At 38.8% G+C, this 72,089-nt stretch overlaps 1 protein-coding gene across 1 annotated transcript; it reads right to left on the bottom strand.

Annotated features, from left to right (window-relative positions):
* Positions 1–305: 305 nt before the first annotated feature.
* NUDT14 (nudix hydrolase 14) lies at positions 306–59,134 on the bottom strand. Its single transcript, XM_079309201.1, has 5 exons — positions 58,843–59,134; positions 31,297–31,340; positions 17,420–17,484; positions 12,510–12,747; positions 306–1,859 (listed from the first exon to the last, which is right to left on the bottom strand). The coding sequence occupies exons 1-5, from the start codon at positions 58,921–58,923 to the stop codon at positions 1,619–1,621; spliced, it is 669 nt and encodes a 222-aa protein (XP_079165327.1). The 5' UTR covers positions 58,924–59,134; the 3' UTR covers positions 306–1,618.
* Between the last annotated feature and the right edge of the window lie 12,955 nt (positions 59,135–72,089).

Consider the following 72,089-nt stretch of genomic DNA (forward strand, 5'->3'; position numbering starts at 1 on the left):
GCCTCAGCAGCAATTAGGACACACTGTACTAGACAGACCAGTGGAGACCCCACCTTAAAACACCTTCCAATGTAAATACGTCAGACAGACAGAATTTATTTGCTTCTCACAATAACTCAGCCCTTGACTCACCATGGACCAGGCCCAGCTCAACACAGCTGTGTCTGAACTTTCACAAAAAGTCTGACTCCACAGACAGAGGCTGCTCCTTCTTCAGTTGCTTTCCAAGGACCTTTCCTCCCTTTCAGGAGAACCAGCAAGCAGCAATTCTAAAAGCCTTTTTTTTTTTTTTTTAAAAACAAAACAAAACAAAACAAACAACCTTTTTTATTTATACACGTATTGAGATATGCAGTAATTTAAAATCTGCCACTGGACACCATCAGACATTAGTTCAGCTGTTCAGTTCAAGTTTGCATATTTGCAGTCCTCTTCTAAACACACTTATCACCTCAGTACTCCTGGAGACACATATAATGTGGGCATGTTGATTAAGTCAGTGAATGACATAACCCAGTGCATAATTAAATTGCCAGACTTGATTCTCTTTCATTCATGCTCTAAACAGTTTCACATGACAAACACCACATCCAAACTACACTAATAGAACAACTACTATATGTTCTAATTAGACCATTTCATTAAATAAAATTGTGTTCCTCAGCACCTCTGTGCAGGTTGCACAGGCTTCCATGTAAACTGCACAAATCACGATAAAATCACAACAAAGCATTTCCAATCATTAGATTCCAAGAAATGTTATCTGAGGGGTAAGTCCCATTCCTCCCATTTGGGTGATAAGGAAATTGTGACCACAGAAAACCTCAGAGAAATTCCTTGTGTTAGTCAGCTCGTAGTCAAATTAAAAGAATTCGGCCTCTCTGGTCCCGCTCTAGAGGACAAAGTTTGATCTAATTTATCAAGTATTGCCCATAAAGCAAACAAAGCAGCATGTGTTCCAGCAGAAGCCCCCAGCCTTCACCCCTCCATCACCATCACTGCTGCCCAGCATTGTGATGGGAACAATCAGGAGCACATAATCTTACAGCTGCTCCATTGTCAAAGTGACACGATAGCAGAAGGATTTACAGACCTGTTTGCTTATGAAATAAAGGTTTGCATGTTCAGAAATGCAAACTCCTCCTCTGCACAGGAGCCACAACCACAGAGAAAGCTGCTCCCTGAAAGCTGTGCTGCACTCAGGAACATGGTTAAGGTATCTGTGACTATTAAGGTTTGCTGCTTTCTTCAAAAAAATATCAAAACTGACAATGAATACACAGTTGCCAGCATGTACAGACATGGTGAGAGGCAGCTGAGCTGAGGACTTGGGCAGCTCTTCAAAACAGTGCTGCCAAAAAGGAGAACTGGACACATTCACTTAACCTTTGCACAAAAATCAGCATTTGCCTCTCCAAGTCAAATCCTGGCCCAGTGATGCCACTAAGTGTTTTGCTAATAATGGAAATTGTGTGATGATTTAAATTCTGATTTCACTTCCACATTTATTTAAATAAGTATTTGTCTTGTGAGAAGTTGAGTTGATTGAGGCAGGCAGATTTGCAGCTTTCTGCATATACAACACCAGCAGAAAAGCTTTGATTAAAATGATGGTGCTTTACTTTTTGGGTAGTTTAGGTGCTATGTTGCTGTGGAACCACATGAAGCTGAAGATGACACCCATTGTCTTCGGGAAAGTCTCATCATAAGCAAACTTCATGGACTCTTCTAAAGGTATTTCCACAACTTCAATCAGCTCTCCTTCTTCAGGCTGGCCACCTCCTCCACTGGTTCTCATCTGGTCATTTACTTCTGCATAAAACAGTGTCTGCCTAGAGCCTGTCACACCAACTCCAGACCTGGAAAAAAACAGAGAGGAAACTCTGGTTTAGATAGAAAGAAGGCAGCAAGGAGCTGGGTCTTTAACACCTGAGACAGAAATTGATTGCAACTTCCATGCAGAAATACCAACACTTTTGAATATAGTTCCATATAAAATTGATCCATCTTCAAATATATTCCTTGGAAATACGTGAATTTGGGAGAAAATTAAAAAACAAAAAATAATTTTATATTGGTGACCTGTGGTTCTACACACACTGAAGTCACCAGAAGTTCTTCCAGCAGACCTCAGGGAGAGCAGAACTGCAGGATGACTCAGAGAGGCACAAACAACAGGAAGAAGCTCCCCAGTGTATCTGTGTGCTGTCGTGCTACATTTGTTTGCTTGTTTTTACACAAATATTTAGATTTGTTACTCTTAAGAGGATTATGTCCATTCACAGCTGGAGTCCTCCACTCAGGGACTGGATAGGTAAAGAAGGGAAAGGCAGTCTGAGACTCGCTCTCTATCCTTCCTGAACTTTAGCCTTGACCCAAATGGACCACTGTAAGCACGCACATGTCCAAAGTAATTCAGTCTCCCTGCTGAATTTGCTGCAGTGGATTTAGTTGAGGATATTTTAGATTATGCAGTCTTTCTTCAGCTAGACCGCTTGCTGTGTATTATACTTCTTATTTGTTAATCCTCTATTTCCTTAGGACTATTTAATTTAGGTATTATTAAATAAGGGATAAGTACATAATCCACTCATTTAGTCCTTCCAAGAAAATATTCACATTGTAATCGCAATTTCTTCATTTCACATGATTACAAGTGACTTTTCACATTAAATCTAGATCCAAAGTTCATTGAAACTATGAATGAGGCATTAGGGAAGGATGAAAAATTAGCTTCCATATTATTACACATACAGAGGATTCTCAGATTTGTAGCAGTGTTATGATCTTAGAGTGTATATCCAGATTTACCCAACCATTAGTCAACTAAATCTTCCAGTTAATCCAGCACACATCACACCCCATAGCAGGAATTAATCATTTGTCTCTCAGTGTTCTAAGAACACTGGCAATTATTTTGTTTGGGGAATTAATAGTGACTCCTGAGGTTGGTTTCTAATAGTGACTATTGAAATTGGTTTCTTGCATCAATATACACTTTTAAAAAACACTGAATAGGGAGTGAATCAGTGAATTCTTCTCCTAAAATTACTTCTGGTGAATTCTGTGACTTTGGACAAGACCCCTCCAGGATCATTTCTGTGTATCTATGAAAAGAAACTTAACCATCTTTGGCATTTTCAGGAACTCTGAAGGTTGATATTGGACCTCTTTTATCCTGTGCTCACAACTTTATTCCAGTGTTAGCACTGGAGTTTTTGATCCATGTTTTAACCAACTCTAAAATTTGCAAGACAAAGAATGCAGTTTGCTGGTCACCACAGATTCCATGAAAAACACAGGACTGTGTATAATATGTTTAATGTCCTGTAATTATGATGAGTGTCAAGTCTGACACCTTCCTCTGGGTTGTCCCACCTGGAAAACTAAAATTGAGTACTTCTATGTCCACTTGATATTATATAAAGATGATATACAAAACCAGCAAATTTATATAAGAATTACTTCTATAAGAACATTCTGGCTTGATTATTTACAGCAAAATCTCCTTCTATAGCACCTGTGACCATTTCCTTATGAAATAGCTACAGCTGTGGAAATCAGTTTACTTTCTACACATCTTTTCCCTAAAGTAAAGGCAAACCAATTTCCAAGGTTTGTATAGACTCTGTAAGACTCAGGTTCTTGCCACCACAGCTCAAATAGCAGGAGCTGATTTCCATATGGTGTAATTTCTTTGTACTTATCACATGAGACTCTCTTTTTATGAACTAAATATATCAAGAGCAGCTACTACACTTAATAAAAGAGATTAAAGTCCTGGACATCAAGGTCTTTCCTTTGTTATGATGCCCAAAGTTATGGTATTTCTTCATATCTATTGGCATATAATTAACCACAGAAACAAATAAAAATGTGTAACAACATATGTTCAAAGGAGGACATACCCATCATTCTCTTTTACTTGATTAACAAACTTATTCTTCTCTGGTTCAACTTTGCCACAAGGTATTAATTACAAAGTAAGCAAAACTTCCAAATAAGCTATAAATAAAATTAAAGAATGCTGGTATTAGTAAGTAATACTCATTGCATTCTATTCTACTAATTCCTCCCCAAACCAGCAAATCTAACATTTCTAAGCCTACCTAGAATCCCCCCACTATTTAGATGGTGGCTTTGCAGACTGTTGCAGGACATTGTTTATAAACATATTCCCTGCTTTAAATTGTTGTCTAATCTCCCCAAAGGGAGTTGACAGTTCCCCCCAGTCTGATGACACTAAACTGGGAGGAGCTGTTGGCTCCCTCAAGGGCAGAGAGACCTCAACAAATTAAGAGATGGGCAATCACCAACCATGTGAAGTTTAACAAAGCCAAGAGCTGGATTCTGCATGGGGATGGAGCAACCCTGGATGGATGGACAGACTGGGGAAGGAGAGGCTGGAGAGCAGCACTGTGGAAAGGCAGCTCCTGGCTGACAGCAAGCTGAACATGAGTCAGCAGTGCCCTGGCAGCCAGGAGGGACATCCCTGTCCTGGGGGCATCAGGGACAGAATCACCAGCCAGGCAAGGGAGGGATTGTTCCTCACCTTGAGTCCTGGGGGCCGTTTTGGGTGCCACAGTATTAAGAAGATGTTCAGCTATTAGAGAGCATTCAAAGAATGCCACCAAGATAGTGATAGATCTGGTGGGGCATCTTTTTAGGGAGCAGCTGAGGTCACTTGGTCTGTTCAGCCTGGAGGAGACTGAGGGGAGATTCCCTGGGGTCAATATCCTCACAAGGTGCAGTAGAGGGACAGAGAGTCATCCCTTCCATCCTGTGGCCAGTGACAGGGCCTGAGGAAACAGCATGACACTGAGTCAGGAGAGGTTTAGGTTGGATATTAGAAAAAGTTTCTTCACCCAGAGGGTGTTTGGGCTCTAGAACAGGCTCCCCAGGGCAGTGGCCACAGCCCCAGCCCTGACAGAACTCAAGAAGCTTTGGACAATGCTCTCAGGCACAGGGTGTCACCCTTGGAGTGCCCTGTGCAGGGTCAGGAGTTGTACTCGATGACCCTTGTGGGTCCCTTCCAACTCAGCATATTCCATTTGTTTCTGATTCTAAAAGACCATTTCAATGATTTCAGATAGAAATTGGAAGATGTAGAAACAAATTTTAATTCTTAAAAGAGGCAAATATCTTACATTTTTCCACTTGATATTTAATTCTAGAAATGCTCTGGCTTACACTGCCAGTTATCATTTTTGCATAGATCCACATGGACTGCCCTTTAATAAATTAAATATTCTCCAGTACAGCTTACTGCTGTGTTCCATGACATTTCCAGACTGCTAATGTATCCTGCTTGTCCTTAGAAAATTGCACAAAAATCAATGCTATTCACATTTTGTCTGTCTTAGTACCTTTGGCTTTTATAGAAATCAGAATTTAGGTTTGTTACTTTTAAGCTTTTCTGGTTGAAGTAATTAAGTGTTTTTCCATATAACCTTGCAAAACATTGTACATTTCAGGGATTTTGGGCACTGGGGCAGAGGAGGAAGAGAACAAAGAGGGGAGAAGGTGGGTCTGACTGGTGAATAGGCTACAGGAAATATTATGTTTGCAGTCTGCTTTCAGGTTTATCTGCCACTAGAAATTTCCTCTGTTTTTGTACAATTACCTGCACTTTCTGACTATGCTGTTTAAGGAATTTTGATATCCCTTTAATCCTATTTACACTCCTCTTTCTGCTACCGTCTTCTTCTATCCCACACCTGTGACATATTCTTTTCCTTACCCCAGTATTTCCCACTACAAATAAAACACTTTTGCCATGGTCTGAAATGAGTCACCTATTAACAGATTACAGCCATATTCATTAGCTTTGCATCTGTGGAAATCACAGGGGTCAGCACAGCTGAACTGCAAGTGATGAGTTTCAGCCTGGGAAAGCCACAAAGCCACCTTGCTGATAAAGGACCTTCCTGGGACAGGACAGGGGGAGGGTGAGCAGGTCTGAGCTCAGCACCAGCCCACGGCCAGAATTCAGGCTCTGGTGTCAGTCCAGGGCTTAGAACTGTGCTGCCCAAACCCAGCATGTCATGGCTCACACTGACCCAGACCTACTAAGCCTGGCTTGACCTTAGCTGACTGTTCCAGCTGTATTCTGATGTGTCTGCACAGGGCTTGACTTATTTGCCACTGTGGGACAAAGGCAAACGATCCACACAAAGCACAGCTCGGTTTTCCTCATCTCTTTATCGTGAGGATCTGTTTCCTCCTATGGTCGTTCCAATTAACAGCTACAGGGCTGACAAACACTCCTTGGCAAGTCATTAGGGCTTAAGCTCACAAGCCCTGTAATTTCAACAGAGAGGTTTTAAACCCCAAAACTCTATTAGCACTAAACTTTCTGCATTGCTTCAGACAGTTACAAACCTCCATTACCTTTGACAACAGCAAGTCTAGGAATGTAAGCATGTCAAAGTAAGGATACCAAAGTCGTATGGTTTTCATCACAACAGTAACTTACATGTAAGTTTAACACATCAAAACAAGATTGTATGCTGCCTTCCCATATTTCATTTTGAATAAAACACTCAAACAGTGAGATTAAATCATGCTATGGCTTTTAAAGCCCTGGGCAGCACACTTTCAGGCAACACCACACCAGAGAAGGAGCTTCTGCAGAATGACTGAAGCGCTGCTCAGCTCCTGCCCAGGCGTGGGACTGGCTGGCAGCAGGAGCTGCAATTACAGCATTTCCATCCACTTCCTCCTCAGACCAGGGGAAACACAGGAGGCAGATTGTCCCTCCAATCTGTTTTTGAACCAGGGCAATAGCAGCTACCACAAAGCCTTTGTTTAACTCTTCCCTGTTATCAAGTGCATGAGGAAATACACAGCACGTGAAATCCAGCTCACAAAGTGGGACTTCTCACTTGTCCTAAGTTCATGAGCGTAAAGATACAGTACATGCATTTTTTATCAGAACTGGGAAACAGTATCTTATGGCTTATAAAAAATGTTTGGTAGTGTCTAAAGCCACAAGTGAGACTGAGTTTGCCAACAGTCAGAGTTTTTTCTTCACAAAGGAGTGTGCACACACGTGTGCATGTCCATACACAAACACATTTGCAATCAGGACCAAAATTCAAAGCTTCTGTTCCAGAATAGCTTTGCCTTTTTCTCATGTCTGGGTGCTTGCCTATGCCAACCAATTATCTCATTCATAAGTATCATGTTTGTAAATATTATATTTTTAATTTGAAGAAACAAGCATGTATGAGAATATAAACAGTATTTTGTACTCTACTCCTCTGCTGCAACATGGGGAACATATAAATTGACTTATCCTTATGAAGACTTATTACTTTAGTTCAGATTTCTGACAGACAGTAATTAAAAGCTAATTTTCTTGTAATGTGTTAATATTAAAAAATACAGTATCTACAAACAATCAACATTCTTATCAACACAGAAATACAGTTTGTTTTTTTTGTTTGTTTTAATCTTACACAGTTAATGTGCAAATTCCTGTAAGTAATATATCCATTTATAAGACATAAGCCATCTGGATACAGAATTTGGGTATAGAGTAGATACATAATTCATGTTTACAAATAAATGTGACACAAATCTCTATTATTTATGCTTAAATCAAGATCCAGTTAGACATACAACATGTAAACTGATGATCAGGGACCTGCAGCTCCCATTGTCACTTCTTAGGACCTTTGTACAGTTCTGACATTATAAGCAGCAGGTGCAGGGAAAAAAGCACAGAAGTAATTAACATAAAATTATATTACATTATGCTATCACCCAACAGGTGTACTAGCAGGTGATCTTTCTAATTACAATGCACTCTAACATTTTCAGGGCTATTATTCCTTCTACATAAAAACCTGTGAATACAAACCATTTTTACCTCATTGCACAGAGGCTAAAAGCCATGGCAGAGTAATTGGAACATCCCATATTAATTCTCTGAATGCTCTTCTTGTACACTTTGGGAAAAAAAATCAAATGTAGGAAGATTAAAGTAAGTACCTATTTTAATATAGTCAGTCCTTTAAACTAATCCATCTGATTTCTTTGCAGTGGGGCTGAGAACCTACAGCTCCTATTGTATCCAGGTCAGAGCCAATTCTTTTTTACAGCCTCTGGGAGAAAATAAAGATGTAATGAAGGGAAAGGAAGTTGAACCAGAAGCTCTGGTTCAACTCTACTTGATGTTCTGATGTGTTATTGAAGCCAAATAAATTTTATAAATATTCTTGCAGACAACCAATATTTTCAAGAATTAAAAGAAAACACTTTGCAATAGCAACAATAACATGAATGCCAACAACAAAGATGACAACTTATTTCCCTGCCCCTGTCTTGTAAGGAAGCAAGTCTCAAAGGAGATAGCTGGAAGTAATTCAACCTAAGAAACTAACTCACAGCTGAATTTCAGCACATGGGATTCAATCAGAAAACTGCTGGGATACCATGACAGATAGAGTTAGTCTATGAGTTATGTATATAGTATATAGTATATGAGTTAGTCCAAGGTAAGACATTCACTTAAAAATTTTTGCATTTTTGAAAAAAACCCTAAACATTAACCTTCAACCTTCATGAACCCTCATTTTCTAATTATACTACCACGGGATTAACCACCTACACTATTTTTGACTGATGCCTTACATACAACTGACAAGAACTCAGGACACCAGCAGCCACCAAAGATATCTGGAAGTCTCCAAAAGTGAATTAGCTGCTGCCATAATTTAAACCAACTTTTTTGCAGTACCAAAATTAAGTTACTGAATGCCAAGCACAAAAGTAGAAATTTGTTCAGTGATGATACTAAACTCACCACACAGGCTGCAAACAATACAAATTCTTCTCAGAATGATCCCTCCTCTGTCTACACAGCAACAAGAACCATCTGCATTTCAATTCACCTCCTGTCTGGTATTTTTCTATAATAGGAACAGATATTTCTGATTTTCAAAGTGTGATTCCTCTTCCTCCTCCAGTCAAGTTCCTCTAAATATGTTTGTGTTTCTTGTTATCTGTCCCCAACCCAGCCTCCTTCACTCACCCACACCTCACTGTCCTGCTGCTGGAATGATTTGTTCCAAAGACCCTTATTCAAATGGTGCAGATTCCCCAATCCTGGCTTCTTTCCTGACTCCTCATTGACTCCACAGCTCCTCTGTGGATCATTCAAGGTAATTAAGTCTGAGATCTGCTTAATTCAGTGTCTGACTTCTATGTGATGAATATTAAGTCACTGGAGCTTTGACAGATCTTGATAAGGGGGTCCAGTGAGTTACCTGCATGTGTATGAATTACCTGTGGCAGTACTGGGGTCACACTTTCCAGGTTAGCTGAGAAGCACTAAAAAAAAAAACAATCCCCCAAACCACTGCTATAGGCTCTGATAAGAAATGAGGAAAATCCCTGCAATCTTCAGATCACCTCTAAACTGTACAGTTCCCACTGCTGGAAAACAGAGTGAAGTTGAATACAGTCTAAGTACTTCCCTTATTTCCTTACAGAGAATTCTGCTCTACCACAATGAATGTACTTTCCCTGGGTCCATTTAGTTCTCAGCCTATGATTTTCTCTGCATTGTTCCTTCATCTCTTTTTTCTCTTTTTCCATTCAAGGTTTTCATATTCAATTTTTCCCCATAGTCTAAGCTCTCCCTATGGATTGTCCATGCTCCATCTTTCTTAATCCATTAGGCACAGAACTGTATTGACCTCCCTAGCCAGAACCATTTCTCCCTTTACATTTGATATGCCTTTGGCTTTTCATGCCCTTCTGTCAGGTCTAGCTCAACTCCTGTTTTTATTCCAGGCAGGCAATTTCCTTCTCATTACCATGATTCCAGAAAGGGATGTCATTAGAAATACAACTCCCTGCTTTCAGATCAAAGGCTGTGATGACACAGAACACGGACAGGAGGTGAATGACACTGCATAATCATGGAATATTCTGAGTTGGAAGGGACCCACAAGGATCATCAGGTTCAACTCCTAGCTTTGAGACAGAGGAGGCATTATGGAATATAAATTGTATCAATAATGTAATGCCTCTGCAGAAAAACACCCAACAAACTCCAGTGTATAATATGTGAGATAAAGGAAGTAATGCTTCTACTCCATCCAGGAAAGGCTCCACTAAAGTACTGTGCTTCACTTTGGGCACTAAGTTTTCAAGAAATATGCAGACTAGATGGAGAGAAAGCAGAAGACAGCAGAAGGAATGATGAGATATCTAGAAAATATAACCTGAAGAGAAAGACTAAATTAACTAAAATAGTTTTGCACAGTCAAAAATAAAATAAATGTTTTAGCAAATAGGGGGAAGGTGCAGAAGTACTTTATGTCCACTGGGGACAGAATAGTAAGTGTTAGTCTTGAAGTAAAGAAAGGGAAATTTAGGCAAGACATGGGAAAAACTGCTTGTGGTACAGACAGATAAGACACTTCAGAGGGAAAGCCAAAACCCTCCAAGAGAGGCCACGGAATGATCAGATTTGAGAGAAAGAACAGACACACATTTATCACAACTGGTGCCAGTCCAGCTGAGGCTGATTGGGGAAGAGGAGCATCTAGAGAGAGTCCTCCAAAACTCTGACCTGAGGCACTGGATCAATAATTAATGCAGAGCAACTATGGCACAGATTGCTGGGATGGGAGGGAAGAGAAGTGCAGGGTGTATTGCAATTGTAATGGCATGCATATGCATTAATGCAATGCTTTGTACTGACAGTCACAGCATGAAACACCAGCACAAACCACTTGGAAAAACCTGCTACACTTGGAAAAAGCCCAGGAATTCTTATATGTAGTATAGCCATTGCAGAAAAAATGTCCTTAGGAGACCATAAATGAACTGATTACTTCCTATCTTTGCATCAAATCCTCAAGGATCAGAAAGATATGCCAGTCCTTGGCTGGAGGAAAACAGGACACTCCTAATAGGAATATCAAAACATTTAGAATAAAATCCTGGTCATAGAGCATGGGAAATCAATCAAACAAACAAACAAAAAAACCAACCCTGTAAAATATTGTCTTTGAGGCTTCAACCTTTACATTAATTTAAAAATGTAAAAATTTTACAGGCCCTTCTGACTTCAGCATGGATCTCCATGGGCAGAAAGCTGTGTCCACATGGACAATGGGGGATTATGAGCTCTTTGCAAGTGTCTCAACAAAGAAAACCCCAATTGTATACACTTGTCACAAGCCAGTGCAATTAAAAAAACCCAAAAAACTCCAACTGAATGAACAACCAACTGTAACATAAAAAAACATTTACCAACACCAAAACACAGAGAGTTTTAGGCAGATACAAATATTAACAATGAGCCAAACTTCTACACAACATCTACAGCCTTCTACAGGAATTGTATTCCACTTTCCCCCTTTTGCATTTGTATGCACATACATATGTACATATACATATGTATACATCTGCATGCAGCAGCCTGTCAGTGTCACCCAACCTATGAAATTCTATAGACAGCTTTTGCTCATAAATCTGGAAGACACTTTTTCTTTCAGTAGAACAAACCCTTAATCTGGTTTCAATGAGTTGTAAAAGACAGCTCCTGTGATTCACCCCCTCCCCTCAACAGAAGCACTGCTTGTTAATCCAGCAGGAAATAACATTTGCCAGGATTGACAGCTGTGGATTTGTATTCAATTCCCAAATTAAAAACCAATGACAGTGCCCAGTTCAATGGAGATGTCAAGTAAAATAAAGAAACTAAAAAACCTGCTGCTTTCTCTGTAAAATACAAACATACATACATTTTGGATAACAATACTAAAAGCTGGGAATGAGATATAATAGGATTAAAGCTGTGTGCAAAGTTTCTATTGAGGTTTTTTTTTACCAACAACTCACATTTTGTGTTTTTCCACTTACATATTAATTTTTCCTTTTACTCCTAATAAATGTTTTAAAACATGTTAAAAACTATTTTGATAACTATTTAAAACCTTTCAAAAATACAATGTAATAATTTTCACAGTCAAATCAGCAAAATCTTCATATAAAACAATAATTACTGTCCAATTCAAAGAATCTTTAATTACAGACCAAATATTAAGAAGAGCTCTAATGCCAGAGGTTCTCATGCTTCTGCAAAATCATGTTAAAAGTTAATCAGAGAGCATCTTGGGCAGTTTCTACTGTTAATCTGAATAAGAATCAGAGATTGAAAATAGCCAGTATAATAGAGATAGGATGTTTTCCTAGTGCTGTAACAAACTGCTCTGAAGAGCCCAATGCAAGTTTTCTCTGTTCTAACAGTCTCTGGAATAAGTCACAATAGCAGGATTCTTCCTGGGAATTCAATCCAATATGATAATTATACATTTATAATTCCTTACATTTCTGTAAATACTCCTTTCACTTGCTACACCTTTCTTGTACCTTCAGATGTCCATTTTCCTCCAACACACTGATTAAACAAGGCAAGAGGGAACATCCAGAGCACTTCAGCAATCTGAGAAACAACAAAATCAGTGTTGTAACTTGCTGCTATTTACCTGTAAGAAGTGATCCTCCTGAGGTCTGCAGTGGAAACACGATAGCCACACTCTTCCAACACTTCCTCACAAGCAATTTCTTCTAAAGAAAGGCCTGGCTTGTCCACAATGCCAGCACAGAGCTCGTAGGTCACTCCAACCACAGCAGGTAAGGGGTTCTCCAGGGAAGGAAGGCTCTCCTTGCCCTGATTCTGAAAGACTTGAGGATGATGCCTTTCCACTTCACACATGTAAACAGCTTAAGAAAACCCCAAAAGACAAAAGAAAAAAAACCACAATGGGCAGTATGTTAGTCTCTTCATATTAAATACAAAAAAAGGTGGTAGACAAATTTTGCCTGGAAATTAACAACCATGAGAGTACTTGAGAGTAACAAGGAATTCAGCTGTGTTATCTGTTAAAATAGTGACACACAAAACTGGAATTTTAAAGAACAAAGGTTCTCTTGCCATGTCGGTAAAATTATTCTTTAAACTCTTATTTGTACTTACATCACCTGAAATGAATTAATACACACCTTAAAATAAATAAAAATTGAAAAAGCAAGCTTGTTCATCCAAGAAATCTAAGTGCCAGAAGCACCATACAGCTTCCATTTGTTGAGCAATGTGGATATTGGGATTTAATTTAAACTATGCAGTTATCTTGCAGGAAAGTTGGGTGGCACATAAAGTACCATGTGTACAATGATGAGTCTTTCAGCCTGTCAACTCAGCTGTTATTTAGAAAGGGTATGAAAAGCATGTATGTTTGTTTGAAAAAAAATCCTCTTTTGAACATACAGTTCCTTGCACAAATTCCTGTGTGGAGTCTGAAAAAGACTTCTTGAACTAATCTACAAACAGCTGCCACTGTAATGCACTCCTAAAGAAAGTGCAAATGTCAGATTTTAGTCCTCATTTAAGCAAAACCTCTCAGTGATGTCAACAGAAATTTTTGCCTGAGTGAGAACTGCAGGACTGGATGTCAACACACAAAGAATCCCTACTGACAGACAACTCCAGATCATTCTAACGTTAATATAATTCTGCTTGTTTTTTTACTTGAAGTTTCCTTATGTCTATTCCCTTGCTTTTCAAGAAAGGTTTTCAAGAGTGCTATAAATCACCATGAATAAAACTATTTTTTGAATCTTTTTTATTCCATTAAAATGTGTATTTCACATACACATAACATGGTTTTCAAATTAATTTCTCTTTTCTTTCCCATTCTAAATCCTTCAGAATTGATATATAAGAACTCAGGTTTAATAGGCAACTTTTTTCCTTCCAGGTACTGTAGCTTGGCGTTAAAAAAAAGTCTCTAGAGAAATGTTGTTGCATAACAGTGAAGTGCCACAGTGACTTCTTAAGCACTTGGTCTCTTGAGACAGAGTCAAAATCCCCGAATTTGTGCCTGGGCTCTTTCTGCAGTGCTGGTTTTGACACCCCAGAAGTGTAGAATAGCAAGATCTGCACTTGAAAGGGAGGTGTCCAGATCAGTCCAATATCCAAAATCTAATCTTTGAGAGCTCAAACTCTTAAAGCTGCTAGTCTTAGGTGTATCCAGGTCTTTGAGATTCAAACAGGAATGGATTGGAGTTTCTATTTCTTACTTGAGAGACATGACTTAGAGCTCAGTTTTCTTTTTAAAGTGCAGCATGAAGCCAGAAAAAAAAACACTCCCTGCCAGCTCTAAGGGACAGCTCCTTGAAGGGTGTCTATTGTCATTATTCCAAAAACTTCTAAAAGCTGGGAAAATTATCATAAATGACAACCACATCCAAGATTTCTCCGAGACGAGCCAAATCCTCTGAAAGTTTTATTTCTTTTTTAGTACTGACATACTCAGATAATTTAAAAAGGAACAATACATGCATCACATTAAAGGTTTTGGACGCTAACACAGGATGCAGGTAAGAGTGTGGGGTACAGAAATATGAAACTGTGACTTAAGAGTTTTGAAAGTCTTCTGTATCCCTGAAACCCATCCTGTCATTCTATCAGGCACCTGCCACTCTCCTTCTCCCTCAGCACAACTGATCAAATCCTACATTCCCACAAGGACCAAATCCAGCAGTCCTCTTCAGAGCACAGTCCTGTGATATGCCACATTTCAAGCCCAGGAACAGTTTTTCTCTGTAGATAGGGAAGAAGAGAAGCAGTACCAGCCACTTCTGTAATATTAGAGCATTCACCAAGGAGTCTGATTATGAATTTAACATCACTTTGCTTGTAAAGGTTCAAACTCAATTTATCTCTCACAGATAAGCAAAGCCTAGAAAGCCAAGCTGCCTGCTGTCAGGGAACAGAGAATCTCCCATAACTCACTTGAAGGTGCAAAACTGACTAGACAAGTGATGGACTGGGTGACAAAGAACTGGATGGAGAAGCAGTGTGTGACCTACTGGCTAAGGCACACTCTTCAGGAGGGAAACCTGTGACCCTCCTCTTCCTCACCACAGGTTGTCATCTTATTGCAAATCCACAAAGGGTTTGGAAAGCAGAATCCAGAAGCCCTAACAGTCACCCACCCACCTGTCCCATGTCCATTGTCCCCTTGTGCTCTGATGATTCCTTGGCCAGGAACAGCCACTGCACCACTGCTGGGCAGTCTCCTCCATGGCCAGATGGAGCACGGTGAGGAATCAGCCTGTTCCAGGGCAGCTTCTGCTTGCACTTCAGGAAGAATGACAACAGAAAGGGTTGTCTGGCTTTGGAAAAGGCTTCCCAAGGAAGTGATGGAATCCACATCTGGACTAATTACTCTGGAGCCACTCAGCTGTTAAGAAAGTGTCCACTCAGAGTGGAAACTGCAGTAGAACTGATGTTCTCACCTTCCTTTCTCTAACATGGGACAAAGGATAGATGGTTCAACTAAATGAAGCAAACAAGATTGCTGCTGTTATTAAAAGCATCCTTTGTAGGTGACACATACAGGAACTTATCTGCCATCTTTATACAGAAGAAAACAACAGTAGGGACTAAGGAGCCAGTGGGGTTTGGCTGCCTGGGAAGGTGCTGGCTCCTCTCTAAACTTCTGACTGCACTGGTGGTTTGTGCCTCTTGAAATGGAACATGGCTTATGATTCAAATCTTTGATACTGTTTAAGTCAGTGGAAAAACAAACATCACAATCCATTGGAAGGTCATTATAACTACAGTGAATAAACCAGAGTACATGCTCATAGGTCCCAACCCTAGCAACATGTCATTTTATTATATTTGAAAATGTGTGGTCAATTGCCTACCAAAATAAGCACTGACCAAAACGTTTGTGAATTAGTCATGGGTGAGGAACATATACAGAGATACATGTTTATCTTTCTTCTCTCTGCTCCTCCCAAATGTGGCCTCATGATCATTCAAGATGATCTAAGCCCAGAGCACACTGCTTGCCTCACTGCTTGTGTGCTTCTGCCACCCTCAAGTCAGCACAAACTCCTTCAGCTCCCTGATCCTCAAAACCTCCAGTCTGCAGTCATTCTGCAAAGGGCTGCTGCTGCCAAACAAGCGAGGTGGGAATGGGCATGGAGGGATGAGTGCCCTTACAAGCAGCACAGGCATCAGTGGGAAAAGCTGCTCCTGCCAGCACAGCCTAGGGTAAGGTGAGCACACATGGCACCAGCACACACACAGATGTGCCTGGAGAGTGACCAGCAGCTGTTCACTCACAGCAACGAGTGATTGCCTTCCTGGTGGGACCCTGGCAATGAGGAAAGTCTCAGTCTTTGCTTTGCTTTGCTTTGTGGAACAGGCACCAGGGCAGACAATAACCATGGAATGAAGATATAATTATAAATATAGGGACGTGAGTAAAGGCAGGGCATGGCTGTGACCACTGAATTGCTGTGGGGTATCTGACTGACCACTGTGCCTAAGGACAGGTGTCTGAGCAGCTCCAGCCTCTGGAATGGTTTCACTCCAGAAGCAGGGCAGTCTTTTGAGGCTGATTTGACACCTTCATAGAGATAATGCAATGAATGTGTTCCTGCTCAGTACATATAAACATATATATATATATATTCATGCACACATATGAAGGTTTCTCCCCAAGATTGCCTCAAAGAGAGCATGAGCTATGGGAGCTGTTTATTTGTTGGCAAATAAAAGACAGTGGATTAGTGATGAACAAATAACCAAACACTTTATACCAGTCAATTAGCACTTGATGAGAAGATGCACAGTCAGTGTAACACTGCTGCACAGCACTGGAGAGGCTGTAATCACTGCCAGGAATAAAGGGCAGTGTGACACTACCCTAGAAAGTTTTTGGTAAAGTCTACCATGAGCAATCTTGAAATGGTCTCTTAGCAACAATCAGTGAAACACCTTGTCATTTCTTTTAGTTAACATGCAGCCAACACATGTTTTGTTTTTAACTTCCAGAAAGTAAATATTGCCTTGAGTTAAAATAATGGATACAAAAACTCAGAAAAAAAGTGTATTAACCTAAATTCATAATAATTGGTAAAATGAAGCTGTCTACATACTGATGAAAAAGCATACAGTCCTGAATCTCCCTCATTTTAAATTCCCAACCATACAATGCACAATAAGACAGTACAAATAAAAAGAATATTTAAGACAAAACGAAAAGGAAAATATTGTGCTTCTGTACAAGTAGGTCAAGAAGGAACTTCAAATTAAAACAGTTTCTTTCACGATCATTATAGGGCTGTAATTTCATCCAAAAGAGGACAATAACCAGCCCAAAAGCAGAATGTGAGACTACCCTAATCATTCATTTAATCTGTAATGGAAATTTCCCTGGTTAGAAATTCTGACTGACTGAAAAGGATGGGCTATCATACAAAGAACCAGAATATAGAACAAAGATTTTATCACCACAGATGCACCAACTTTTAACTGCTAAACCCTTAAAAGCTTGCTTCACTAGAGAGCAAAAGTAAATCTAAAAAAGAGGATTACCTGGGCGGAACTGCTTCACCACAACAAAGCATTGCCGAGAAGTATTAAAGATCAGGATTGACACACTGAGGAGGAAGATAAAAAAAAAACAACAAAAGATCAATGCTTTATGAAGGATTAATGCAGAACTATAAACTTACATCTTGTGAATTTAATTTCAATTACATAAACACATTAAGATTTATTACTACAGCTGCAACCCAACAAGGTCCTAGTCCAAAATCCATCTAGAGAGATAGACAATGGGTAATGTCCCAAAGCCCATGACAATTTTGCACATAATTAAGTCCCTTTTGTCTCCTGGCATGCAAAATAAGCACTAACCAATTCCTTCTTCCCAACAGGAACATCAACACCACTTCCAGAGAGGTACTGGGACTAGAACCTGGTACTAGATAGCAAAAAATCCTTACAAATGAAAACATTTTTTCCCCTCATATCAGCCTCCAATTAGGATAGTCAAACCTCAGGCTGAGTATTTGAACATGCCCTGGATGTGTAGAGCACTGATGTTCTCTGCTTGCCTAACACACTCTCAGGTTTCACTAGTGTAGGAAATGCAGACAAAAGTTTTTCTCCTTAGTTGGTAGCCCACTGCCACCTGAAAAAACAAGTGTGTATTTTGCTCATTGCCATGGCAGCATTCTCTCATTTGTTCTGCCTCAGTGTATGCAATCGAGACGTTAATTCATTATTCTATGAATTCTACAATAGATTAGACTCACAATGGCATATTTGCAGGGTTGAGTCAAACTTTCAACTTTCCTTGTAAAAGAGCTGTATATTTATTTTCACTATTTGATTTAATGATGAAGTCTCAAGCTGCCAAAAAAATGCTATCTGATGATTATTAAAAATAATGTTAATGTTTATTATAATAATATATAAAAACCAAAACAGAAGGGAGCAGTCCAGATGTTAGTATTTATATTCATGCTTGCCATTCTCAAAGACCTGTACTGCATATTGATGGCTTCCTGCCTCAGGAGATGCCATTTGCAGGCAATTTTAAAGCAAAGGTTTTAGCCTTCAGAGAGGCTGGAAGAGAACATTCACTCTGTTTACTGGCACTAGGGTTCTTTCTGGAATATCTGGGAGTTTGTGTAGGTTGCTGGAAGAAATGAAGTTAAACCACAGACCATAGTAATTTTAAGGCTACTTAAATATTATTCTTTCATTCTTTGATTTTTTTTCTCTTTTCATGACTGTTCCTCTCCCCAAAGCAGTAGTGTCTGAGGTTGGACTCTGCTCTAAATAAAAGGGGAAAAGGCATTACTGCTATTGAACCTGTGCTGTTTTGTCCACAGGCACTGCCTGAAACTGGAGAGAGCAGTAGCCTAAAGCTGCTGCTGAGGAGTGGAAGCTTCCTGAGGCAGATGGTTGCCCTTTACCTTTCTTTACATCCACCACCCCAGGCCCAGTCTTTCCTTTGGCTTGCCTTCTTCAGCACGTCTCATTAAATAACTCATACCAACTCATTAAAAATGGCTCAGCTATTAGACATTATTTTTTCCTAGGAGTCAATCACTTGAGATTTTTATGGAACAGATGGGAAAATTAAAAACAATCTGTCAGAATTAAGGAACAAGATCAAATTAGCTGGAAAGGAGTAGCAGCAAGTTATTACAATTGTCTGCTTCTCACACCATCTTGAGATGAGAGGGTACAGAAATGGCACAAATCTGTAGAACTTTCTATTTAATTACTTCTAATTTTCTGAGAGACTGACAATTCTGAACAGAAATTTACATTTTTTTAACAAACCACAACACACAAGTTCTAATATTTCCTGTCAGAGTTGGAGAGCCATGGAAGACAAAGTTCAGAATTATACATTCTTAGGAGGGGGTAACATTGGGAATACCATTTGCTGCTCCTTTGTTCACAAGAAACAACATAACATGAAATACTTCCACAGGTCACCAGGCCTGTAACTTCTGAAAACCCACTGCAGGCTGCACTCAGGACAGTTATTGGAGTATTACACAAAGTCAGAGCAAGACAGTTCTACTGAGCTAAGTGGAGGAGCCTCACTTCCATTTTCAATGGGTTTCCTTATAACAAACCCCCAAAATGAGGGTTCAGATGATTGGTCTGGCCTATAAGGAAAGTATTTATCTTCTGGAGCTTTAAAACATCTTACAAAGAATTCACTACAAAATTAGTTTGAAATTGCTATTTTTACAGATGATACAGGCTACCAAAAAGAACTACTACAAATCCATTAGTAAGTCCAAATACATTTTTCAGTGGTACCATACCATGAGGTATTACAGAGATATTTGATTTCCCTTCAAAATACTACAATCAGACCTATTTTAGGATATTATATGAACAGTTTTTAAGCGAGGAGTAAACACAAAAAAAAGTAAAACATCCACAAGGACTTTTGTGAGCATCTCCACAACTAAAAGATACAGAAAAGAAATGAAGCCAAAGCTGTACATTTGGGAAGAATACACAGAAGCACTATGAAAAAAAAAAAAAAAAAAGCCCAGCCACATTCCCTAAAAGTAGGCAGTAATACTATACAAGAATTTAATCTAAAATGGATATCAAAGGTCCTAATGTAGCAACAGGATTTATGTCTCAAACAGGAGCACAGGATCACTTTTTTATTATATTTTACAAAGGAGAACAATACCCAGACATAAAAGGATCATGACAAATCCCAAGCTTACATCCATGCCTTAAAACAAGCTGTAACACCTCTGCACTAAGGAAAGGTCTCAGCTTAGACCTGCTAATCTTTACACTTTGTGTGGCAGATTACTGTTACCATATTCCAGAGGTGTGGATCTATTCCTCCAGCAGCTGACTCTGAGGAAAATCAGAGGTGTAAAAGGAGAGGCCAGGAATGCAAATACTACTGCCCAGTGAAGGAGACTCAGCTCCTCCACACCACATCTATTGTTGGCTGCATTAGGGACTACAACCAAACAGAAAAATAACTAACTGACCAAATAAATAAATAAATAAATAAATAAATAAATAAATAAAATTAAGAGGTGACAGGGTATGTACAGTGACTTCCAGGACTGCTGAAGACCACAGACCTACTTAGCCTTCAGCCCAACCTCGTCCTTAACTTCCCACTGCAGCAGCTCTCACTCATTTTATAGATAAAATAAATCACTACTCTAATTACAGCAGTTTTCCCCAAAGAAATCATGCATATAAACAGCTTACAGTGCAATAGAGTATTGTTCCTTCCATAAATATGGGAGCATTTAGAGTAGCTTTAAAATATTTTAAGAAAGATATGTACCTAAAATGTGACATAAAAAGAGCATTTAACCTGTACTTGAGCTGTTACTCAAGTTTGAAGTAAAATTGTGTCTGGTCCTGGCATCTAACACTGTTTTCTGAAAGTGATTCCAACTATTCAGCCAAGGCTCTTGTGTAGCATTTAACCATTAAAACTTAAAAAAAAAAGCTCTGAGTGAAATAGGTATTAGGATTCTCTCGTGGATATCTGGCTTCCCTAAACTAAGTCAATGTGCAGAAATAAGACAGCTGACCCAAAGACACTGCAACATAAGAGTGCAGAACCTTAATGCCTCCTCCACCTTTAAGACTCTTATGAGAAAATACCCACCTGAATAAGACTTTTACAACTGAAAACACTCTCGAGAATAGTTTAGAAAATTACTTCACTGTGTGCCATAGAAAACTACTTCCACATTTTTCCTTCCCCCAACATAGTAACACTCTGTATTTATTGGAATCACAATAACTGATGCTTTGTGATATTCCAGCTCAGCAGACATTTAGCTAGAAATACTACAACTTCACACTCTCAAACCTGTGAGAGGAGGGTGGTGTTTCATGGAGCAGCACAAGACACATTTGAGCAGCATTTGACCACAGCAGCTCTGAGGTAGGGGACAGATGAAAACTGACATCCTGTTAAAATGTGCAGACACACATATGGACCATGCAAAGTCAATTCTTTTGAAATACATCCCAGCAACTGAGATCAGCAAATGAACTTTACCACAGCTTCTTCAACGTGTGCTTCTAGGGCTACAGTTAATCCACATGCAACTGCTGACACTTACTAACTGCTTTACATGAGACACTTTCAAAATCTTTTAATAAATATAGATTGATTCAGTATTTCTTTATTCTCAGATGTGGCCTTAATACTGACTTTACAAATGTGAATTTGTAAACTAAAATATAATTTTAGAAAATCCCCACAGTATACCAATTGCAAAGACAAGGACAAGACTCCTGTACTTCTTTCAGTGAGCTAAGACTCTCAAGGCTGGAGATGAGGACTTTTAATGACAATTTTGTACTAATAACTAAAATACTAATATATTTGGTAATTATGAGATAACACACATAAAGAAATTGACCTTTCTTAAATCCTTCTAAGAACAACTCAGGAGCTGCTTGTCTCAAGCACGGGTACGTGTGTGACACACACAAATTGTGATCAGAAATGAATAGTGGAAGATAAAAAAAGATAAAAAAAGACTGACAGTAACATTGAAAGCCAGGACCTCTCAGCTCTTAACCTCAGCACTTTCACCTACTTTTAAAGGCTAAAAAATATCTCAAAATTAGTTTAAAGCCTGTAATACTGGTAAATGCTGCCTATAAACAATAATCTCAGCTCCATCGGGGAGACTTTAGGAACTAATGATGTATGATTTCTAAAAAACCACAACAAACCAACCAAACCAAACTACCAAAACCCCTCCAATACTACTAACACAGTGCCTGCAAGTATTTCAGTTACCATTCTCAAAGAAGACAAAGAAAAAGGAATGGCAGATTCCAAAAGGAGACACAAAAATGGCATGCAAGAATAAAAGCAAGTAAGTGATTTAATCAGCCCCCTTGACTCTCAACAGATATTTGGTTTTGAAAATCCCTTTGATACAATCAGAAGAAAATAATCAAATGTAGTGTGCAACCACAAAAGTATTTAGAGGTGCATTCATCTCTGCTGGAGAGCATGTGAATATAAAACATACATTTCATATTTTAGCCCACATAGCTCATAAAGGAGAAAATGTCAAGATTTACAAATCATACTAGATGAAAAGTTAGTATGAAATAAATAATTTAGAAGTCCCATAATTGTTTTAGCTTTAAAGTATAAATTTTTCTTCTTGAACTTATATGAATTTGGCTTTCTTTGTTCATAGAGGGATGAAAATTGATTATTCATAGTTTTTCATGTCAAGCCTATAATTCCATCTACTTTTTTTAAAAAGACTGTGTTTGATAAACACCCCAGATCACAAATAAAGTACATTCATAAAATGCTAAGGGGTTGGAATGAACCTTAAAGATCCTCTATTCCCAACCCCCTCTGTCATGGGCAGGGACACCAGACCAGGCTGTTCAAGGTGTTATCCAACTTGGCTTTAAACACTTCCAGGGTTGGAGCATCCACAACCTCCCTGGGTAACCTGTTCCAATGCCTCACCACCCTCTCAGTAAAAAATTTCTTCCTAATATATAAGCTAAATTTCCTCTCTTTGAAACTGTACCTGTTTTCCTTGTCCTGTCACTACAGTTCCTGACAGAGAGTCTCTCTGGATTCTCTGTGGGCCCCTTCAGATCCTGCAAGGTGCTCTGAGTTCTCCAGAGAACCACGTCCATGGCTGTGAACGTGTCCTCTCTTTGTTCAAATCTAAAATGACTGTGCTTTCAGCTTGAAAGTGATAATCAAAAAACACCTAAACTTGTTTGAGAGCCAACACTCAAAAGCAATTCTCTGGGAGGACCAACCTTCAGGAGGGCCAACTTCATCTTATTTAAAAATTATTTCTGGTGTCCGTAAGAAAAAATTGTATGCAGTCCCCGTGCCAGTTCTGTATTCAAATTAAGCATTCATTTCACAACTGGACACATCCTGCAAACTTCTAATGTGGTGTCTAAGGCACTGTCTTCTTCCTTTTATCAGCACAGTACCCAGTACCTTAAGCCAGAGAAAACAGCCCTTTGGTTTTCAGAGCAGAGTTGTAATAGAGCTGTACCCTTTGATTATTCTCCAGTGCAATTCCTTTAGTTTCCCAGAGCTTTAACTATAATGCAGACAGTCCTGAGATTAAATGTGTGTGCTTGCACAATCTTTACTGGTTCATTTAAGTCTTCCTTCAAAGCATTTTGCATCTTTCAAAGGCCAACACCAATCCAACTGGCTGCTTAAAATGCAGCCTGTTACAAAAGCAAAGCTATAAGCTCCTGACAAAAACATTCACCCTTTCATACTAATCACAGATAAAGTGGATTTGGCAATAGATAATTAGAGATGTCTAAAAGACTTCTGTATTCTGATGAATTTTGAATGCTTTCTCCAACACAACGTAAATATTTAATACCAAATAAACCCAGAATAAAGTGGTGAGCCACGTATGCTTAAGAAAATAAATGTTACTTTGGAAAAAATCAAAAGGAAGATTGGTTTCAGTAAACTGAACTGCAGCAGGAAGTTATCCATGACACCATAAAGCAGGAAGCATATGTTTGGTTAATCATCAGACCAGCATAAAAATCAACTAAGAAGTGGTAACAAACCCATATACATGCACTTTTAAAATACAATTTATATCTACTTGTACAGTAGCAGTTTATATTGCCAACCAGAGAACATGAGCAGGACAACTTCTTTGGAACAAACAATTCTCTCAGTAACTTATTTTTATACAACAAAGAAAAAAATAAAAAGAAAATTCAACTGCAAAATAAATGAGACATCAAAGCATGCTGCTCTCAATAACATTCCTCAAGTGTCATATCTTGGCCAGTATCCCAGGATACCCTCAGAAATGACACACTGCATCTCAATGGGATTCTTTCAACAAAATATTTTAATAAATAAATTCAGGTTTTATGCTAACTTATTTGATTAAATACAGCTTTATGGGAATTATGTGCAACAGATGTCAGAGCCTGATGGGCTTTTGTTCCAGTTCCTAATTATTTGTGAAAGTGCCATTTATAAATGCTATCACCTAGTAAGACCACCTGAAAAGCTTAAGTATGGCTCTATTCCATTCTGAAATGGCATAGAAGTCAAAGATTTAAAACACCATTAGATTTCAAGGACAGCTCACAAAACAAAAAAGTTCAAGTGTTCTGCACTAAGGTGAGGGAAACCAGCAACTTTGCTTAGTACCTACCAAAATCCAAGTATGATGTGCATTACACAACATTTTGCCAGGTATAACCCCCCAGCCTCAGTACCATCAGTGAGAAACTGGTAGTTGTTCACATTTTCCTCAATTTTCCCATTTCTAGAATAAGGTTTAAATTATTTCCTCATTTCCAAAAGCTATTTTCAGCTAAAATTCTAAAATACAAGCATTCCAAATACAGAACGTTTCCTAGCTTTCCTAAGATTATTTTCACCAATCCCAAATGCATCCCATGATCATGCTAGTGTCTTTAGGCCATGTACAAACTCTTGGCACCCTTCACACAGAAGGTTTATTTCAAAATCACCTGGAAGCAGAGGGAAGAATCTCTGATTTCAGTGATTGTAAGAGAATAAACACATTCCTTCTTTTTTTGATATTATTTGAAACACTAGAAAATTAAATCCCTAAACTTGTAAAAAACCCAAGATGCTTCTAATTTGGATACCAAAAACCTGCATTCAGAAATTTATGAATAACAAGCCAAAATTCTTGTTTATCTGCTTAGTTGTGAGAATTTTCGTGGCTTCTATTCTTAAAATTAGGCAAATATTTAACTTCCAAATGAAGCAATGCCCTCAATAAAGATTTTATTGCCATTGTACCCTGTTTCAGTGACACAGCAAGGAAGAGATTACATGCAATAGGGTGCTTTCATATCACATGCTTAAAAAGATGAAATGAGAATCCGAAAATTTATGATTTTGTGTTTCTCTCTGATAGCTTCACAGCATCTCATCTCATGTTTCTCTCATTTCTGCACTTTTATTTAGAGTGGATCCTAAGGTAACAATATAGTAACTCATTTTAAAAGGCAGTAAATACGCCTGCAGAATTCCTGGCAGGAAAGCAGAGGATCTGTCAAGTCTTCACTGTAGAAAACCCCAAAAATGAACAACAAAAAGCACAACATTAAATGCATTTTATTTGCAAATATCATATGCAAACAAATAGTGTAATTACTTGTATTGAAGGAAACTAATAGGCTACTACATTTTTTCCTTCTAATACCAGGAAAATTATCATTATCCTGATAACATCCTTGATAGACAGACATCAAGCCTAGACATGAACATTTTTAATGACAGTGATTACAGAACCTGCCTTCCTGGATAATCAGATTGCTTATTGGTAAAAACAGTTTCTCAGTGTTTAATTTCAGAAATACTTCCCCCACCATACACCATTTCTCACTCTGCCATTGATTACTGATGAAATTAAATGATTCTGGCCTGCCCTGTAAGGCTCCTCTACATTTTATGATAAGTGGTAATTTCTCTCCTCAGTTGTGCTGTCCTTTGCATGAACATGCCCAGCCTTCATTCCCTTCTCTCAGCTATTATTTCCCTAAACTCTTCATAATTTTTGTTTGTTGAACTACCTCCAGTTGATTTTAAACAGTGCATTATCTTCCACACTATCTTTGAAGATAATCAAGAAAATTCCACATCACTGACACCCTGGAGGAGACATTACAAAGACAGACAAGGTTTACAGAACAACAGCACATCGTTGAAAGTAAAAGGCATATGCCACCCAAGGAAATTTTTTTTTTTTTTTTTACCTGTAAGGATGTTAAAAAGCTATATTTTAAAGCTACTGTGATAATTATTGCACAAAGGAAGCATCTGAGTTAAATTTCATGGTGTCTTACAATACACTGGGACATAAACCAGAAAAATACATACAGGATTAAGTTTCCATAAAGCCCAAATGATCTGGCATATGAAATAGGAGAAGGAATTTAATCCACTCCTATAATGTGGCCAGGGCACATGACTTCCACCCTGTCTCCATAGCTGCCTGCTACAGCCACTGAGCCAGAATAGCTGCCTGGCTCCTGCAGGCCACTGGCTCTGCTGGCCCACGCCTCGCCAGCTCCTGTGGCCAGAGATGGGATCTGGGCAGCTCCTGCTGCAGCTGCTGGGCCAAATTCTGCATTCCCTGGGCAGCCACTCCTGATCTCTGCCTCAGCCAGGTAACTGCACTGCACAGAGCCTGGGCACCTTCATCTCCTCCTTCCATGCTCATTTTTAACCTGCCTGGAGAATCTCCTGTCTGCCCCAGCACTGGTACCTGCGGGAGGGAGCAAACAGAGGTGGAAATTGGATCAGTTTCCTTCACCCTGTAAACACAGTCCTGATGGAAAACTACACTTTTCAGTTGTTTTTGTAATAGATGAAGTCGTTTCTTCCAAGGAAGCAAATTAGTTTAGGAATTAATTGGTTTTAAATATAAAACAATCTAATCTCTTTACTTAGAAGAAAAAAAAAAGGCCAATCTTATAAAGCAGCAATGTAAGAATAAACTTTCGGTTTTTTTCATTAAGAATTTTTTAAGTCAGGAACTACTGCTGAGTCACTGTGAATGTTTTTGAAGGTAAAAATGCAGCACAAATGGGGTTCAATGCACATGCAGAGCTGCAAGTTTTTTAGTCCAAATGCTTTTTTATTCATCACATAATATTTTCAGAGTTGAGAGGAACTCACATTACTATCTTGCATACAATTCAGCCTCCTCAATATAGTTCTCTTTTAAATGCAGTGAACTTCCCGGTGAATTTTTCATGCTTTCAAATGGAGAGGTAGACATAATTTTGTTTTGTCAACTAGGAAAAGGTACAGTTGTGTCCCCTGTTCTCAAGCATTATTACTCAAAGCACAGAAGGGAGCACATGACTGTACACTGACCTTCATCTGTTCCCAAATTATGCCTTTTAAAAGCCTTGAATCTGTTTAAGGGGAGCTGCTGAAACCTGAAACGAACGTGGTCTATTGCTTTATAAAGTAGATGAATGTAGAACTTAAGTATTACATTTCAGGCTCTTACTGTACTAAATATAGCAAAATTAGGATGAGGGAGAATATAACTGTAACCTGAGTCTAGTTTTAGAGAATAATTTTTTATTACAGGTATTGATGGTTACTCTGTAAAATTTAGTATGTTTCTATTTCTAACAGAAAATCACCACAAATTTGCAGAAGAAAAATGTAAATGTTCTCCTGATGAAGTTTTATTTTTAAAAGCCAAGTCCTTAAAAAAATTAACAGCTCTTCAGCCCACAAATCACACCCCCACAAATTGCTAACCAGTTCTGACAGACCCAAGTCTAAAAAGAATCTTGAAATACACCTTGCATCTAAATTTTCATTGCTTGTACTCTGATTTTCATCAGGATATGTTTAATAATGACCAAACACATCATCTTGAGTATTAAAGCGAAAATTACCCTTAATTAGAAAAGTAAGCAGTGAATAACTACAGAAAGCATCTTCTGCTGTGTGCCTAACACAACAGGGCAAAATTATATAACTCTTAGGAGCAACACCTCAATAAACTTGTTCAATAATTATAGTGGAGAAGAGGGAATCAAGGATTTTTATTCCATTCATTTTTAGTAAATGTCACTGTTGTTTCTAAGGACATAACAGAACCTTCCCATGAGCTCTAATAATTTTCATCTGCATGTTTCAAAGAAAGATTAACTTACATCTAACTCCAGAAGACAAGACAAGAGTAAGTTCATTCTTTTCCAATACAAAAATGGCTTAGAAATTGACAGATTTCTTGCCAAGTTTGCAAATTTTTGAGTTTTCAGATGAGAACTGTAACACTCATTAAGCATTTAATATGCTGGTAAAATCATAGAAACCTTCAGGATATAAGTGGCTTCTGGCAATCATCTGATCCAATCTCCTGGATTAACTTCTAAGTTAGGCCTGATTTCTCAGAGCCTTGTCCAGTCAAGGTTTGGATTTCTCCAAGAATGGAGATTCCTCAGTCTCTCAGGGCAAAGCATTCCAGGAACAAACTACTGTCCATGGGTATGTCCTTGTGTCATGGATCTTCCCTGTTAGAATTTTAACCTAAATATGGTAAGAAATGCTGCTTCTTTTTATCTATGCTGATATGCAGGTGACTTTTGACAGCAGAGGTTCTGAAGGTTTGTAAACATAGTTTATTCTGTGACCAGTAATAAATTGCACATAACTATTTTTGTCTTTAAGTGGCAGGGAGACATTGGGAATAAGCAATTATTTGTTCAACATAAATTACATCAGTGACTTTAGGATTGATGTCTAGTTCTGAATGATATTGATCTAAAGAAAGCTCATGAACCACATACTGTCGACTCATGCCCAGATCTGCAATAACCAAAGGAAAGTAATAAAAACAAAAAAAAAAAGTAATACCAATTCTGCTATATTACCTTGAGCTAGAGTTACACCACCAGACTGCATATGGTTAAATGATCTTGCCCTACTGCTACATATAGTGAGATTTTAAAAGATTACTCACATTGAAGGCAAATGAAGTGACTACTGCAGTCCTTGTGTTTTTGTGTTTGTATCATTTAATCAGCTGTTCATCTGAATAGTTGGAAAGGATACATTTATACAACAATAACCTCATCTCTTGGTAAATATTTTCCTGTATCTTCTGATACAAATCTATTAAATATTGGCTTATATTGGCCTAATTTGAAATGAGACAGAACACTGGGGTCCCAAAGGAAGCCAGCACACAAGCTCTCAGTTCACTACCATGCAGCAAGGAAGTCAGTCCTTTAAGCATGTTTACCTGTGCTATTGAAAGAGGATTACATATAAAGACATAGGTTAGCACAATGTGTGGTTTTATATGATTACACAGTTGTTTTATTAATTTGTCATCACTAAATTCATAATACATATCAATTCTATGTAAATATTACAAATATATATATATGCTCTGCCTCGTTTCAGGGTAAACAGCCCTATTACAGACATTTGGAGCATTTAAAAGTCTTACATCACTTCCATAGGTAGTAAGCTATGAATACTAATGAAAAAGTATTATGGAAAAGGGGTCTTATTTCTGGAAAACATCTACAATCTTCTTCAAGCAAACATATACACACACTAGGAAATAGAAGAAATAGAACAGAACACATGTCCCAGTAACATCTTCTTCAACATTTAGCCTTCATTAACAGTAATGAACCTTAAGAGCTCTCTCAGTATGAAGTCCTTTATAATCTTCAGGAACTAGTTAACGTGACTTTTCCATATAACAAGCATCACAGCTATTAAAATACACCAAAATATTGAGCTTTAATGTACTATAAGGGATTTTGCATCTGACTAATGTATTGGATAATAACTGCCTTCCTAGTCACAAAAAAAAAAAAAATACATGTAAACCCATGGATTTCCTTTGCAGAAAGTTCACATTACCACCTTTGGTGTCAGAAGCTGCAATGAATTTCCTTGTGAAAGAGTGTTAGACATTCTGCAGTTCAACAGTAGTCACTAATAAGTTGGGGTGGCAGCTGTTGTACATCTGAAGCTAACAAATGTTATGTGACCAGAGATGACTGGCATGACATGTGGCTGTAGCCTTTTTATAAAGTTATGTTCTCAACTATTTTAAAAATGTCCACAAAAGTCCTTCAGAAATACTGTTCCCAAGAAGTTCATGGAAAACTGATCCTTTAATACTTACCCCACTCAGTTAGTTGCATATATTCACACATTATCACACAGTGATAAACTAAAGTTTAAACAAAAATAGTCATATAAATTCATCTGGAAGTCTTGTTCTCAGCACTGTGACTTAAGGCTGGATTCACTTGCTTGAATGGGAATATATTAAATTTCCAGCAATCAATTATCATTTCAGCCTTTGTATCTGCCATCATAAATTTAGGAACATGCCCATATGGACAGACAAAGTGCAAAGACAGAACTGTCTTCCAGGCAAATTCCAAAAGCAAGTGTGAAGTTCAGTATTGAAATATCACTCCCTTTTCTGTCCTCATTCTCAAGCAGTACAGGCATTTTTCATCTAGCTAATACTTTCCCAGTCTTCCTGAAAATTTTACCTTCATAATCTTTATAAAGATAAAAAGTGTTGCTAGAATGTTATATTCCTCCCAGGCACCCACCTTCATGTACAGACTCATGAAAGGACTCAGAGGGTTCCAACAGAGAAGAATTTCCCAAAATGCAACTGATTTTAGTTATTTAATGCACACAAAAAACACATCTCTTGAGGTGGTTCTGGTTATGTCACAATTTATTACAGTGTCCTGCTACATTTTTTTGTATTTAATAGATTTAGGAAAGCTTTTTATTGGAAAAAGTTCTTACCCTTGCTTTTTATTTTTATCTTCTAGTACCTCAATTTTCAGCAAACAGATTAAATATTAATACTTTTTGAAAGACATATAAATATTTTAGTTTTTAATAACACTGAGACTTGGTCTGTTTATATATACCTTATTTGTTATAATCTTGTATGAACTAATCTTCCAAGTTAGGAATTAATTGCTTTTCTTCTCAGATCAGAGAAATACATTTGGAAAGACAGAAGAAACTCCTTCCTTCAGGTAAGAAATTCCCACTCAAAAAAAAGAGGATTTCATACAATCCTAACTTTCAGTTCCATCTTCTATGTAATCATTAAAATGTGCAATAAATTATGTGCTAATACTCTAACATTGGAATAGTCAAGCACAGACAAAACTTACTGAAAATATAATAAACCACAAGGAGATTTTTAAATTTCTGCTAATTCTATCTTAACATTAGAGAACCACCTGCAAGTATTACACAAGAAGTGGGAATTGAAGTGGAAATTGGAGAAAAAAGAACATCAACAACACTTGACCAATGAGAGAATACAGTATGAAATACAGCATGAAGACAACGGGAAATAATGTGATGCCATCATTACCTGTCATGTGTCCTCATAAAATCCCAGAACTTCTTAGTGCCATTCTGGGGGGAAAAAAATTAAAAATCAGTCAAATTAACTCCAACTGAAAAATCACTACAATAAAATTTAACAAAACTTAAGAGGCATTTCTTTGAAAACTCAGTATAGCTGATTTTATTTTTGAGGACACCATTCTGGATTTTGACAGTTAGTATTACAGACACTGAGAATTGTCTTAGGACAGTTCAAAATCTCAGATCCACATTATTATGATGGCAGTTAGCATACATTTATTTCAGCCTTCAGGCCCAGTTTTAGCCACAGCATCAATTTCAGCTGCCCAATCCAACCACTCATGTGCCAGGAAGCTATAAACAGCTATGTTTTAACCAGTAAAATAACCCACAGGTATGATCTTCCATGTCCAGAAATGCTCTTACCTTTGGAACAGCGCAGCACTTATCTCCTAACTCAATCCATGTGGGATCCAGGAACAAGACACCTTCTCTCTAACCCCTTACAAGGACCAAAATAGGAGTTTTATCCACACCTAACATTAAGGGTCACACTCCACTCCACACAGCAGCTGCTCCTCTGCACTGCAGTCTCACAGGCTTGGAATCACAGCATTCACCCAAGAACTGGGAGACATTAAATGGCAGATTTTCTCAAGATGGGCCAATTTCTGTCCTCTGCCAGCTTAGAAAGAACAATATCCACTATATCACAGCTGACAACAAGTGTTCTTTCACAGTTATAATTATACCTTACTTATATTTATATTACACCTTCTACAGTTACCTACAGAATTCATACACATCAGCTAATGGAGAGGCATATAATTCTTTACTCTGTTTACTGTAAGTGTGATGGTGTTTTTCAGCTCAAATACAACTCAAGAGATCTCACTCCCAGGTCAGTTTTAAGTCTACATTAGGAATCAGTATGAAACCAGAGGAAATTCTTGTGGTTGGTACCTTTGTGTTATTAGCAACACAAAAATGGGAGCTGCTGAAGACCTACTACCTAAAATATGCTTAATGTGAAAAACAGCACTCGACTTCTATTATAAAGTATGGTTAAATGGATGATCAAACCCTGAGCAATGGATTAATGATTTAAAGCAGGTAAATGTGAGCAATGAGAGAAGAATCAAATTCAGTTGGTGGCTAAAGGTGCCAACCAATATAGACAGGCCCTTCAGCTCTATTACAGATGTCATGGCTACCAAGTACACAACAGCTGGTGGGGATTAGATAACAAGCACTCTGGTTCAGAGATTAAGCCCCTGAGCTTTATGAGTTTACCAAGCTTTTTGGAAGAGGGACTGTTTGCTTGCTAGCTGGGTTTTTCTTCATTCCCACAACTCTAATTATAAACAGTTGTTCACCTCAAGAGAAACTCTAATCCATGCTTCCATTGGTGCCTGCACATACCTTCTGTTAGCACTGACAGGAGTCGAACGTGTGCACTAGAGGAGAAGCCCTGTGATTGTTTGAATGCAATTTAATGTTGAAAGGGAAATAAAGACAGCAAATTCTAAGAGTGAACTGAAATATTAAAGCCATTGCTTCCAATCCTGAGTGTCTAGCCAATTCATTCCATGTAGTGAGAGGCAGAGGAACAACTCTGATAGAACTGTGAAACAATAAAGCTGCAACATGGGCCGTGTTGTACGGTAAGATAATTTAAGGTATTAAATGTGCAAGGTCAGCTCAATCTTCCTGTACGTTTATTTCTACCTGTAAGCAAGGTATTTCTGGGATTTCTTAGCAGATTGCTGAGCAATTTTCCATTTAACACAAAAGAATTGGAAAACTCTGTACCAAGGGTAATGTCTTCTGCATGTAACTCCATATTGTTTCTCTAGCCTCAAGCCTCCCCTGCCCCAAATCATAAGCTGGTGCTACCATCATCCATTCTCCCTTTGTAGAGCCCACTTTGGAGAAGTGCAGGTGTCCAGCTGCTGGAGATGCCAAAAAAAAGCCTGAGCCAAGTCTCTCCTTGCATTAATTTAGGCTGTTAGTCCTGTGATACTGCATACTACAACACGATCCCACCAACAATCTTCCTGCTCTTTCCTCTTGCCATCATTTGCAATTATAGGACCTGATTGCTTTGGAGCACTTATGAGAGGGTTTCAAATAGCTAAGGAAAATTACACCCTAGAGAATCATCCTCATACAGATGGGATCCATCAGAACTGAATGACCTCTTCCCAAGGAGGAGCTGTATTACCATTAACAGAGACTATCTCACAGACGTGCACATAATTTTTAGCAGAAAGCAAAAGAAGGAACTTAGTACCTAGAAATAAATTAATCAGAAAATAAAATTTGCATTTTCTATTTTCTAGGCTCAGGTAAAATACTTTTTCTAGAACATGATTTGATTAGTCTAAGACCCAAATTCAAAACCAGCCACAAGCTAAATTAATTGAGTCAAGACAGTGGTTAGTATCATATACTCTGACTGGACAATGCTTACTAAGATATTTTCTGCCTTTATGTGAATTTAAAAATTACTTCATATGATCAAGTTGCACCTGTCCAAATAAATAAATCAATAAACAAATGAAACATTCCAACATCTCTTTGTTTACAGTGGCAGAAACTCAAATGAGCCCCATTCATGCCCTATTGTCGAAGTCAAATGTAATTTGAACCCAACCGAATGGAGTTGAGTTTTCTATTGTACCCAATGCATGGTTTTTCCTAACAGACTGGTAGGAAGGTTGCTAATTATTAATAGCATGTAAACAGTTACCAATGGTTCTTATGCTGCTTTACATACTTTACAGAACATTAATTCCAGCCAGCTTCTAACCAACTATATCAAGCTGTATGAAGTATCTCTATCTTATCTTTGGGACAAAAGTATTACTTGCTGAGCTGATCAAGATTCATGCTTTTAAAAGCCAAGTGGCTATGATTACTTGCTAAACTGTTCCACTCTATATATCCTGGTCTTGGACAAAGCTCTGCTATCACCACAGTTACAGATAGCTGCCATGTTAAAGATATCAGTGGTCAACGTAATTCCTGAAAAAGAGAATTATCTTTGTGAAACACAAAGGCTCTCTCAAACCCTTATCATTTGTCATTTTAATAAGCATATGTAATTGCATTATTACAAGTAGCCCATTCTCCAATGTCTAATAAGGAACAATCACAGTATCTCTAAATGCAGTGAGAACTGAGTATAACTGCTTGCTGGGAGATCTAAACCTTGATGACAGGAAGAAGAAAGGATTATTTTATGACATTAGAGAAAGATTTTAAAAAATATTGTTCAAACAGGAAATATGTCCCTGGATGTTTGTAAAGATAAATATTTTATTTTCAGAATTATTTTACACTGGTTTTAGTCTGTTCAGAATAGCAGTTCTGATACTGCAACAACCTTGTGTAACACATAATCGATTTGGTAAATCTTTAATCACAAAGTAATCACACTCTAGTTCTGTGCTCAGTGATCAGGTTCTGTGATGTTGCAACACTCAACTAGTGCATATAGTATGTGTAAATTAATAAAGCTGTATTCCAGGAGAGGCAGCATGTGAGACAACTTCGTTTCACATTACACAGAAGACAGATCACTTACGTAAGTACTAATTGCATAAGAAAGCCATACCAGGTCAGACAAGATGTACATCTTGCCTGGCAACCTGTCTCCAAAATTTAAGAACAGGGAAAGCACACAGCAGTGCTTCCCCAGAACACTCTTCCAGGTCTGGCAAAAGGTACTGAAGGGTGGCAAAAGACTGTACCACAAAAAGGCACCCAAATTAAACACAGTCCCCCCTCAACCCTAAAAAGCAAGCACAAATAGCTATTTCTATACTACCTGAATGTGCAAAGTGCATCACAAGACCATATTGTCTGTAAGATTGACTTGGTAATGGCATTGATAACTTAATCAGAATTAACAACAGCTTGCTCCCAGCTTGACAGTCTGCACAAGGAGACTCAATGCCTTTTGGTTCTAGTGATTCCAGGACAGCCAGGCACTGCCAAGTGCTCTCTGCTGGACAAGCACTGACAGTGGCTGCAAGTTCATCAGATGTGACTCCTACCTGTGCAGAGCTGTTTATATCAGCCATACTTGATCTTCACATTCTCTGTCCTGCTACCATCCTTGAAATAATTTTCCTAAGATTCTTCCAGCACCAGCTCAGTGCCCTAAATACAGGCAAGAGTCTGCTCACAGTCTGTAATGGATAAATTGGACTTGTCTGCAGCCTATCAAAATACCATTCTTTTTGCCACATGCCCTCTGGTTAAAATGCCTTAAGAATCACTGTCCCAGCAATATTGCTCTCCTTTGCTTTTCTCCACCACCTGAGGCAATGAAACATCTGAACAAGGTCAAATCAGTGATAGAATGCCTAAAGGATAACTCTTGTTGCCTTGAGGAACTCACCTAAGACTTAGCCCAGGAGGGCCAATAAAAAAGAGAAAAAGGACTTTCTGTGCTAATGATGTAGAAAGAAACATTCACTGGGTAATACTGGGCAAGATCCACATGTGACAGACCCTGGACCTGCTCTGACAGAAGTCACTGGGAGTTTCTACTCTTCACTGGGGGCAGCTTCAACGCCTTCCTCCTTCTTTTCCCTGAGGGCAGTGCCCATGCACAGTCTGCCACCTGAGTAGCTCTTACACAAGGTAATGTGTTTGCACAGGTACCAATACTCATCACTGTTAGACTGGTACCATCCTAGGCTTTCAAAAAAACCCCAACCCAAAAAAACCAACCCCTCAGACTGGCTGTGGTGTACAGCCCTCCTGGGACTCACAAGTTCTCTGCAGATGCTGAGAAATTTTTCAAATTTTCTCCCTTTTCAAATGGATGGAATAAGTACTTGAAGACAATTTGAGAGAGAGGTGTAGGCCTTTCCTCAAGGATCTTCCCAAAGAATGAGATCCTTTTTGTTAATATTTTAATTGAATTAGAGCTATGGTGCTCCAATTATAAGATGCTACTGAGTGTCAAGGTGAGGAAGAGAAAGGACAAGGATGCTGTAGTCCACACCACACAGCTCAGGGTAACCTTGGTAGAGTGCCACACTAAGGGCTGACACAGCAGAGTCTGTAAAACCATTAATCACACTAAGATGGTGAATGTGAAAAAAAAATTCACTGTTTCTCATAATATAGAAGCACTATGTCATAGCTGCCTACCTGGGAAAAAGGCTGAGGTTTTTCTGGGCATTGATCTGCCTCATCTCAATGACCCAGTGCTCAAGCCCTGCAGCAGCACAGAGGGGTTTGCCTTACTTATGTACAAAAGAATTAACTGACAGCTTCTGAAACAGCTACAGACAAACTACATTACCTGTATTTTTTAAACGTGTGCAATTAAAGGCTTATTCTTCTTAGATTTTATTAAAAGTTTTCTTCTGAAGAGTAAACCAAAACCATGTTGGTGTAACAAGTGAAAGAACACTCGCAAAACCACTCTAAATGCTTCCTTCAACTTTTTGTAATAATTTTTTCACAACATCACTCAAAGGTGTATAAAATAAATCCTCCACACACAGGTTTACAGTTACAGATTTTCTGTAGTTGCTCTGTTGGGAATTTTATTCAACAAAACAAAATTTACATTGGATTGTCACTTATTTAATGACTCCTTGAAATGAGCTCTGGACAGACAACACACAAGTGTAGAAGAAATGATCTTTACTCAAAATCTACTTAAAGCTTCTTCTAGATTATTTGCCTTATATAAGTATTTAATAATTTTAAAAATTACAAATTAAAGAGACTGCCTTAAGTAATTTTCCACATTTATCCACAGAAAACTTCTACTGAAGTCTAAATGGCAAAGAACTGTCAAGTTAAACCAAAACCACCTCAGTAAAAAGGTTTTGTACCTTGTATTACATATTTTTGAAGAGAAAGGTAACAGGCCATGCAGGCAGATCACTTATAATGCAGGAGACATACATGCAAAATATGTCCAAAATAAGCAAATTAACATCACATATACCACTAAAAAAGAAAGAAAAGAAATCTATCCATGACAATGATTAACTTCTTTCTGTTTACATTACAGGAGAGACAACATGAGGTTTGGCGACCCATTGTGAAAGGCACTAAACACATATAGTGGGAACAGTTCCTGTTCAATGATCTTACAATTCAGTTGGACAAAAGTTGATGTAAACAAACAGAGGCAGTTAAGAAAAATTACAAATGTATTATGATTTAGATAAGCTACATGCACTAGCCATGAGAGTTAAAATGACAACCAACAGTCATGATCCCCCAGTGTCTACCATCTGAATTTACCCAAGAAGTAAATGTTCCACATTCGTGAAAAAAAAATCCAATGGAGAAGCTGAACCAATTATCAAATAAAAATAACTCTGTCCTCATTGTTCCATTTACTCTGTTTCCACACTCCTAAGACACAAAAGTAGTGAATATCCTTAATGCAAAGTGACAACAAGTATTCTTCACGTAATTAAATAAATACTATGGGTACAGAAAAACAGATAAGATAATTAATTGGCAAATAACGGTTTTAAACCAGAGTTGCAAAGCCAAGCAAGAGTGAGGTCCCTGTTTAATGATTTACATGGACCAAAGCAGTTAAACTCCCTAAAAGAATAATCAATTTTACGCTTTTTTTTCTGTTCTAAAAAAAAAAAAAAAATTAAAAAAAAAATTAAGGTTTAAGGATTATGCTTTTCTTTTAAAAAGTGTAAAACTTGTTTTGCTATTGCACTTATTTTCACATTCAACCAATCTTTTACAAATCTATTCACACAGTTTAGTATCAATATGCAGAGCAATGCCTCTATCTGGAAATTCAATGTGCATTCTCCTCTGGAGGTGTCTACTTGCTGCCCAGACCTTCATAGCAAGAGAACACTGGATTTGTCATTTTACTAGATGGGCTTTTATCAGGTTTATCCACATGAGCAGTGTGCCTGGGGAGTCAAGTATCTGACTCATGAAGGCAAAAATCTGCACTAACACAGCCAGCTCCTGCTGCCTTCTGCCACCTTTATTTCCTTAAGTGGTCACAGCTTAATGCTTTTCAGCCATATTCACCTTTTTATGACCAGTAAAAGCTGCCAAGAGAAAAATTTGCAACAAAAGCAACTCAGTAATTCAGAACTTTTTGTTTTATAAAATGTATGTCTTACAACATGAGAGATGTGTGTTAGCTGCTGCTTCTGGAGTCCCAGATCCTGGGTCAAACAGACTGGACTTCCCCTATGGTAAAGCCACGAAAGTTGTGTCCTCATCCCTCTGCAAATGAACCTTTCCCTTCCTTTCTCCACTCACTGCTGAAGAAGTGCTGCTGTCAATTGAGGCTTCCTTGTGACTTTTCTGTTTTCAGCCTAATGGAACCTGATGTCACATCTGTAGCAGTTCTCAATGGCAGCATAAGAGCATTGATAACTTAATGTAAACCATTTCTTCTCAGCTAAATTATTAATGCTGGAACTCTCTGTTCTATAGAATCAATACAAAATGTTTTCAGTGCCCACAGAAACTGAACTTCCAGGCCAAACTCAAGATTTTATTGTTCTCACTTCATTATCAGAGGTAATTTGTCACTAAATTATCTTGCAATGTTTGAGCATTTTTCATAGTATGTTCAGCACATGCCACATACAAAAATTATGTGCATTAAAAAAAACAATGTCAAAATACAAAGTTTGGAATTTTTTTTTAAAGAAATAAAGCATTGGTAGTCATCACAATGCAGTGAAACCTGTATGAAGAACAGAAATCAAACTGAAATAGACAGCTAAAGCATGTTTGGACTCTTGAAGTTTTCCAAATGACAATAAAATACCTATTCAATACACTTTAAAAGCTTCATTGCTTCCTGTTGAATATTTTTATTGGATTAATGAGTCAGTAAGGTGGATTTTTGTTTACAGCAGCTGAAGAACTGCCATGCTGTATCTAAAAATTTTCATCCACAAAAAAAAAACAAAACCAAACCAATGCAAATGAACAGTCAAAAATTCAAGGACATTTAATATTCAACTTTTTCATCTGAAAGAAAAACCCTGTCTTGAATAGACTACTTTGCATCTGAAATCTGTTTGAAATAATGACTTATCATAATTTTTTTGTCTACTTGAAAGGTTTGATTTGTAGCAAGCAGGGAGAATGCTGTCTTCTTTTAACATAATTACAGACTTTATAGAAAGTTCTACATCATCTTTCAAAATGAAAGGAAGCACTTTCAGCTAGCATAAAATCATGCAACTCAGTTAAAAAAATACAAAAAATCAATAAAATAATTTCAATTTGCATTACTTGAGTGACCTTTTTTTCCCCTTTTGAATGTACACATCAGTATTAGGGAACTATCTTATGCTGGAATATCCCATTAAATAACTACTAATTCAAATGCAAAGCTGAAGTCACTCTGTCCTGGGGTGCAGTCCCAAAACAGTGTAGGTCAAACAAAACCAGGTTGCTGCTCTTCCCACTTCATCTGCACATCTTTAATCTACCCTTACCCCACCACTGATATTTATGTGGGTTGGTTTTGGGAACTCACCTAATTAAAATTTTATTTTTGCTCTAGAAAAATAACCAAAAAAACAAACACCTGAAAAAATTATTTAGTAGAATGAAAAATTAATAATGAAAAATTATTACTCAACATGAATACAATGCCATCAGACAGACTGCAAGTTTTTAGCAGTGACTATTGAACAGAACAGCCTCGATTCACTCACAGCTCCTCCAGGAGGACAGAGACGTGTCTGATAGGGAGTGTTCTACAGAGACACATGCACACAAAAAAGCCTAAATTACCATTTCAGTCCACACCCACTAATCCACTCCATTAGACTGCACACGCTGGAGCAAATGAAGCCTCATCTTCAAAAGCAATTTGCAGAATTACTTGCTGATGTTGAAAAACTACTTCAAAAGAGTTTAAGTGTTATGGAATTTTACTGGGTTTTTTAAACAAGCCACTGTTTAAGCTCAAGAGGAAGGGGGGGAGTGTTTGCTTTTTAAACAAAGCTTGTAATATTTCATTACTAAACTATCTAAAGTGTTTATTTTAAAAGCATCATGATTATAAATAATGGCATTTTTCAGTTTTGAACTTCCCTATTCAAGCATTTCAGTTGGAAATGACTGAGTTTAGTGCCTTTGTGGAGTATGCATCCAAAAATACATGAACTGATGACATTTTAACAGAACTAAAAGTGAACATTTTACCTGAAGCAGAATACTAGTGTTGCTAACTGGCTTTAATTGATAATATTAACAGTTTCAGAAGTAAGACTGAGATAGTGAAGTCCATGGAGACAAAGCATCCTTTGCTCTAAAGAAGATCATGCCAGCCCCAGCTGACACAGCAGTTCTGGGCAGGGCAGGACAAAGTTGCAAGGGTCTCACTCAGCTCAGTTTAAGGCTTGAACAAGACTGGAGTGCTCAGCTCTGTGTGACAGCCAAGTCTTTGATGCATTGGCTTCTTATCTGAAATTAGCTGGAAGACATAAAGGTACTTCTTGAAGAAACCTTAACATCTACCAGTGGAGACCACACCAGGGATACCTCAAGGGACTAAAACCTAAGGTCAGAGACTGTAATTTTTACAAGCCATATCAATTTTCTCTTCAAAGAGAAGGTTATTCTGGTAGGAGTGTGTAATGAAACTGCAAACAGATGGCTATAGCAATAGAGTTTACTGCTCAAAGGTGCAGTTTTTTCACACTTTGGGAGGTAAAACAAACAATGGAGAATGCATTAATTTATTTAACTGTTAATGCAATACTGGGCCAAGCCACTTTGTTCATTTTATGTACATCAACTGCCAGAACAATTACAACTGAGATACCTGATGTGTAAGTAAACTTTCTCCTATAATCCTCTGGAAGTTTACTTTTCAGGTCACAGTTTGTTTTCTTGTGTGTACTTTTCAACAATGGAGTTGTTGCAGTTTACCTTGGCATTCAGTTATCATTAAGATCACTTACCTTTGAATGAAATTTATAAAACATGAGAATTAAGCATATATAAGTACATTAAATTAAATCAAATCTCCTTTCTCACCTTGTTTTTCTGTTTTTAATACACGTAATTATCAGAAACAATTGCATGTACAGATCAAACACACTTTATTCCAAGGCAAATCCACAGCAGTGCACTGAAATCTATACTACAAAGAATAAGGACATTAAGAAACACAATATGGACAAAGGTCAAATTTATGACTTTTCTCACATCATTTTACTGCCAAGTCAGCATATAATTTAAGGTTATAAGTTGAGATACAGATGGGGATTTCCTAGTATGAAATTAAATCCAGTTCTGTACAAAGCAACCAGTTGCTAACAGAGTCTTCAGACTCCCGTGTCATTGCATACAAATGATAACATTTAAAGTGAATATTCGACTGCTCTTTTACATAAATTTCTGTTATATAATTGAATTTTTCTGCATGTACTTCTCCATTTTTACTAAACTGTGTTTTCCTTTTGAAGTTTGTTAAACACTTTCTTATTTCGCAGGGAGAAAAGGAACATATTTATCAAATATTTCCCTATTTATCAAATTAATTGAAACTTTGACTGGACATAGGTAAGAAATATATTCCTAATAACTAAGAAGTTTTAGCAGAGATAATATAATTTGGAAACTGCATTCAGTTGATGTTACAGTAAATGTAAACAAGTGCTGTACTTTCAAACAGATGTACTGCACATCTCACCCTTGTACCCATACTTGCTGAAAACCTCCACAGCAAAGGCCTTGCCTCTAATCTTTTACCAATATTTTTTCTGTTGTTGTTTAAGAAAAAATCTCACACAATTTGCAATAACTGTAATAGGAGGCTGAGAAACACAGGTCCAGGATGCATATCTGCTGGCTCCAGATCAGAGAATAAAAGCCAAGAAAATACCTCAACCCAAAGACTGATGAGAACTCCTGGGTGTTCTGTGCTTCAGTACTTTTTCTGGAATTTTCCTGATTTGTATAAAATGTTGCATATTGTTGCAGTTGGAAACAAATAAATAAACAAATAAGCATGGCCTTTGTAGTTCAGGAATAAATTAATCTGGGGAACATGAATATGGGTTCACAGCCCTACTTCCAAATTTTAATAATTCATGAGTAACTCCAAAAGGTGAGATTTATGAAAGCACTTTTTAGCATTCAGCAACCTTCACCTTTAAGACCCCCACTAGAAAGATGGAAGAATTGAATTTAGACTTTGTTCTGGACCACTGCAATTTCAGTCAAACGTCAGAACCCCCCAGTTGCATCTAAACATCTTTATTCAATAATTTCTGTGGTGGGACTGAAACTGCAGTATTTGTCTAGGATTACAGAATTATTTCTGTTCTACTACCTGATGAGGTGTTACTGAAATTAAGTGAGACCAATTCCTGAAAATTGTTTTGGGAAATTGCACTTAAACTCCTAAGTTACTAAAGGCAACACCTTCCAAACTTCTAAATTTTACTAAGACACACATAACTATGAGAAAAATAAATTTTAATTTTTTTTCTTTAGAGAGACTAATGGAATTAAAAACATCTCCAGGAAACCTGTTTTCATCTTTTCTTGTCCACTGGCAGGTGCTTCTTTTGACAAGTTACCAAGATAAAGGGCCTGACTGAAATTTCAGACTAGTGATATTTAATGACAGGCAGGGGCAATAATTCTGCACTCATCATAACATACCTAGATCAATCATGTCTGTCTGTAGGAGCTGTTTCAAGACAGAGTGAAATTCAATAAGTAAGTTTGAGACCCCACAGTCGATGAGAATTCTCACTGAATATTCTTGAGCTCTTTCCTGCACTCATCCTCTGCACTCATCAGTCAAAATAACCTTTCAACCTCTTAGGATGAGGATTCTCCAAATGCTACACAGAGGACAAACACTGCTTTGGTGCACATCACATTCCCACAACTCATGATTCCCTGGCCAGTTACTGGTACAGCACAGCCTCAGAGAGATTCATCCCCTGACTTTGCTGGGATTCAGGGCTTTCACCTCATCTCTGCTGGCACAGCAGGAAGAGAAGCAAACACAAGTATAGTAGGTAGAAGGAGTAAATGAATCTTAAAATCATCAGTCCCAAGGCAACCACTACGCCTACAAGCATAATTTCTTCTTCTTTGCTACCCTAGGTCATGACCCTCATCCAAGAGAGAAAGGAAAGAAACTGTCTTTTCATCATTAATTTTGCTATGTCATTCAGGAAAACAACACTGACAATACCATAAAACCACAGTTTAAGTTGCCACTGGTACTTCAGCCAAAAGCTAATCACCACCATCAATTGTCTAATATTTCTCATTACCTCCTTAGTCATTCTAACAATCCACAGCAACTTATATAGGATCTGATTAAAATCTTTTTTGGCTGACAAGGAGCCAGCAGGAAAATAAAACTATCCCTCTTCTACCACAATACTGGGCCACTCCACATTGAAACAGATAATAAATCTGCATTCAAAAACGATGCAGCTGATGAATGCTGATCTAATTTTTAAAAACCCTAACTACTGACTGTGTCACGTGAAGCAGAATGCTGATAAGAGAAACCCTATCCATAGACTGTTGTACCATCAAAATTGGATTTAAGAAACCCAAACAACACAGAAAACAATCCATCATGCATAACTGCCAAGTTACTTGGTTTTCCTAATGCACCTGGTAAGCAATATCATGATCACATGAGTATGATTTTAAAATAATTTACAAATCTATTCATTGATATATATGTAAATTACAAAGTTTATATATAAAGTTCTGGAGCAGCATTCAAATCAATGCAGAAAATACAGCTCAATTAACTGTACCACTGGCTTCACACCCCAGGGTGGTATCTGCCAACAAAGATCCACCATTAACAAGCTTGACCAAGGTTTGCAGGCAGAACTTGGGTCAGTAGGACATCCTGAGTCTCAACAAAGCTGGGAACAAAGCCAGGTGCAGCACTGCCATGTCTCTGCAGTGAAGTGAGAGCATCCTATACACCAAATCTCACAGGAACTCAAAGCTACCACTTCCTTCAAGTTTATAGACAGGGTGCCAGGATTTTGAGCATGTCTCCTCAGCAGTACTGAATACTGTGAGCATGTTAAAACTATTTATGGGCCTCTTCTGTTGGCTCCTTCAGTAGAACACCAAGACACTTTAAGCTCTAAGACTTCATTCTTAGCATGCAGTGGCACGAACCTAGCATATACAGAAGAGCCTAAATCTTAGACAAAGAACGAAGGTCACAAGTTCACAGGGTCAGCAGGGCTGGTCTAAGAACGAAGATTTAACATTCACAACTACTACAGGCAATTACACACCCTCCCTTGCAAGAGCAAGTCACACTTTTCTCACTAAAACATATACATAACATAGCACTGCAGAAAGTTGTTTCTTCTCCCTTTCATCCCCTCCCCAAGGCACAACTGCTGGGTGTGGTTTATCATCCCACAGTGCAGGAGTGGAAGGCCTGACACTGCTCTCCTATGGGCTGCAGCAGAGTGTATAGACAGAGGAGAGGGAAAACACAATGCCAACTGGCATTCATCTAGGCTTTTTCAGAAATACTTCAAAAGCAAATATCTTGACAATTTTTCCGTTTAGTGAAATAGTTTCCCTGACTTTTTCAGCCCCTGGGTGTGATTAAATCTCTGCTTTCCCACCCCCCAACGTAATTCTTACACTTAAATCTTGCCATTTATATTATTACTTTAACAAATTAATCTTTCTCTATGGAGTGTCCCATACTGCTCTAGGGAGGCTCGTATGCTCCTGTGAGTCCTGTCAGATTTCTGTTGAGGTTTGAACTCCTAGACAGATCAAAGAGAAACTAATGGAAGAAACAGGGTTCTCCAGACTGGCAGGTAAAGCACTTCTCCTTGACAAGAAATAAGGGTGGTTTACAGAAACAATCAGGGAGACATTAGTGTTTCAGATTTGGTGGAACTATCCTGTAAAATACTACAGCAGTAATTTCTGTACTAGTGATTAATGATGGGTTTCACTGAATAGGGGGCCAATATTCACAGAATTCTTTGGGCTGGAAAACACCCCCAAGATCATCGATTTGCAGACCCTCTGCCATAGGGACATTTCCACCAGACCAGGTTGCTCAAAGCACCATCCAATCTGGCCTTGAACATTTCCAGGGATGGGGCATCCCACCCACAACTTCCCTGGGCAAACTGTGCCAGTGCCTCACTGCTCTCACAGCCAAGAGTTTCCTCCTAATAACTCATCTAAATCTATCTTCTTTCACTTTAAGGCTGTTCTCCCTTTTCCTATCACTACATGAAATGATGGCATATTGTTTTTTAGTTTATCTGAACAGCACAAATCAGATGAGTTATGGATAAAATTTTAGGCTGTACAAACGGCAGTGTTATGGAAATGTCACTCTGAAGAGCAACACAGCTTCACAAAGTAAGCCAGAAATTATCTGTGTCCAATATTTTCAAGTGTCAGAAATGTTACAATGCTGAAAGCAGAGTGCTTAGTGCACACACACATATGAAATTCTAATGTGGATTTGCCAAAAAATTTGATTTTTGAAAGACAATTTTTCTTCTAATCCTGCTGCTTCAAAAGATCAACAAGTTTAAGTGGCATAATGATAACAAAGGCAGGCCTTGAAGCCAAAATGAAACTAAATAAAGTCAACAGTATCAGTTTATTTCAGCAGTTCTGGATAAGAATATATACAAGAGCTATATAGCACCATAGCCTAAATATTTTAAAATTTAAAATGTAATCATCAATATACAAATTTACTGTTGTCCCCCATTTTTCCCCATCTTGACTTCCAGCTCAGTTTGACAGAATATATAATTTCTGGTTAAAAAGCACTGAACTGCTGCTACTCCAATTAGCTTACCTACTAAAAAAAAAAAAAAAAAAAAAAAAAAAAAAAAAAAGTTACACAAATTACTTTTGAATTTGCTTAAACTAGGCCTGAATAGAAATAATGTAAGGGATGACCTGGCCTCATCAAAGAGAGGAGCTACAATATCATTTTATTCAGCAAGGTTGGAATTTCGCAGAGTTATAAAAATTAATGCCAAGGATCTTAATATCTGGCTAGACTTGCATACTGTCTAGAATCTTTCCATGCAGCACACCAAAATGCTATATCCATTCTAAATTCACAAGTAACCACTACAGCTAATTAAAACATCATCTAAAATGACAAATATCATTGAAAATAATCCTTAAAACAATAACATCAAGTGATCAAATTCTATGTAGTTAATTGGACAGTCAATATTCTCACTCCCTATTTAAATGATCTTGTACGTCATGAAAATCTTACAGATTTCACTCAAATAATGTCATGCTTTTTGATGAAACATAAAATTTCTAAGGCTTATCATTTGCAAAAAATCCAGTAATTGCAATCATCACATATTAGGCTCTTGGGAAAAACAATTTTCTACATTTTATACAACTAGATCTCGAGTCAGAATCATGCATAGATGCAACTGGTTTACTCCAGAAGAAACTTGTGAATTAAAATTGGTATTATCTGAAGATGCATATTGTACTTAATCAGCTTGCTGAGGAATTCTTCTACTCTTTACAAAGAATTGTTTGTCTTTGCTTACTAAATGTGCACCTTGATCATATGCAGCATGAGATCAGAAAAAGCATGTGGCTTTAAAAAATGAGCCTTAGTTTCAGTGGAGTTGCTGGTTTTCAATGCCCATTTTTTTCCTTCATTTTTTTTCCATGAGATCTACAACACAATGGTAAAATAAATATGCTATTTACTGACTGGGAGGACTGTGGAGGGAATTGACAGTGGGGAGATGAGAGGAAAATGGGAGGTCAGGTTCCAGAAGAAACATGCAATTACTGGATGATACACAAATGAACTTTGCACACACTGAACACACCAAATATTATGCACTGCAACACAAAGAAAAACAGCTATTTCAGAAGTAGATAAGAATTTGAAGCACTGGTTAATTAAAAATACCAGAAAAAGGCATCCTTAAAGACAGACAGAAAATTAAAAAGCACAGTAACGACCACCTACATATTTTTATGCTTTGGTACTTTTCCATCTATACATTATGAAAAAAAGGCAACACTTGTGAAAAAAAGCATCTTGCAGACATACAGGGGGTCACAAAAGCTATGAAAGAGATACTTAATGCAGGTTCCTGAGCAGATGACAAGCCATGAAACTTTCACCTTTAGGTAGTTATGATGATCTGATGTCTCTTTTATGATATCAGCCATTTTTTAATTAAATCTACAATGTGTTTAACAAGCAATTCTTCCATCAATCTTTGATGTGTTTTACTTATAAAGCAATGACAGTTTTCAGTTCAGGCTCCTCAAAGTTCCAGAGAAACCATTTTCCACTCACTTGCTTTGAAAGCCATTAAAACAACTTGATGAAGAACAGCAGCAGGGGGCTAACAGAAACCAAGGCTTAGGAACAATCTTTAGATTTTTCTCCTAAGACTTTCTCACAGACCCTCCTCACAAAGATCCTCAGGGCTTTTCATCCTCTCTTTCTCCCCACCCCCTCCCAAAAATCAGTTCAAAGTGACAGATGCAACTAGCTCCAGATTCTGCTCTTTTCTTAATTTCACTTTTACCTCTCAATTTTGATAGACTCAACTGAAATCTGATTCCCACAGAGGTAGTACCCTTATCATCTTCCCAGTGGGAAAAAAAGATTCAAGTAACTTGTGAGCACCTTCTAATCTCTCTTCCATTCTAATAGAGAGCACTCTTAGTGAGAAATGTAACTATTACTTAAATACCACATACTACTGGCATTCAGTAATTGAATGAATTGGTGATTAATTGATTAGTGATTCATAAACAGTTTTATGTGTTACTGCAGTATTTCTGAATCTTGCATGACAGTGACCCTGTAAAAGTTTCAATACTGGGATATAAAGAACTATGCAAGCCAACTGTAAATGATCTTTAAAATGGGAATTGCCTATAACAAACGATAAATTCTTTGGTTATAGTTTCATGCAAATGCAGAAATCAGTTTTATGGAAACTACATCTATTAGGACAGTACTTATGCTAATTAGAATCAGTAGACCAGATTTTTTGCCTCTATTTTGCTGCTCTCACCATAATTTTATTTCTTTGGTTACAGCTAACTGAAGGACAAATTTCATTATGGAAAATTTTGTGGAACATCCATAACTCCAAAGCTCTACCAACTCTGCAGTTGCTGTATTCAAGCAATGCCACTGTGTCAAGATACCGAAGAAGGAATTTCTCAAACATGAACAGCTAATTCCATGAATCAGGACTATGGGACACATTAATCCCAGAATCTGTTTACAGTTCCTTGCTTTTCACAAATGAGAGCTACAGTTGCAGTACACATGGTGAGGAGCAACCAGGGACTAAAGGAGGCAGCCTCATGTCTCCTCAACTTGAGGACAGGGGCAGCACATCTGAGGGATTGGAGGTCAGGAAGGACAGATGGTGGGCATTCCCATTACAGCTAAGTCATCTCTTGTCCTTACAACATTGAGCTTTATGTTTTCCAGTTGGTGACTCTCACAGTTTGTGTTTCTGCATTATTTTACCGAGCTTGTATCTGTAACTCAAACTGTGAGAATACATTGTGGAATAAATTTCTAGATGTCTTGTGAAAAAAAAATCTCATTGATATTTTCTCATAACATTAACAATTATACTTTCTGCTTGTCCTCCCTTCAGCTAAAGTAATACATTATTAAAATTTTAGTGTGAGATGTTTTTAATGAGTTTTTCTTTAAAGAACTTTGAAAAAAAATCTCATAAGAATTCTAAGTCAGAAAACTGACATACAGCCCTATATGCAAACATGCAAAAAGTTTCTGTTGGCTTTCTGACTAACTACATCATAAATATTGGAAAAGGATCCATCAAGAATATAAACAAAGGAAGTCCAAGAAGAAACAATACCCTAAGGAACAGGAAGAGTTATGTACGATTTTCTACAAGCATTCAATCACTTTACAGAATTGAAAAAATGTTAAGGCTGGAAGGACCTCACAAGATCACTCAGTACAAGTCTCTTAACAGTGGCAGGATCAAACATATGCTATGTGAGTGCTATGTAATACATGCCAGATACAGAATATGCTTCTAAGCATTATCCAGTCAGAGCCTCCATTCCAGGCTGTTCCATCATTCAAACTATTCCACCATTTGTGCAGTCTTATGACTAAAATAAACACTTTCAATCCTATACATGCAATAGCACTCTAAGATTGTTATGCTGGAAGTACATGACTTAGAATTTATCATGAACACTCCTGTGGCATAATAATTTAATTAAAATTAGTATTACCACTACTTCTTTCTATATTAATTTTCAAGACTGTTTACTTCTCCAGAGGGGTAAACTTTTCTTTTCCCCTATTTTCTATTTTCAGAGAAAGAACATCTCTCACCTTCAGGAGTTTAGCCTCATTTCCCTATAATGTATTCATCACCACTCAGCACATCTGTCCCAGCAAATCCCATTTCCTGTTCTATTCATGAGGCTCAGCAACCTGGAGCTTTAGTGATTGCCGCCACACTTTTCCCATGGCCTTCTCACCTCTCACCCCCCCACGCACCCCGCTCCCATTGTTTATCATCTGTTCTCCCCTGCTGCAAACTGCTGTCAGATGTTCACTTATCCCTAATCTTACTCACTGCCTTTGATATTCTTTCTAATCCAACAACCTGTCAACTGGGGCATCAGCCCATGTCCACACCAGCTGCTCTGTCACAGGCCGTAAGATTCCCTCTCTGCTCCAAGAGGTATTTAAAGGATTTTGACACAGCAACCCCAATGTGAAACAAATAATTAATGCTGTTTTGATCAGTGATCAGTGCTTTAGTGTGACATGAGCTGACCACTAAGAAAAACTGAGCTCTACTTTGTTTAAACTTCAGTAAACTTTAGTGTTACTGTATTAACAAGATTTTGATCAATGTCTGAAGGACAGTACCAAAAAACTAAGTTAACTTTAGTTAAAAATTATGGAGAATAATTGATCTGAGTGCAAGTCAGAGGGGCAGATAACATTATATGCCTGCTGTGTAAAACATGCTCATTTATGCAGTATCAATTTGTGCAGAGTTTTCAGAGCACGGGAGCTGACCTTTTATGAGTTACAGCTGAAAATACAAATGTATTTTAAATATGGCAGCAGCTGAGATAAAATTATTTCAAATACACTTGTTTTCAGGAACAGAGTAGGATAGTTTCATCCCCTATAGAACATCAAACCCTGACATTTTAAAGAATGCTGCCATTTATAGAAAATATCTAATTTCCATGATACTCAGATTTGCTATAAACACAATTTTACAGCATTCAACTGCTTTAAAACATATCAAATACACATAATGTCATAGCTGAGATTGTGATTCAGATGACAGATTTTTTGTATGAGGAAAAGTTTCTGCTATTTAAGCAAACACATGAACTTTTATCCAAACTGAAAAACAAATACAGCATTTAGTTGTTGGAAGAACATGAGCACAATTTTATTTCTCATATCTAACTGCAATTACTACAAGAGAGATGGTACCAAATAAGAAAAAAAAAAGCCTACTTTTTACCCTACAGTAGTTGTATTTCATACACAAAAGTACAATAAAACTTCAGTGATGAATTTTGTAACATGGTTCATTCACTTAGAACTAAACCACTTTTATTCCTAGGGCTTGTCTATACCAGGACATCAAGAAAATGAATCTGAAATAAGTACCTTTATGAACTTGAATTCTGCTACTTAAACTCCATTAAACCCCTGTGTGGACACAGTCATCCAGTTTAGTTTACTGCTCCCTTAGGGCACGCACTGGAAAGTTAACATGGATTAAGGTAGGGTATGAATTCAAAGTGCAATCGTACTTTGAAAATGGTTTAACGTAAACAGAACCAGACTCTTTGTTGTAGAATGAGACATGGAGTTAATCAGGAAAGTCCTGTGCAGACAAGTCCTTGCAGATGAGGCTACTGGAGTGGTATTGCCAGAGCTGATGGCTTTCAACTGCTTCATCTGCAGACCTGGAAACATCTTCCAGGGAAGCTGCAGGCCTTGGTAGCACATTAAGCCTGCTGATAATTGATCTGCTTTTCTTAGCTGCCTCACATGGGTGACCTACAAGTATTCCAGTGTCACACACTGAGCTGCATATCAGAACTTGAGAAGCATGGTTTAAGCTGACTACAACTCACTCCTACACTCATCTTAACTTCACAGTTACTGTGCAGTAACCCAAGTAGTCTGATGGCATTAAATGAGATTTTACTGATCGTTTGTGTAAGTGCAGACACATTTCAGCTACAAAAGGTGCTCAACAAGGTCTTATTCTTTCCATTACGTGACATTTGCTGTCACAAGTGTGTTAAATCATAGTATGACTGACCTAAAAATACAAAGTTTTGTCTCTGTCAACTACTTTTCATGCATTTACTTCAAAGCTTACATTCACTTGTCAAAGCATACTGGATAAAGAAATTAAGACTAACATGACATAATTTCACTGAAACAAAAACAACTACTGCTCTTATTAACCAATGCTTCCCATTTCCCCCCTTTAGTAACTCATGTCTTATACAAAAATAACTAGTACAAATTTTCAGAGTTGAATTCAAAGCATATGGCAGAGCCAGAAGCAGATATGCCTAGATTCCTCAGTTCCTTTTCTTAAATCTGTGTTCTAATTGCAGAGAACACCATTCCTCTCAAAGGAAATTATGCTCCCACAGGACTTAACTCCCTAATGCTGTCTTTGCAAAAACTTTTCTTTCTTTTCTTTTACCCATATGAAAGAATTACACTGCACCTCAACTGCATTCACTGTTAACACAGAAGCAGTCAGATCAAAAATCAGTCTCATCCAGAATCTGCCTCTGACAGAAGCCAAAATGCCCAAGGAAGACTATAGTGTTAAAACACTCTCAGACTCCTGCAATTTGCAGCTCAGGGACTCCCTGAGCTGGAAGCAGTATGTTTCCATTTAGGATTAATACTCAACACTGACATAACAGACTTGACAAGCTGAAGAAAATGAGACAAACTTCACAGGGAAAAAAATGGCATCTCCTTTCACTGCACTATTGCTTTAAAAAAATGAACTGCAAATAAATGTGTTACTTGGTAACATATTTCCTACTACTGGAACCTTTTGAAGATTGAACAGAAGACTTACTTGTTTGAACAGGTAACTTAAAAATCTGTTTACTCCCTCAACAGCATAATTTTTAACTGTCAAAACAGAAAAGAATGTTTTATGTTTATAAAAAAGCAGACGGAAGTTCCAGAGAATATTTCAGGCAGCTGGGCAAATTCATGTTGCTATTACCATATACAAAAATTCCTAAATGCAAAATAAGATTGTTAATATTATTGTTACACTGCCCTGCTTTGCTTTTTCATCTTCAAAGTTTTCTTGGCATTAATAATACAGGCCTCACTTCTTTCTCCATGTATACACATATTTTAATCTTGATGACATCTCCAAGACAAAAATTGTAAGACACAGTGGTTGCTCATGGTCACAAAAGAAAGCAGTAGCAAACTCAGATCAGAAGAAATTCTTTCTTCACTGATGAACTGCACCCTTCTCATAAAGCACATTTTCTACCCATTACAAAGTTCATGAGGTGTTAAAATCTACAGCAGCCTTGAAAATTGGTTTATAACAACTGCAAAAGTCAAAGATAAAATAATTTAATTCCCTTAACAGTGAATAAAAAACATGAACTTGAAGGGAGCATTTTTCATGTTTAACTTTAAAATAAATTATTCTAAGTATTAAATCAATAGAGGAAATGTGATGCTAAGGCACTGACCTACTCTGAAGTGTGGAAGGAATGTGAAGCTCAGAAAAGAGCGACTAGTTCCAATTTAGCACTACTGACTGCATGCTTCAGTCAATATGCACCGAGTTTTTAAGGTTTATCCCACCCCCATCATTGAAACAGATGCCCATTCACCATTCCACAGATTCAAAACACAAACTCACTCACATACAAACACACTGGGAAAATTACTGACAGTTGGTTCTAGTCTGGTGGCAAACTTCTAAAAGTTCCTGGGCAGAATGCACAAATATGTTTATACAATGCAAGGAAACAGTGGCAAGAGCTCCCCTGCCAGAACAACTTTCAAAAACAAAGGTACAGGAGTCTGGGCGAGATCCACAAAGGCTTTGATATGTGAGCTCTGGACAAAAGTTTCTGTAACAGCTCAAGGTATTATTCCCCCAGCTAGATGTTTCCCCCCAGCTGATGGATGCTCTGCCTCCCCTTTGAAGGGTGCTGTCCCTAGCACAGAGGTCACCAGAAAGAATATGCAAAGGCAATTCACTCGGTTCTGTGGAAAGCTCAGTGATTTGGCTTAAAGGGCTGATGGCAGTGGGTTTGAATTGGAACAACAGAGCAAGAGCTGGAGCAAATCCACCTTCTGCTGATTCCCAGGGGTTAAGAACGATAAGTACAGGGAAACACTTGCATGCAGTAACTTCTTAAATTGCTACAGCAATATCTACCATAGCTCTGTCAAAATCCTGTGCAAGGGTCCAAATCTAACATGCAGAACCACTGAAACCCCTCCCTGCTCAGGTGCTGATTAAGAAGACTTCATTGTATCCAAATCCCATTTGGGAGTGCTGCTCAAAATCTTAAGGACTTTCCTTAACTATTACTACTCAGAGTCAACTTCTTGACTCGGAGTCTCAGCAGAGTTCTTAAATTTTTTTTTTGTTTTTTTTTTTTTGTTTTTTTTTTTTTTGTCTAAAATATAGGCTAGTGCCCAGCTAGCATACACAAAAGAGAGCTGAAGATTTATACACAAATGTGTTTCCCAGCAGTGAGCACACTCTGCTGTGATGTGGGAAGAAATATTAATTGAAGTGAGATCTTGCAGCCTGACTCTACCACATCCCAGGGAAATGCCCTAGCCCTTGGGCATTGAGTTAATCTCTCATTAGCCATCCCTCTGGTCTCTTGAATAAATTATTTATGAAAAGCAGAAAAACTTCAATAGGAAAAAGTGAAAAGAGATTTACCATGGAGTTCCTGGTAAAGAAGCCAATTCTTCAGGAGGTGATGTATGTTTAAAAAAAAAGCCAATTTAGATAACAAATCAATTTGCACTTTGGGGGCAAGCACACATTAAAGCTTAACAGATGCTATCCTCTATGTGAGAAAATGAATTTTCTTCTCTTAGTATCAAGCAAAACCAAAATATATAGGGACAGAGGGTTCCTACTGACAAAATGAAGAGAATATTTCCCAGGCTAAGTGAGATATCTTGTCCATCTCCCAGCCCCAAGCTACCTCACTTCAAATATGGTTGATTTGACTAAGGGCCCCACCTGGAGCAGGGCTGACAGCTGAAAATCCCAAATAGAAGCTGAGGTCTCTTTTTAAGTTCTGTCAGACACTATTTTTAAGAATATAAACCTAATCTATACTTTACCCCTCCATATTGGCCATCATGAAAACCTGGCTGCAGTTTGCTGAATTCTACAGCTCCTTAGCTGCACTTCCATTTCTACCTTTACATTACACAAAGACAGAACTAATCATTTAAATGAGTGACTAATACAGTGATTTTTCCAGCAAGCCAGACTATTCTCCATAGCTTGGATGCCCAACACAAAGCTGTAGGGTGCTTCAATCTGCAAGGTTCAAAACCTGGAAGTCTTTTGGAAAGCTACACATCTACTTTTATGCTCTACAGGAAAATTTAGAGCTCATTGCTTTCATTTAAAATACAGATGGGCAGAAGGAGAGGATGATGAAACACTTCATGTGAAAAGCTCTCTTGACCCTTGACAGGAAGGACAGAATCCACCATGGGCATAAATTGCTGTAACTTCAGGAACTGCCATGATTTCTTATAATCCTCACTTCAGTGAAAGAGCCAGAAACTGACATTTTTCTCACAGTCTTTTGGAAGAGTATTTCTATATGTAACCAAATAGAGTGTAAAGGATGACTGAAGCTCTTATGACACAGGAGAACATGGGAATCAAGCACAAACCTACCTGGACACTGCTGTGGTTCTCTCTAACATGACAGTAACTGCCTGACTGGATTCTACGTACACACAACTCTGTTCTTGTGTTTATCCACAGCTCAGCCTGAGCATCTGCATGTCCAAGGAAAATACTCAGCTGGCCAAAACAATCCTTGGGCCTGCAACTGGAAATGTGTAAAATGCCTCTGAGAGCAGGCAGACAATGATCTGAGTCTGTGGCTCCACTCTCCATCAATCAGGTGAGACCACAGCCTCCTTCAGATGTAACCTGTGTGGGTTTACAAAAATACCTCCAGAATCACAGAATATTCTGAGATGGAAGGGACCCACCAGAATCATTGATCCAACTCCTGAGTGAATGGCCCATACAGGGACTGAGCCTGTGACCTTCATGTTATTAGCACCATGCTCTGACCAACTGAGGTAATTTACTCAGCATTTTGTTTAGATTTCAGCCCTCAAATGGATCCTCATCTGATGTCTTACAGATTTTGAGTGGTCTGTAAAGCTGCTAGAACAACAGTGATTTACAACTCAGTGGGGTGCAGGTTGAATGGATAAAATCAGACGAGCAAGGTACACTGAAATGCAAATCACCTATCTCAGTTTCTTTAAAATAATAAAACTTATGTTTATGTTAAAGACTTTGTTGCATTAGATATGGTAATAGGATTTAAATTATCTCCACACAAGTAGCATAATTTTGATATGAAATGTCTAAAAATCAATGCTGTTACTTAAGCATTCCTGAATACTTGGAAATAATCTCAAAATCCTACACTGTATGTAAAAATTATTTCCATTTCCTCTTTGTACAGAAAAGCAGTAGTTGTGAAAGAAAACAAATTAATAAAACCTCTCTCACTCTCTATATGACCTTGGACAGAAAATATATATTAAAAATCAATGCCTATTTTAGGAATATACCTCTCTGAAAATAGATTTCAAATTCTCAGTCTTCAAGGCCTCAATTATCCCTCATTAATATCATATAAACACCAAAAAAATGTATCAATGAATCTTCTTCGGACTACAATGAATTATAAGGGATGTGTTATAGTTTCACAAAATTTACCTGTAAGATCACCTCAAGTCCACAGATTGCATAATTTTGGTATCCAAACTATTTTCAGTTTTCACAGTGCAAAAAATGCCATTATTCAAGTTTTTTCCCACTAAATTATTCTATTATCCAGAAAGACTTTTTTATTAGATTTGGGTCAAGTTCAGCAAGCAAGTGCAGGGAATTCATGGCAGGGGGAAATTAGTGTTACTGTAAGATACAGCAATTAGGAACTGGGAAGAAGAAAAGTTTCTTTTCTTTTTCCAGCTAGTGAATTAAAATAGTTGGACAAAGGAAGACCTACTCAGCATAAAAGTGTTAAGATCAAGGCCTAGATTTTGGAAACAATTGTCAGAGATGAGGTGAAAATTTCAAAAATTCTTAAGCAGAACAGGAATCTAACTCTCTTGGATTTTAGACACTTGAGTGTTTAATGGGGCTTTCAGCAGACTTAAATGCTTCTGAAACAATTAGTCAAATGAGTGAAAATATTTAGTATTTCCTCTGGTTAGTAAGTCAGTTTTTAGATGCAAAATGTGTTTCAATAAATGCAGGGCCTGCTTCTCAGGTCAGGTACAGGCAGTGTGCTCACACTGAGCCATGCTCTCAGTAGGCTGGACACAAGCCAGCCTCTCTGCACATGCCATAGAAACTACATTTTCAAGTTCATTTTAAGACAGTGCTGCAGCCAAGAGAAACAATCTCTGCCCTCACCAGGCCCCAAACACTCATCCCTAACTACCACATTACCACCTCCCCTCTGCCAGCATAATGAACTGAATCACTGATCTTGTTTAGCTTAAAATTGACTTCTTTTTTTGGCTGGATTAGGTTTGACCCTGGTCCAGCTCACTCAGTTGCTGCATAGAAACTTGTGCAAGGAGAGGAAGTAGCAAAAAGGGCAAGTCGACTTCATTTAGTGATAATGCTGGTCTCTGTCAATGCACAGCACATGACCAAACATATCCTTATTTCTTCTTTACAATACTCATCACATCTAAGGCACATCAATTAAATGTAATTTTGCAATACTGTTTCAAACATTTTAATTAAATCCCATTTTTCATGTAAATAGAACGTGACTCAGAAATTAAAGTGAAATTAAATAGTAAGACCCATCACACGTAAACTAAGCCAGCAAAAATTCAGAACATGAAAGAATGTTTTTCAGGTTTTCTTCTGATACTTAAAAAGATATAATTCAGTATAAAGCTCTCAGCTGTTCATAAATCAAAATGGTTGATTTATCCCAGTGAGAAGAGAGCTTTTTTTAGGAAAATAATGTACAAAATACTTTTTTTTTAAATGTTAAAAATCAGCTTATCTGCTTTGATGAAACCTATTCGAACCCTTGCTTTTCCTTTTCTGCACTTTATCTCACTATTGGACTCAATACATTCCTCTTCTGCCTTTCCAACCGATGTGTTTAGAAGCAAAGAAGGAATGAGAGATGTGTTTCCATCATCTATTTCTCCTTCATTTCCCCCTCCACCACTCTGCCTGGGTAAAAGCTCACCCTGGACCAGCCAACAGCCAGGACCAAGGAAAGCATCCAAGGGACATGCAAGGCTTTGTGCTGTGAGATGTGACTTTCCTCTCAAGGCTTGCATTCCTGCTGCTGCTGGAGGTACCAGTTCCAGTGATGCTGTGAAAGGTGGCTCATGTTGATATAAACATGATATGGGATGGGATTTCCTTCCTCACTTCCCACCTGCAGGACTGAGGCTGTTCACAGAATCACAGCATGGTCAGGGTGGGAAGGGGCCTCTGGAGATCACTGGAGCAGGGAACACAGGAACGATTCCAGGTGGGCTTGGAAAGTCTCCAGAGAGGGAGACTCAGTGACCGCCCTGGGCAGCCTGCTCCTCGATGTGAAATCCATCCTTATGTTGAAGTGAAACTTGTGTTTGTCTATGGCCACTGCTGCTCATCCTGTCACTGGGCATCACTGAAGAAGAGTCTGGCACCGTCCTCTTGGCACCCACTTTTGGGGTATTTATATGTATTAATGGAATCTCCTCTCAGTATTCTCTTCCCTAGACTGAACAGGCCAGCTCCCACAGTCTGTCCTCATTAGAAAGATGCCCCGGACCCCTCAAGGTTTTTGGATGAAAGGGACGGGCTGCTGCGGTCTGGCCAGCAAGGGCTCGAGATGTGAACCACTCACACCAAAGCAAGGCCCAGACGGAGAGGGAACCCAAACACCAGCACGGGGTGAAAGTGACAGCGCAGCCCCGTGTGGGCGGCGGACACAGAGCACACCCACGGGGAACCGGCGGCACCCACGGCACTGACCCCACGGTCTGCGGGGCCACCGGCGCTGCCCTCCCCGAGCCCCTCCTCAGGGCGGGCCGAGGGCCGGGGGCGCTGCGGGCGGAGCGGGGCGGGCGGCGCCATGAGGTGACAGCGGCGCTGCTGCAAAATGGCGCAGGCGGGCGCCGAGGGGCCCCGCAGGGACGGGGCACGGCGGGCGGGCGGGCGGCGCCACTCACCTGCCGGTAAGAGAGGCGGAAAGGCCGCAGGTAGAGGGAGGAGGTGCAGGGCTGCACCGCCAGCTCCTCGATGGCCTCCATCCCTGTCGGGGCAGGAGGAGGAGGGAGGAGGAGGAGGAGGAAGGGGAGAGGCGCGCGCAGCCGCCCGGAGCTGGCGGCGCTGCCCGGCCTCTGCCCTCGGACGAGTCACGGAATGCCGCGCTGCACCCTAAACGGGACACACGAGCCTCGCCGCCTTCATCCGCAGAATCACCGAGGTTGGAAGAGATCTATAAGATCATCCGGTTGAAGCGTCCAGCTAGCGCTGCCCCTGTAACCCTTAAACCACTGAACCGCACCGCCCAGTGCCTGATCCAGGCACCTCTTAAACTGGTGACTCCACCATCTCCCTGGGCAGCCTGTTGCAATGTCTGACCATTATAACAGTGAAAAAATGTTTCTACTATCTATTCTGAATCTCCCCTCTCTTAGCTTAAGGCTGTTTATTCTTTTCCTCTCACTGCAAGCACGGAAGAAGAGACCGGCCCCCACCTAACTCACTACAGCCTCCCGTCATGGAGTGGAATTATTCTCCAGAAACATCTATTTGCCATCCTGTTTTCTCAGGAGCTTTGCGGATGCTCTCAGAGCATCACTTATTCCCATAATTTACACCAAAATTTGCGGGGTATGCCGGCACTGAACTGAAACCCACCCCCCTCCTCCAAAGCCTTGATGGGATCTGCGTGCTCCCGGGTTATCCCATTCCTGGACACCATCAGGCTTTGCAGAATGAGCAAAAAAAGCTTTTCTTGCTGTGAAAAGCACAGTCCCTTCTGCCTGCCTGCATGCGTGGTGCTTTCATGCTGAAAGGGGATTGTATGAGTGCTGTGGAAAATGCAGGTACAATAGAGATTCATGGATAACCTGCAGTCCATCGCTCGATGCATCTCCAGATTTCCTTTTCAGCTTCCAGTACTGGCCATGCACTCAGCCCATGGCAGAAGAATGAATGCAGCTCAGTTAGACTCCCCTGGCTGTTTTCAAATTATGACGTTGTTATGCCTCTCCTTTTATGTCATTATTCATTTAAGCAAAACACTTAGATTTACCAATTTTGTGGTTTTCGTCTAAAATGAAACAGTTATACAACGTTAGGCTGCATTACTCTGACTGCTTTATTACTTCTAATAATTATTTTCTAGGTTCGTGTGCAACAGAGCTCACAATTTGTGGTGGTTGTTATCTCTCTGGTTTGTTATCACTTTCCATGCAGATGTGCCTGTGTACAGCAATTAAGGTGCCATTTAAATCAAAATATTTTGTCAATGTATTGGCCACATTGAGAATAATCTGAAATTTCCTGTATCTTTTTCTTTTTTTTGTCTTCCTTTGTACTGCCACTGCATCACTAAGAAAGTTAATTGTCTTGTAATGTGGTAGTAAGAATTTCAGCAGTCTGTCTAGAAGGAACAGATCCAGCAATTACAAAATCAGAAGTAAATGAGGTAGCACTTACATTGCAGAATACTTACCATCAGTTCTGATAACGTAAGTGGCAAAAAAAATTCTTGGTGGGGCTGAAAAGTGTGGTTTTAAAAGTATGTTTGTAAAGCTATCATAAAAAATAGGCAAGGAAATGTATTTTATTAGCTGACTTCAAAAATATTTGTGTAACTCTGTTTGCATCACTGTATATGTCTACATATTTCTTTCTTTTTTTTCAGAATGATCTCAAGGTCATTCAGAGCTCCTGGGAACTTAAGCTATATTTTTCTAGTAAGTTATTTCAGTCCTCCAAGTCCAATTTAAGTATAAACACAGTTTCCATGCACAGCAGGTTTACAGTATCTCTGTTTGCTTATGTTAAAAGTTACCGGCTACCCAGGTTGGTTCAGCCAGTCACATTGCCCTCTTCAATAAACATTCTGACACCACTTTCAGGTTTTGAGTGTGTGTGTGTTTTGGGGAACGTGTCACACTGTATGATGAATTGCTTATTCCATTCCTGGGTTTAGGTGGGAAGCTTTTGAGGTTGTGATATGTCACAGACCTGATCTCGTTAATGTACCTGGAACACTTGAGCACAGTGTCACAGGAAAATGCCTTTTGGGATGCTCTGCTGCACCAATTGCTTTGGTGTTGCAATTGCAATGGAAAGCTGTCAATTGCTTTGTTGGAAAATCTTCTTTGTGAGTATGCCAGCTGAACTGAAGATTTAACAGCCTGAGATTGAGGAGCTGCCTTAATATTCCTGTTTTGCAGGTGAAATCTGAGCAAGAAAATAAATAGGAAAAATATGTTCTGCATAGTGGGACTATCATTCAGCACCTGGACCTGAATTTTATTACAGTTCTTCATTAAGGCTTAGATACCCTCTGCAGCAAGTGGCTTTGCATTTGGTAGTCCAGGAACAATCCCAAGATTGGAAGATTTCCCAAGAAGGATATTTTTCTCAGCTGCCATTTATTCAAAGTGACAATACCAAGGGAGAACAAGTTACTTTTGTATGAGTGAGACACACTCCTGCTTTCCTGTTCCCTTTCACTGCTTTTGTGGCTGATTGGCACAGTGACACCAACCTGGCTCTAAGTGCACTGAATTCACAGCAATGATTAGGAGATGATGCAGTGCAGAGATGCTGCTCAGCCCCTCAGCTCAGGGGTCAGGAGAGCTCTGTTCCCACCTGGGTTCCAAAGGACATGGACTGTTTACTCAGTAAACTGCCCCAGCTACTCTATTGTGTGTTCCTGTGTGTTTGCTCCTTTTTCAAGCAGAAATACTATTGGTGGTATGTGTCCAGAAACTTGGGAAGACAGATGTCCATATTTCCTAAGTGTTAAAGGACTGTGTTCATGCCTATTACCTTCAATGAGATATTTCCAATTCTTAAGTTTAAGCCCATGTTTAACTGCTTGGGTTTGATTAGCATTATTCCAGTATCATTTATGTTTCTACGATCCTGTCCCTAGTTCATCAGTTCCCAATCTTCTTGTCAGAGTTTCTTTGAAGGGCACTATCCAGTTTATCATTACACTTCTAACCAAAATAGCTACCTCTGATGTCCTTCCACAAACCAAATGCCTTATGCCATCACATCTTCCTTGCCAAGTATGACTGTTAACTTGACTTCCAGAAAATCAAGAATGTGTTGGTCAGAATGACTGGTTGCCTTTCACTACTCTAAACACATTCCTTTTTCTCTCTTAGCAGCAGCTTCTGTATTGTTTTCTTATTTAAAACAAAACAAAACAAAAAAACAAAGCAAAAAAACAAGAAGGAAAAACAGATACAAGGTTGTGAATGCTGACATGGGAGATTTGCTCATGGGTTCTTCAGTCTCCTGAACTGCTGGCCTCCTGCTGTAAAATAGTAAAATCTAGTTGTTTACCCCTAGGCTGTAATAGCTCTGAGAGTAGTTTGTCTAACACTGTGATAAACAACCTAATGAAAAAAAAGCAGAAAGTGTGAATAAAAATTTGTTTCTTTCCTGGAAAGAAGAGTACATCAGCAGGCAGAGAGGAAAAAAGAGAAGTGTCCTGTCTGAAGAGTTTTAAGGGAAGATTCACTGGGACTTCTTACAAAAAAATGAAATGTTAACATTAGTGTTAAAAAGAAATTCTTTCCGCAGAGTAAAGTTCTTTGTTTAACAGACTTCTCTTTCCTTCAAAGCAGTGTTTGCTCTGTATTACTTCATGAGTAACTTTTATTACCGGCAAAGTACCCAAACACTTTTTTTTTTTTTTGGCTGCTCTTTTAAAAAATCCCCTTGAGCTTGGCGTTTTTGCCGGCTCAGTCCTTCCCTTCCCCTCGCAGCCCCGCGGTCCTTGGGCTCGCACTCTGCAGAGGGTCAGGTTGCATCCTCATTAGCAGTTTGTTTTATTGCTGTTTGTTTTGGGACACAGGCGGGAATGTTTCCATCGCAAGCCCGGTGCTGCTGCCCTTCTGCTCGCCGTGGCTCCGGGAGCCAAGCACAGCCTCTCACCTCTGCCCAGGCTTGCAGTGAGTGGACAGCCAGGAATCCCCTTGCAGTCCTTTCCTCTTCCCTTAGTTTAGCAAGGTGCCCGAGCTGTTGGGTTCGCTCTTGCAGAGTCAGGCAGCACGTTTTCCATAGTGATTTTTGTGTGTGTACGTGTCTGTGTGTACTTTTAATCTCCATCAATCCCTGCCAGGCTCACTTTGTTCTTTGACATGCCATGGCTCATGAGCAAAAAAATCATCAGGTCCTGAGCCTTTCATCTCCAGAGGGCTCCTTGATATATTGCAGAGCATCATTGCTTTTGATACTTGTGAGTACAGTAGTTACTAAGATACTACAAGTATGAAAGCCCCAACAGCTAGAGGCGTGTTGATTTGCAGTTCTCAAATAATTAAAAAAAAATATTTCTAACCCTCAGGGTTGCAAGGAAAAAAGATGGGAAAATGTAAATGATGGCAATATAAATGATGGCAATGTAAATGATGGCAAACTCAATGCTTTGTGAGCTGTAAGCTGAGGTGATGCCACATGTTTGGTAGAAAGGCTTTGCTGTTGGGGTGACATTACCTGAATCCCCAGCTCTGGGGATGAAGAAGAATGGTTCAGTAGCCAAGAGGCACTGCCTGATGTGTGCCCACATCAGCCCCATCCAGCTGGGATGCCATCAGAGCTGTTGTCTTCTGCCTAGAAACTGCTCCCAGAACTTCCTCCTCCGCCTCTGCTCCCTGGGCAACGTGCAGTTTTTTTGTTAAGGTCACATAGGGGTATTAGGAGAGTTGGACACTTTTATTGTACAGGCTTAGTGAGAAAGATGGATGAAAGTGTCCCAAATGAAGACTGTTTTGTAAACTCCTGTTGGGAATCCTTATGGTTGACAGCATGAAACCGTATCCTCTTCATGTGGCCATCCGTGCATCGCCACAGAGATGTTAGTTTTGAGTGCCTTTCTGGGGATCAGATGCATGTTCTTTCTGTAATGAAGTGGCTGTTGTGAAGTTTGCCTTCTAAAACTTACCCCTTAGGCTCCTGGGGAAAAGCAAGCCTGAAGCTGCCAATATCTAATTTTTAATTATTACTCAGTTCTGGGGCATAACCACCCTGGTTACATTCATGAAAGTCAGGAATTGTGCTTATGCAATTCTTTTGGCATTATAAATAGAGCCCTAGAGAGATTTGTTTTGATTTTAGTTGTAATTTTTCTGAGAGACAACTTTTTTTAAAATAAATTATTTACATTTCAATTATAAAATATAAAATTAGAGGTCCACACTGCAGTACATAATATTATGTTCCAACAATTTTATTCACCATCAATTGATCAAGCCTGCTTTAATCCATGTATAGCCTCAGTCTGAAGAACCTGGAGCAATTATTCCTGAATTTGGTTTTTAAGGATTGACAGCATGATCAAGACAGGCATGGTGTGTGGTATTGCTGATCTGCACCACAGCGAGTTAGAGGAATATGTCAGTTTGTTTCCCTCAGATGTTTTGATTAGCTCCACCTTGTTCCCAGAAAAAATTGTATCTTTTTTAATGATAATTACCATCTTGGTCTTTGCTTTGCAGAGCCAAGAACTGTCTCATGGCTGTAGTAGGAAACTCACCTGTGTCTAGTTAGATTAGTGTGATTTCCCAGAAGAGCTGAAATTTGTCCATCTGCCTTGTGAAATGAAGGTCTGATTAATAGCTCTTTTTTTCTGCCTATCATCAGTAAAAGCTTTGAACTAAATATGGTAAGAAAAAAAATTAAACATATTCAGTATAAATATAGATACGGATATCATGACATGTAAAATTGCTCTCTCTAAAAATAGTGAAGGAAAAATGCTCTGAAACATAAATGTGTAACTAATATGTCAAATAGTTCTTAAGTTATTCACAATATAATATGACAAGTTGCAATATGGTATAAAGTAGAGGAGGGGAGGTGAGAACATGGGAAGTAAATTCTCAATTTTAGCTTTTCAGCTGGGGGAAGAATAAACACAGTCTGTAGAAAAAAAAAAAGAGAAACAATATGCATGCAAAATTTGGATACTTTTATATTATATTAATTACTATCCAACAAATGTTGCTTACAGCTAGCAGGGTGAAAATGATTAGAGGGAAGGCTTTGATTTTTCAATAAACTTCTCCCTAAGGAGGGAAAAAAGAAAATGATAACACCGTGTTGTTTGTATTACAGAGCCATGTAAACCCATGTCTGGATCTCATTAAGCTGGGAACTGTTCAAATGCAGGTAGAAAAATGGCATCTTTCACAAAAAAAGCAGCAAAATAAGTTGCACAAAAGAACAAACAAGATGAATGTACCTAATAAAGAACAGCTGAAGGAGAGCAAAAGATCACGAAGAATCTTCTTTTGTTTGCCACATATGTATGCAATAGAGCTGGAATGAGAAAAGTATTTTGATTTCTCAGGGAACCTTGATGTTCCAACAGTTTGAAATTGCCTGTAAAAAAGGACTGGAGCTGGAGTTGTTGGATACTGGAGTGTTGGCCATGGTTGTAGCCATGATCCTGGAATCTCTGAGCTCCCCACAACACTGTTCTGTGCCTGCTGCTCTGCCCTGGACTGGGGGCATTGTAAGCCCAAGGGTCCTTAACCTTCAGGCAATTTGTCTAGCAAGATTTGTTGAAACTGTGGGAGCTGGAAGCCCTCCTCCTCAGGAGACTACCAGCTGGACTGCTCAGAAGCTGGGGCTGGCATAGCTCCAGTGGAAGCCTGCCTGTTTTTCAAAGGAATTTAATTGAATACTTGTCTGGATGAAATGTTTCTGTTTGGTAAATTGAGACATTCCAAAATAAAAATATAGTCAGAGAGGTTTTTTTTACCAGATGTAGGGAGCAGGTACATGGTTTATATTTCAATGTATTTTAATGTAAATATATGTATATGTGTTTTATGTGATAGAAACGTAGAGAGACTCAGCTGGCCATTTTCCTGCCTCCTCTTCATCAGGCATATTACATTATTTTCATGTTTATTTCTATTATGCCAGTGCTTAGGAACCCAGAGCTTTATTGTGCTCATCAGTATTGAATTGCAGAGCAAAATAGCCTAAATGCTCTAGTGAGATTCTTGTGGTTGGAAGTGAGTTGCAGAAGAGCTCAGAGGAAGGATGGAGTAAGCACCCCACAACTTAGTTCAAGAAGTTGTAACTTTTCTGCAAAAAACATGGGTGAGGGACAGCACAGACAGTGATTGTGGGAGTGCTGTGGCAGCAGCAGGATTTCATTATCACAGACTTGAAATCAGGAAACAATATAAGGGTTGGACTGAGTGAGCTGAAATGATTTAGCAAGTAACCTGCAGGTAGTTGAGCTGATTTGTTGTTGAGGGCTAGCTGGAAAATTGGAATTTGGGTCTTTAAAAGATTGGGTCTGGAAGAGATTGGATCTCCATAAAAATAATTTCTGAAAAACAAAATCCAAGGCATTATATACTAGACTCTCAAAACTATTGGCATTGGCTTTTCCTAACTTAGGAAAGTGCCTGACTTTGAAACCTTGACAATTTTTTTTAATAAATGTTCTTCATACTTTTCAATTCTTTAGTTATAGCTCAGGAAAAAAACCAAAAAAACCCAAAAAAACTAACCACAAAAATCAACCCTTCCTCCTCTTTCCTATTTGTGATCTATCTTGCTGGAATTATTATATTGCACTATGTTCTTGGAAGCTGCAGAGAAGGTTTCCAGAGCATTTCAATTGGAGATGTGTGCATTAGTATGCTCACAGTAAAACTGAGCCCAGGGATATCCAACCCTAATCTCTGTCGATCTCCTGGAGCAGCCTTATTTTCAATTTACTTTTGCAGTGCTCCTTCTCTTAATGCCTCTTCCTAGCCTGCAGCCACTTCATTAGAAAGCTGCAGAGCAGGAGGGGTGGATGTGTTTAATGTTGACAGGTGTCAAGACCAAAGGGAAGGCCCTGCTAGTTTGGCTCCCTGCTCGTGTGTGAGGAGATTGCAGCTCAGCTGAACTCGACAGGCACTGGGGCATTAGGGTGTGAAGCTGGCTTGTGCCATGCAGGGGATGCCACAGCTTTTAAACTGGTAGGGATCTATTCACTGCATTGCCTTTTTGCTAGACTAGATTTGAGATTCCCATAACTAAGCAACCTGTAAGAAGAAAATGCCCTCCTCCATAAAGATAAGGAATTATCTTCCTTATTTATTTATTATTTATTTGTTGTTATTGTTTTAACCACAGTACTCTTCAACCACTACTACAGTTTTCTGCTCTTGTTTTAAAGATATACAGTCCATGTATGCTAATACCTATGCATGAGAAATTGTCAGGACTTAGAGCCAGCCTTTGGCAGAGACAATAGAACAGGCTCACAAACAGGTGGTTTTTGTCACTGGATGCATAATGCTGTGAGTGTGTTTTATCCCCTTGCCTGATGCTCTGATGCTGCAGAGCAGGCTGCTCTCTCTGGACAGAATTTGGGGTAACAAAGGGTAACAACTGAGGGTAACAAAATGCTTCCTTCACCAAAGCATCCTGCCTGGTGCCTGTGTAAATACTTCTAGGCAAGCAGGTAAACCAGCAGCACATAATCTGTCATTGCTAAGGACAGCATTGCTGCTCTGCATGCAAGAAAGGAAAATATGTTTAGAATGAATGTGGATGTTCTGTTCTTCATTCATGTGTGACTGAATTCTAATCTCTTTTAGTGTGCTGTAAATCCAAAATAACATACTGAAATCAGTGCAGTTCCTGGGGATTTGTGCTACTGTAAATGAGAACAGAATAAAGAATTTTTTTATCCTTCTTTCTTGTAAGGGTGAGAAGAAAAGACTGTATTGTCAGCCTGGCTATGCTTCTTTTCTTTGCTTACTTTGTCATAAAATGGACATCATTTAAACTTTTTTTTTTTTTATATATTTAGAATATAGCAGAAGGAGAGCCTTGATGGTTTTTTATTTTACAGAAATATAAACATTAAAGTCATTTTTCTTTTGCACGTGACTTAGAAAGCATAATTTACTTGAAAGGACCCTATTATATACTCTGTCCTGTATTTGTTTATGTAATTAAATAGAAGAGCATTTACTGCAGTTTCAAAGTTAAGCCAATAAACATTTGTCTTTGCATTGCAGTGATGTTTGATGACTGGGTTGGGCAACACCTGTTTTAACTTGGGTTTATTTTATAGTATTGATGAAACAAAACTCCAAGTACATTTCCACCCTCTTGCTTGCACTGTTGCCACAAGTTGGGTATTTGGCAAAAGATTCTGGAAGCCTTTTTTACCAGCTGCCTGTGTTATTTACATCATCCTTGTTCCCTTCACCATATAGGTCACCTCACAATTTTGCATTTTATTTCACATACCCCTGAATATCCTTGATCTCTGGTGTGTGAAACAAGTTGTAGAGATATGAGCAGAGAGATTTTAAATGGACCTGCCTTTAAATTTCCACTTAAAATCAAGAGGAAAGCAGCAAAACCGAATGGAATCTTTTTCTCTTATGTGCCATGCTCACACCAAAATATCTGTCCATCCACTCTACCTGTTTCAAATCCAGGAACACCATGGTTATAGGGGTGTTTATTGCTTATTTTCACTCTCAGTTAGAAGATGCTGTTGGCATACTTAGACATAAAAATACTTGAAGTTTGCTGTATTATTTTATTTTTGCTCTATAAATGGCATTCTGGATCCTGCTGCCTGTATCAAATAGCTCCTAGAACATCCCTCCTAATCAGTTCCTTTTGGGATCAGGATCACTGGGCTCATTCTGAAGCTGTGCCAGTGCCAGCAGTGCATGGGGACTACAGATGAGATCTTTGTTACAGAGGCATGAGATCAATTCACCATTCCAGCCCATGTAGCAAATGCATTCCTGGCTGAATGTTACATCGTTTTTATGTTCTTGGGACAGCACTGTACTGTGTCTCCTCCTCACTGAAAGAGCCATGTTCATTAGATACAGGAAGTCCTGCTAATCATCCATAACGTGGCATTAACAGCTGCTGGTAGATCTTTGTATGCCCACTGATCAGGGGAGAGTTCACAGATTTGGTGCTTCTTTGCTGTGATTGTTTCCCTCAACATGCTTCAGAATCTGAAGTTCTGCTTTAAAAAAAAAAAAAAAAAAAAAAAAAAAAAAAAAAAAGGAAGTTAATCTTTAAGGTTGTGAGGAAACTTTTAAAACATGCACCAGATGGAAATCAATGCAGAAGGGTCTGCAGGCAGACACAGGCTGAGAAGCAATCTGAAGGCTGACACTGTTTGGATTAAAGGCAGCAGAGCTGCAAAGCAGTCACACAACTTAGATATCATCAATACAGTACAGGGGCTCTGCCATCCTGCAGTGAGCCCTGTCTTGTTTCACATGGTTGATAGCTTTGTTTTTGCCAGTGGCTCAAGATAAACCCAATTTTCTCTCCTGTTGATTTGTGCTCCCTTTCTTTTGTGTAGACAACTTCCATTACTTCCTTTAGCAGTGTACACAGATAGCTGACTCAGGAATGGGGCTGACCGGAAAAAAAAATGTTTCCAGTATGTGGACAATAAATTTATATTTCTCCACTTGTTTTCTGCCCATTTTCTCACAACAACAACAATAAAAAAAAAAAAAAAAAAAAAAAAAAAAAAAAAAAAAAAAACCAAGCATAACTGAAGAATGGTGAGATGTTTGTTTTGAGCTGTTTTGATCTATATGAAACCCTTATGCTGGAATTGATTAGCCCAGTGGCTGCTTTGTGTGTAGGGAAGTCTTCAGGAATCTATCCTGGGTGCCAGCAGTTTTTCCTCAGCCCCAGCTTGGGATCTCTGACACCTCTCTGTGGGTGAGATATAGCAGGATTTCTATAGATTATTCTCCAGAACAATCAATTTTTTCATGCAGGAGTCCTACATGTCTGGCTACCACCCAGTTTATGGGACAGACTGTCTTCTGACAATGATGTGGTTTTGGTAGAGAAAATATTGATCCAATTGATTCCTCTTGGTAATACTAAAATAAATGATAAAATAAATCTCAAGGTGATTTTAAGTGTCTGGGAGGAACAGTAGATAGCAAATCACATTGTGTTTCCTGGATTCCTAGTGGTTCTCCAATGTCAGCAGTGAATAGGAGGTGTAGTTTCAGAGACCTGGATGTTGCATGTGTCACAGAGGTGTTATGGGCCAAAAGCACCTTTATTCCTGGTCCTTCCAGCACAGGAAAATGCCCATAAACCATAACAACCTTCTCAGGAGTGAGAGCTCTGCCAAATGAATAGCACAGAGCTGGTAGCAGCTGCTGGCTGAAACAGGAAGGCAGCTGGAGTCTATGGATAGTGCCCATGGGAGGAACTGCCCTAGGAGATGGCAAAGGTAAAGCAGAGCAATAACCAAAGAAATGCCCATCCTCTGGGTGGAGGTGTTTGCATGCAGCACCTTGGAACACACCTAAGTGCCAGGCAGCTCTCAGTTGTTGATACTCTGCAAGACCATACATGGTACCATTTGCTTTAATAGTAGCAATTAGTGGGCCAGTAGAATAAACAATGATTTTATGAAAATGAGGACTGATCCATTCGTGAATGGATCTGGGACAAAGATTGAATCCCATGCTTGTTATCAATCAATGCCCCCCCTCAAGGTGTTCATTGTTCAGCCAGGTATCACTGTGAGATCCCTACAACAGACCATTTATTTTTGCACATTTGCTGCATTGCACAGTACCCTGGGGCTCCAAAGCAGCTCTTTGCTGTCAGTAATGCCTGCTGTATGTTCTAGTGCAGGCAAGCAGAAGAGCAGGTCCCAGAATCTGTTCACAAAATTTAAAAAAAAAACAAAACAGTATCATGGAGTGCCTTGGTTTTGCCCAATTCACCCTTGCAGGGAGATGCTCCATGGCATTGCAATAGCCAAGATTTGCAGTAAGAAGCTACAGTAAGGCAGGTTTAAATGAAAATGAAGAAGTGTTTTTCCAGCAGTGGGTGTCATTCACCAGGGGAGCACAAGTTCCAAGAGAAACCACCTCATGGCTGATCACCAGTATGGTACTTTTTGGTATTTTATAGATAAATTGATAGATGACACCAGGTTTCATCTGTTACAGAATGTGAGCAAGGCAAGAAGGGATTGTCTGGGGAGAAGTACATGGCAGAAGATGCATTGGTTCCAGTCCTCCACCACCTCCTGTCTCCTCTTTCCTGGCATCCCTCCTGTGTTCCCAGCTGGGAGGCTCAGAAGGACAAACTGCAGTGGCAACAGGGCTGCTCCCTTGTCATTCAGGGAGATGTAGGTGAACCAGGACTTAGGTTTCATGTTTCTGCATCTTCACCCTTCCTTTTGTCTTTCCCTCCCTTGAATTTGGGAGTTCAATACTGCTGTGAGAAAAGTGTGGGAGATCTGGCTTTCTTGTCTTTGTCTACTTAGACATCCAGTACTGCAGTACATCAGAGAATTTGCTTTGATGTCTTTAAACCTGGAAACAATGGATTCATATCAGAGGATGAGAATTGTGAAAGTGAAGATGGAGTCTTGGCTTTAGCTGCAGAAGTAATTTTAACAGGTGTCCACATGTGTTTAATAAAATCAGATTTCCACCTTTCCAACTGGAGCTTTAGTCACAGCAGCAAATTTTGCAGTTCCCACTCAAGCCAAGCAGTGTGTGATAGTAAGGACACTGTTGCTGGAGCAGGGAAAGAGGAATCAAACAGTGTGGCAATCCATCTCACACTTCCCAGCCAACAAACTGAGCAGGAAAGTGTTAAATCTCCTCCAGCAATGCTGTTTGTGAGCCTGCCAGTTATCTTTGACTTTATTTGCAACCCAAGCAAAGAAGTAGATCCTCCAAATTAGGTCATCTGTTTGCTTCATTCTGAAAGATTTTTATTAAAATTAAAAGTGTTGTCTGTTTTTTCTCCCAAAGAGAAAACAAACATTGGCATCTAAAGTGGTGGAAGACAAACACTTGGTGCTGGGCAACTTGATTAAAGTGTATTCCTTGTAATGAGTGGTGCCTCCCTTATCCTGCCATTGTGTTCAGACAAGAAAAAAAAAAGGAGGGCCTGCCCTTTCCCATTGTACAGTCACATTTTCCAAGTGCAGTGAAAATGGGGTTTATAAAAAGATCTAAAAAATAAAAAATGAAAGATGAACTCTGTCTTTTAGTAAACCACTGAAGCAACTCTTCAACGAAGGCAACCTTGTGCACCTTGTATGTAGGAAAACTTTTGAAGCTGGTGCTGTATCCAACCTCCCAGAGAAGAAGGATAATAGTGATAAAAATCTTCTGGGACAAATATTATCTGAGCTTTGCTTAAAAGTTTGCTACTAGAA

This window comes from Erithacus rubecula (genome assembly GCF_903797595.1).
Source record: "Erithacus rubecula genome assembly, chromosome: 6".
Taxonomy (NCBI): Eukaryota; Metazoa; Chordata; class Aves; order Passeriformes; family Muscicapidae; genus Erithacus; species Erithacus rubecula.

What these genes read in the sequence shown, in the direction of transcription:
- NUDT14 (XM_079309201.1), bottom strand. Translation starts at nt 58,923, where the DNA reads ATGGAGGCCATCGAGGAGCTGGCGGTGCAGCCCTGCACCTCCTCCCTC. An exon ending in TCCGCCTCTCTTACCGGCAG is followed by an intron (nt 31,341 to 58,842) that starts GTGAGTGGCGCC and finishes TTTTCCCCCCAG; the next exon opens with AATGGCACTAAGAAGTTCTG. An exon ending in AGGAGGATCACTTCTTACAG is followed by an intron (nt 1,860 to 12,509) that starts GTAAATAGCAGC and finishes GTTTTTTTCCAG; the next exon opens with GTCTGGAGTTGGTGTGACAG.